The following is a 52,726-nucleotide window of genomic DNA, read 5'->3' on the forward strand; positions in this document are numbered from 1 at the left end:
AACTTTTCTTAATTGGCTCTCTCTCTAACTCCTAAAAACTTAGATAGAGCGGGACTTTGTGTTGATTGTAAGGGTTGGATTTTGAGCGATCTCGGCCGTGTTTCTTTCTTGGCCAAGCGGCAGTCGGTCACGCTTAGCGGCGGCCGTTCTGGTGCTAGCCTTCTCCGGGTTTTGTGTGTTGCGTTGTCGATGTGTGGGTGGTGGTATACTTTTTTCTTTTTTCTGGTTACAACCTTATAGGATTGTAATCTTATAATTTTTTCCTGCTCTATCAAGTTCAAAAAAAAAAACTTTTCTTAATTGTCACAACTCACAACAAAATGAACTTCAGAGTTGTTTAGTTCAACATCAGGGTGGTTTAGAGAGGCTTACTAATTAGGCCCAGCCAGCCATGTGAAGAAGCAAGCCTGAGCTCTACTGGACTCATGAGCCATGGGCCTATTAGTTCACTTCGAAAGGCCCATCAATTCAAAAAATACGGCCCAATTGAGTTCGTTCCTACCGACCACGGGGCTGGCCGTTCCCGCCATCTCCGCCGCCGCCGCCTCTGCCCCACGGCGACCCGACCGGCCGCCACGCCGTCTGCTGCTGCTGCTGCCACTGGTACCCCCCACCGCCGCCGCCGCCGCCTCCAGGCCGGAGGTTGTAGGAGCCACGGCCACCGCCATTGTCCACCCCTGATGATCTCCCGTAGCCGCCGCCGCCGCTCCACTGGTGCCGCGTCGTCGTCATCTGGCCGTGGCCGACGGCGGTGGCGCCGCTCCCTCGCCCGCGCCCGTACCTGCTGCTGCTCCACGACTGCCGCGTCTCTCCGGCGACGGCGGTTGAGGCGGCGACGGCGACGGGGATATTTCCACCTCTCCCTCGGCCCAGCCACCCCGTGCCGGCGCTCCTGATCTCCTCGCGCCGCGGCGGCGGCGGCGTGCTCGGCTTCCAGCAGGGCGTCTCCGGCCTGCTGCTCTGCAGCCTCTGCTGCTGCACGCTGCAAGAACGAATCAGGATTATACGGTAAAATGCACAGCCATGAATCAAGGCAACAACAACATATACATCTGGATGAGATGATCGAGCTCGATGAGGTGTCAGAGATGTGAGTTTTTACTTGTGCATGGAAAGGGCAGGATGTTTCGGGTACGGGTGCGTGTGCCAGAGCGGCCTTGCACAAATGTCAGCTTCAGTTACAGTCTGCAAAACACACCAGTTAATTACATAGACGATGATGATGACGATTGGCTAATGTGCAGTGAAATTAATAGCAGGAAATGCCTGAATTGTGCAGTATAAAATTGATTACAAACCTTGTAAGGCACTGTGACATTCTGAAGTAACCTTGTGGCTGGCTTCACTGCCTCAGGGTTGAAGAACTTTGCTGATCTGAAACATACAAAAAAGATTCATGATAATTTAAAACGGCAAAGATCAACAACATTAATGACCAAATATGAATGATACGATTCAAGGGAATACTCACATTGACAGATCATTTTCTATGGGAGAGCCACAGAAACCATTGCTGAAATCATCATCGTCAGGCGATAGCCATCCTCCAATTTCACTATGGACAAAAAAAATCAGCATGAGTTAAAGATATTTACTTCAGATTGCAGCGGTTCTAAATAAGGTCAGTTGGGCCTTAATTTGTATGTACCTTGTAGCAGGATCAATTGGAAGCTTTTGCAGCGAACAATCTGATGTTTGCGCAAATGCTTCATTTTTCGCAAGGGCATTTGAGTTCCTCAGAAAGATCTTCTCTTGCCGAACAGTATTGCGCCTTAACTCATGCACCTAATTTGTAGAAACCAAAGGGGGCGATTACCCGTTGATATCGGTTAAGCAAAACTTTGTGCAATAGTTAGCATAGATGGCAACAAATTATTTTACCGCAAGGTCTTTCTCTGCTGTTTTGGTGACTGAAAGGAGCAGCTTGTCCTCTATGAACGGCAATTTTGCAATGCCCTGAAAGCAATTGTTTTACTGAAAATTAGCATCTGGCTCCTTTTCTGCTTGATCAGACTAATTTGGAAATATCAGGTAATTCAGTGCAAATAGCTAGTGCACTTACTTGCCACAAGTAACGTTTCCCATCAGTGTCAATATCCAGCTCTGTTGACAAAAAGCGAAAAGAATTACATTTACTAAAGCAGAACAACATCATTATTATTATTCTCTGACAGGACAGCATATCTTTTTGGAATAACAAATAATCCTGATAGATTTACATATATATACACATATATTTACATATACCAGATGGATAAAATGCTTGTATCGCGGACTCATCACAGTCCATCAGCTTGCTGTAACATCCTGGTAGCGCAAATGAGCTGCAAAAAAGGGAAAATGGTCTATCTTAGAAAATTGAAATAAACAATTGCATGGGAGAATAAGATGCATGCTAGATTATCAAATGTGCCTTTCTGGTGGCAGAACCGCCATGAGCTGATCAAATGGCTTCAACGGTTTGTCTAAGGAGAAGGATATCTTGAACCGGGAAAGACCTCTGACATCAGATGCAAAAGGGGCATAATAAAATGGATAGTACCTGAAAGAGAAAAAGGGAAAAAAATGAAACTTTAAACTTCAGCTTGTACATACATCAAGGACTAGTAAATAGTACTCACTTTGTCTCAAATTATAAGGCCTATATTTTTTTTACAGTCTTCAATAACATATTTTGAATATTAAATTATTTCATGTTATGATACCAAATGGAAGTACTTTAAAATAAGAATCTAGTGATATAACATGCATTTAGGATGAATATTAGTCAAAATTTACCATGTTTGATTTTCTTAAAAATAAAGGCACCCTCTAATTTGGAACGGAGAGAGTAATTATCAGTGGCACCACAACATTTATTGAATTTATTTGTAAGTCCGATCATTCTCGTCATTCAGACACATGAGCAAATAAATATTCATTCTGGAGATATCATCTTACCAACTCCATGATGGTACATCAGCAAAGTAGTAGCATAGTACCCAACAAAGTCCTTCCAAATACTTTTGGACCTAGCTCAGCAAAGGAAAAGGGAGAAATTATGGCAAACAAAATACCGTCAAGTACAGTATTCCATTTGCATAATTAAGGAAGCAGGAAATTGTAACCATTTCATTCTGCAGCTTTGCAATTTCATCTTTGGTCTCAGCATCAAACTTTTCCTTGAAGAACCGAGATTTCCATCCAGGTGATCCTAGTTTTATCTGCAATAGGTATGTGAAAATTTGTGCAAAGAAGAACCAATTGCCACAACAGACATAACTAACCTTGTCATGTTTACAAGCTCCGGTTTTTATAAGGTCTTGCTTATTATGTAGAATATCCTTCAAATTCTTCCTCAGCTCCAAGGTATTCATTGTAATCTGAAAAATAAGGATGCAGTCATATACTCGTATTCTATGTCAATACTGCTAAATATTTAGCATAAGTAGAAACGAAATTCTAATACATCTTGTTCGTCAGAAACTTGGCCATCTGTCTGAGAAGACTTGACCATGATGCATTGGTCATCAAGGTTTTCTTCCTGAGTACATGAAAGAACCAATAAAATCAGTATATTTCATCTTATAAGTATCAGTGCACAATCCTATAAGTACAAAAAGAATCCTTACCACATTTTCGGTGTTCCTTTCATTCCACGTATTTTCTGCGGCTTGACGCTCTATTTTGCGCTGGAAATTCTACATGCATGTTACCCAAGGAATGCATTAGCAAATTCCAATTCGCAACTGTGAAAATTAAATATTGAGCAGAGATGAGGATTCATGCACCTCTCTCAGCTGGCATCTTTTAATGTCACGACTACTACGTCTACTGCTCACAATCCGACACTCACCAACCCGGTCCGGCACAGCCCACGTGTTGCACGCAACCGGCGCGCCAATGTCTGGCTCGCTGGGCCCGAATGGGTGGGCAACCCAGCTGTAACCAGTGCGAATATATAAGCACTCGTGAGAGAGGAGAGAGGCATGAAATCTGTAAAGACCAAAGTACTCCCTGAAATCTAAATCTCTCCTCCTCCTCCCAAAACCTCCCCTGTTCTTGCTGTTCTTCTGCTTCTTCCCCAACTTTTCTTCCAAAATCCTCAAACCCCCTTGCTAGATCGTAACATTTAAGAAATATTTTCTCTTCATATAAAGACAGTTCATGGAAAAACTTTTCCAACCTTGAAACTTTCAGATATGCAGCATGCTTATCTTTAACCTGTTTTCAGTATCAACAAAGTTAATGAAAGTAGCCAATGATTCATAAGAAAAGAGGAAGATTTAATTTCTCAGTTACTTTGTCTGTGTCGACAATATAACCCCCCATTTTGTTGAAAGACGTTTTGTACACTTCAATAAGTAGGTCAATGGCGCCCTGTCAAAATAGAACACAATCAGAGAAAGAACATATTTTTGCAACAGCATCAAACAAGTGAAACAAGTAACAGTTATGAGTTTGTAAACCTCATGAATTTCAAGCGAAGGAATGTGCGGAATGAAATCATTCCCGGTCAGGAAACAAATGAACACAAAGTCATCTATCATCCTCTCAACATCAAGAGTCTGGATCGGGTTCGGTATCTTCATATCAAGCTCCAAATACTCTCTAAGTACCCATATATTCAGAAACTGCAAGAAGAGCAATGAATTATTTTACAGTCCAAATGAGAAATGTATATCTAGAATTATCTACCAGGGAACAAACCTGATATGGTTTCTTGGTTAACTTGCCCTCAGGTCTTGCTTCTGTTATCCGAGGGAACCATGCTCTACACTTGAACTTTTCTGCCTCTTGGGATGTGAAGGTTTTTGGGGTTATAGGAATGGTGTTTTCTTGGTTGTTTTGATGTAACACTTCCTGATCCCGTTTACAAAAACACCCACATTAGTTAATAAACATAGCATGCTATGTACTAAATCTAATTACAAAATCAAGCTTTAACAAACCTCGCGCAAAATTGAGAAGTGGACTTCATGTGATGCCAAAGCAAGCATGATCAAATCAGCATCCTGCAACAGTTTTTCATCAGTTAACTCCATTGTAAGTAGCCGAGACAGAAGCGAGTTTTTCCCAAAGTGTCTGCTAGCTAGTTCGATTGTTCAGAACAAAAGAGACCGAGATATTTTCGTACCAATCCATAGAGGCAGTGGCGAGTATTGGGGTCATAGCCTTCCCTGCCGCGTTGCGCACGGATGAAAGACATGATCTTGTGCTCCCCTTCTCCAGGAACATTTGCGTCAGATAGTATCACCTGAGAACAGAAAACCAGAGATGAACTTGTTATAAAAATAGATGCACAACGGAGACACGAATTTTTACATGGAAAACCCTTGCGGGAAAAAAACCACGGGTGCCAACCGGCAATGATCACTATAGAGGAGATGATTACAAACGTAGGGGAATCACAATGGGAACGTCACCCCTTCCCGTACGGCTTACAAGAGTATATATAGGGGATAATAGAAAGACACCTAATAGGACTCCTACTAGGAAACTAATCCGAATATATTGTGGGCCCAAAATTCGGATCACATATTTAACAATCTCCACCTTTAGGCCCACAATATATTTTTTTTGGTGATGGATGTTTTTATGCTACAAGAGGAGATAAGGCAATACCTCATGTATTGCAACAGTAGTAAATTCGAATTTCCTCTTGTAGCATAGAAACATCCATCAACAAAAAAAATACCTCATGTAGGTAAAATCACCGCGCGCCAAATAGTCTCTAGGACTATACTGTAACACCTACCAAGCTTGAGCAAAGCTCAAACTTAGTAGCAGGAACTGGCTTTGTCATCATATCAGCTGGGTTATCATGAATACTTATCTTGCATATCTTCACATCACCTTCAGCAATCAGACCTCGAATAAAGTGATATCTCACATCAATGTGCTTTGTTCTCTCATGGAACATTTGATCCTTTGTAAGGCATATTGCACTTTGACTATCACAAAATATATTAATGCAAGACGTAACTGCACAAAGCACAGTGTACAAACCTCTAAGCCAAATAGCTTCTTTACAAGCTTCAGAAATAGCCATATACTCTGCTTCAGTAGTAGATAAGGCAACAGTTGCTTGCAAACTTGCCTTCCAACTAACAGCACATCCTCCAATAGTGAAAACATAACCTGCGAGCGATCTCCCCCTATCCAAATCTCCAGCAAAATCTGAATCCACATAACCAACAAGTCCATCTCTAGATCTCCCAAACTGCAAACAAGCACTAGATGTACCACGTAGGTATCTGAAAATCCATTGAACAGCTTTCCAATGCTCTTTGCCAGGATTAGCCATGTATCTACTAACAACACTCAATGCATGTGATAAGTCAGGACGAGAACATACCATGGCATACATAAGTGAACCAACTGCACTTGAATATGGAACTCTAGACATGTACTCAATATCATAATCTGACTGTGGACATAAATCTGAAGATAATCTAAAATGTGCAGCTAAAGGAGTACTCACTGGTTTTGCATCATGCATATTGAAACGACGAAGAACTTTTTCAATATAACCTTTCTGACTAAGATATAACTTGAAAGAATGTCTTTTTCTAGTAATTTCCATACCAAGAATTTTCTTCGCTGCACCCAAATCCTTCATCTCAAATTCACTACTCAATTGTGCCTTCAACTTTGCTATCTCTGATTTGTCTTTTGCAGCAATCAACATATCATCAACATAAAGAAGCAAATATATAGCTGAACCATCAACAACTTTGAGATAAACACAGCTATCATAATTGGATCTTCTAAACTTTTGAGAAAGCATGAAAGAGTCAAATCTCTTATACCACTGTCTAGGTGACTGCTTCAACCCATAAAGAGATTTCTTCAACCTACAGACTAGGTTCTCTTTTCCAGGAACAACAAAACCTTTAGGTTGCTCCATATAAATGTCTTCTTCTAACTCCCCATGTAAAAATGCAGTCTTAACATCCATTTGCTCTAGTTCATAATCATGCATTGCAACAATACTGAGTAAAGTGCGAATTGAACTATGCTTCACAACAGGGGAAAAGACATCATTGAAATCAATACCTGGAATCTGGCTATAACCTTTAGCAATTAACCTTGCTTTGTACCTTGCCTCATCACTTGAAGATATACCTTCCTTTCTTTTGAAGATCCACTTGCAACGGATAGGTTTCTTCTCCTTTGGCAACTTCACCAATTCCCAAGTATGATTCTTTTCAAGTGACTCCATCTCATCATGCATAGCAGTTATCCATCTATTGCAATCATCAGAAACAATAGCCTCAGAATATGTAGAAGGTTCGGCATTACCTTCAATTTCTTCTGCTACACTCAAAGCATAAGCAACTATGTTCGCTTCTTCAATATATCTTTGAGGAGGTTTAATATTTCTTTTGGGCCTATCTTTTGCAATAGAACGTTTTGGAGACTGCTGAACAATAGAAGAATTTGAATCTTCAATAACAGGTTCATCTTGGTTAATAGCAACATCTTCTTTTTCTGGTGCATGCCCTGAACTGATCAAGTGCTCCACCTGCACACTTGCTTTCTCCTGACTCTCAACAGGAACATTAGTAGAAGGTTTGTCATGTAACATAACTGATTCATGGAAGACAACATTTCTACTAATCACAACCTTTTTAGTTTCAGGACACCATAACTTATAGCCTTTTACACCAGACGGATAACCAAGAAAAATGCACTTAATAGCTCTAGGCTCCAATTTACCATTATCAACATGGGCATAAGCAGTACAACCAAATACTCTTAAGTCTGAATAATTTGCTGGGGAACCAGACCATACCTCAATTGGAGTCTTCTTATCAATGGCATAGCTAGGTGATCGATTTATAAGATAACAAGCAGTGGAAACGGCTTCCGCCCAAAACTGTTTAGGCAAACCTGCATTAGACAACAAACAACGGGCCTTTGATATAATTGTTCTGTTCATACGCTCAGCTACGCCGTTTTGTTGAGGTGTGTGAGGAACGGTGTAGTGACGCACAATGCCTTCAGACTTGCAATATGATTTAAATATCTTAGAACAGAACTCCATCCCATTGTCAGTACGAAGGATTTTCACCTTCCTTTCAGTTTGTCTTTCAACCATAGTTTTCCACTCTTTAAACACATCAAAAGCTTGATATTTGTGCTTCAAGAAATAAGGCCAAACTTTTCGCGAATAATCATCAACGATAGTCATCATGTAACGAGTACCTCCAAAAGATGTCTTACGAGCAGGCCCCCATAAATCAGAATGCACATAATCAAGAATACCTTCAGTAGTATGTGTAGATGTGTTGAACTTCACCCTCTTATGCTTGCCAAAGATGCAATGCTCACAAAATTTGAGCTTCCCGATGCTTTGTCCATCTAGCAATCCTCGCTTACTCAATTCTGCCAAACCAATTTCAGTCATATGCCCAAGACGCATATGCCAAAGATTAGTAGCATCGGAATTAGATAATGAATCAGAAACTGCTGCAACATTACCTAATATAGTTGTACCTCGCAGATGGTACAGGTTGGCAGATTTAATATCAGCTTTCATCACAACAAGAGAGCCTTTAGTTACCTTCAAAATTCCGTCTCCACCGGAATATTTGTACCCTTTGCGATCAAGAGTACATAAAGAGATTAGACTTCTCTTCAAATTTGGAATATGCCGCACATCTGACAATGTTCTGATACAGCCATCAAACATCTTGATCTGAACTGTTCCAATACCTGCAACCTCGCATGGTGTATCATCACCCATCAAAACAGTACCAACTTGCACAGCTTCATAGGTGGCAAACCAATCCCTATTCGGGCACATGTGATAGATGCATGCAGTATTAAGAATCCACTGGTCACTAGTTTGTGCACAACCAGCATAAGCAACAAGCAATTCTGCATCAGACTTCTCATCAGTAACAACTGCGGCTTTACCTTCCTCTTCTTTCTTACCTTTTGGTACATATTTTCCCGTTCTCTTGTCTTTATCATGTAGCTTCCAACACTCAAAGATATCATGTCCATCTCTCTTGCAGTATTTGCATGACTTATACCTGCCTCTGGACTTTGATCTCCCACGGTAGCTACTTGAGCTTTTATCTCTTGATTGGTTCTTTGTGTTCTTCTCCTGTTGCCTACCCCAAACAATCAAACCTTCTGCTTGTGAATTTGAACCTTCAGAGGGTACCATCTTCTTCATCTTTTCTTTGACATGCAAAGCATCATAAACTTCTTTCAAAGTTAGAGTATCACGACTATAAAGAATAGTATCCCTGAAGTTTGCATATGAGCTAGGCAATGAACACAATAGAATAAGGCCTAAATCCTCTTCATCATACTTTACCTCCATAGACTCAAGGTCAGCAATAATTTCCTTGAAAGCGGAGAGATGGTCCATTACAGACCCATCATCTTGCAACTTGTGCAAAAATAACGTTTGCTTCAGGTGCATCTTACTGGTCAGATCCTTAGTCATGCATATCTGTTCCAGCTTCAACCACAGCCCAGCAGCTATCTCCTCCTTAAGCACCTCCTGCAAAATATTATTAGATAGATGAAGATGAATATATGACATAGCCTTACGATCCCTTTTCTTCTCATCGTTGGACCAATCATGTGTCCTCTTGTCAAATCCAGAAAGCGCATCATCGAGGTCTTGCTGTGCAAGAACGGCTCGCATCTTCACTTGCCAAAGTGAGAATCTTGTGTCTCGGTACAAGAGCGGTAGATCATACTTCAAACTTGCCATGGGAATTAATCCTGAATTTGCTAGAAAGAAATTAGGGTAAACCTAGCAAAAACACGAAACCTGGTACACTTCTCGTGTGACGTAGCGAAGTATGTAGATCTCCTGGGTACACAAGCTTGGTGCGTATAGCAAATTCGCCTCTAGGAAAAATCAGCCTGTACTGGACAGACCTCTCGGCTGATACTCCTATACTTTTCCTCAGTGCGCGTGCGCTGCAGTAGTACTCCTCTGCTTCCGCTTTTCTCCTGCTTCACTGGCCGGCTGCTGCTGCTTCGATTGCTTGCGCGGCTTTTCTCCTCTGCGCGAGGACAGGAAACACTGAGTCGGACTGGGAATCGACGAGACGACGGGAGTCGCTGCCGCCACCGATAAGATCGATTTCTTCGATCGGGAAACAATCGCCGGTGGCCGGGAATAGTAGATCGATCTCCAATGCTCTGATACCACTTGTTATAAAAATAGATGCACAACGGAGACACGAATTTTTACGTGGAAAACCCTTGTGGGAAAAAAACCACGGGCGCCGACCGGCAATGATCACTATAGAGGAGATGATTACAAACGTAGGGGAATCACAATGGGAACGTCACCCCTTCCCGTAAGGCTTACAAGAGTATATATAGGGGATAATAGAAAGACACCTAATAGGACTCCTACTAGGAAACTAATCCGAATATATTGTGGGCCCAAAATTTGGATCACATATTTAACAGAACTTAACTGAGCAAATTTGTTTCTGTCAAACTAATTAAATACACCTTCATTTTTATCTTGGTAACTATGGAAGTGAACAAACATGGAACTAGAAATGGAAGACATGAACTACATTTAACTGGTGCAAGGTGCATCATGAGACATGAGGAACAAGAGAATGAAATTGATAGTGCGATACTATGATATCGATGGAGACCGACATACGTTGATGTCCTTCCAAAGGGGATCGCTGTTCAAGCGAGCACGGATGTAGTACTTGAGCGCATCCGACAGCTTGTCCATGAACTCCGTCCCCAGTGTGATGACGTTGGGATCAGAAACCTCAGACGAGGAGGAGGTCTCTCGGGGCAACACCTTCTTCCCCTCTGCTCTGAACCTGTCCCTCAGGATGTTCTCCTCCACCTCCTGTCAAAACCGAATGAAAAAGGAGGGTAAAGATCATATAAATCGGTCAGTAAACTCATCGAAATGTCGATGCAACTAGCTGCCTGCAGAGATGGATAGACAGATAGAATCAAAAGGAAGAGGTTCACTGACGGCTTGTTTGGCGGCCATGGCGGATTTGAAGCGCCTGGCTCGCTGCTGGTTCATCTTGGCGCGAGGGGCGACACCATCTGCATTGGATATATTAGTACAAATGAACAAGATACGATAAATATACTCCTGCAATTAATATACTAGCAATGGATATGGAGGTAGGAATGAAGGACGAACCTACCTACGGCCAAGTAGAGGAGGCTGGTGGGTCTGACGATGCGGATGAGGCGGTCCATGTAGTCGAACATGGAGTGGAACACCTCCTCTAGCGTCGTCGGAACCGGACTCGGAGGGCACACCTGCGTGCATTCACATGCAGGTCGAGATCGGCATCATCAAGCTAAGAACAAGACTTGATATCAATCGATCAATTGTTGGAGATCAGTACGTACCTGGTCTTGAGGGTGGAAGCAAGGGTGGATGATGCCGTTCATGTCGAGGTAGAGGTTGTGGTAGACAGGTGGTGCGGCGGCGCCATTACTGCTGCTGCCGACATCGTCGTCGTCGTCGTTGGCGGGGGAAACGATGGCCGGGTACTTGCCGACGAGCCACCGGTAGAAAGACGGCACACCCATGATGCAGCGAGTGTGCAGTTGCAGAGCCCGAGACGACTAGCGGAGATGGAGAACCAACTGCTGCTCCTGCTACTAGTGCCAGTGGCGGTACAAATACTAGTAGAATACGGAGGGGCGCGCTACCGCTGCAGATGGGGGGGAGATGGAACGGCAAATCAGGCCACGTGTGCACTGCACTGCACGGGCAACGAGCAGCCAGGCTCCTCGGGCATCGGGGATGATGGTGCCTTCAGATTTTCTCCAGATTAGCAAGTTTAATAGGATATCTGGCTCTAAATCATGTATAGTCAATATAATAACTAATTTATACAATAATTATTTACTCAACTTTAATACCTAGTCCCATCTGTCATACACACATTACGTCTTGGAGTCCGTGTTGTAGCTGGCTACAGATATGTAGCCCGCTACTCTTCTCTCTCTTCTTTTATCTCTTAAAAATATCTTTATAGCTGGCTTATAACCTGCTATTGTACCTGCTATTACAGATGAGGCAATTGTAACCCTTAATCTTACGGATTTACTATAAAACTTTCACAAGTTTTTCTTTCCCCAAACACTGATTTGCGACCATCGGATCACCTCGAGATTTGTACATGAAGATAAAAAAATTGCTAGAAATTTTTTTTCACACAGGTCACGCATAAGATCTCAGTGCTAGTTAACCAAACCATAACTCGATGCAAGTTTTATATAAAATAAAATACATGGCCAGTTCTTAAACTTGAGCGGAGGTATCACATAGATCCGTAAACTTGAGAATTACACCTCTATTGCTACAGTAATCATTGAAATCCCCCAAAATATCCCAAATCCCTTCGTCCCTTTGCATCACCCCTCCCCCGACGCTTCCGAGGGAGATGCCTGAGTAGAGCGAGGACAACGTCAGCAATCATCAGTGGTGCGAAGTGATTGAGGTGTCAATTTGGGATGTGCGACTAGCAGCACTCGATGGGTGACGCATGGCGTGCCTTCCTTATCAACATGGCGGTTGCAATGGACCTCAACTTCAGGGCAAAAGATGAATCGGCGCCCCTACCGTCGTAACATCACCATCTCCTGCCGCCTCCGGACGTTGTCCTCCTCATCGCAACCCTAGCCGTCAGGGGGGAATGCAAAGGGACGAAGGATTTGGGGGGATTTTGGTGACTACTATAGCAACAGGGGGTAAGTACAAAATTACCGACATGTCGAGATGCAGAGGGGCCTAGATGCAAAATGTTGCCTACGTCTACGTTGAGCGCCACTTAGGTGGTCAACTCTGATTAAACGTGTTTTGGACTAGCTATGGTTCATTAAAATAAGATCATGGACCTCAATGTGCAATTTTTAAGTTTACAGACCTAACTGACACCTTCGCTCAACTTTAAGGACTGACCATGTAGTTTACTCTTTTATATAAGTTACTTACTCCGTCCTAAGATATAAGTGTCGATGTTTGATGTCGCGACTATGGTATTTGAACAGTATGGGGATCGTTGGTGCTAGGGTATACGTGAGACTGAGGTAAAAGAGATGGAGACGAGGATTTTTATACAGGTTCGGGCCCCTGAGTTATCAGGTAATAGCCCTACATCCTGTTGGCCGGAGCCGATGTTGCTTTTTATTCACCATAATCACACCAGTACAATATGTGGGGTAGCCTATCTAACTGTTGTCGACATGGCGGTCTGAAGGTCTGACTCGTAGTCGACAACAGGGTAGCCTTCCTCCTCGAGTTCGCGCCCGACGGAATCAGAGACAGTGCTAGATCCCTACGGCCGGCCTCTGAAGGTACCGGATAGGGTCGATCCAGGCGTATCTCTGATGTCGATATCCGGCGGCTTGTCTTGGCGTATGTAGGCTTCTATGTTGATTGTGTTGGGAGTTGATTGTCTCGTGGTGGGTGTTGATCGTGTTGATCGTCTCATCATGGTTAGTGTGTGTCCCCCTATCCTCCTAGGTGGGCTTGTATTTATACCCATAGGTGTCCCCTTGTCCAAGTAGAACTAGGGAAACCAAGATGGATACAATCCGAGTAGTCCTTGTCATTTCCATGTAGAATTCTGGTTGTCTTTCCTTATCCGGAACTCCTCCTATATCCGTAGGTTGTTTCCGTATAGGACATGGTATGTGGTGGGTCCTGCCGAGATTTAGTCAACTACTATTAGGTATGTGGTTTCCATAACCATGACAATAAGAACCTAGGACTAAATAAGCCATTTCTTGCAGGCATGCCTTTCTTGTACTAGGAAACGTCTCATCTAGTTCTAGGTTTGTTTTTGGGATGGAGTATATCGTAATTATAATGTGCAACTACAGTGTAGTTACACTATAGTTACATTTTAGATATTCCCTAATTTTATCCATGTAATCTAAGAGGTAGTGTGTATAATATATCACCTCTACACTAACTCTACCACATTATTCTCAATATTTTTATTTTATTTGTCTATCCAATCCAATTTTTCTTTTGTCTTCCTATTCATGGAGTTTGTGTAGAAATTACCCCTTTTATGAGGGGTGACTCCTATCTCTCTTTTCTTTCTTCTCTCCCCCACCTCACCATATTAGCTTAGAGCATCTCCAATAGTATGGTCAAATCTCACTCTCCAAACATCCATTTAGCTAGCTTTCCAAAAAGTTAGAGAATCAAATTTGTCTTTCACTCCAACAGCTTCTCTATTATCTTCTCCAATCTAACCATGGGTTCCTCGTGTCAATCTCTAACATTCTTCTTCCTCTCTCTCCCTCCATATCTTTCCCCTTCGACAATCCCCACCCACCCAGCGGCCCTCCCCCCCACTCGGCGGATGAGGAGGAGGTGGTGGCTCGAGGTGAGGGGTGCATGAACTAGGAGCCGGCGGCAGTGCCATCGCTATATTACGTGATGAATCCACGACGGCGGTGGTTCGGTTCCGATGATAGGAGACAAAATCCAAGACGACGGTGGCCGGTGCCAAACGACGGCGACGATAGCTGCAGCAGACGACAGGACAGGATGACGATGACCTCGTTGTCGTCGCTGTTGTGCCCTTTAATTCGCCAACTCTGCCGCCATCACCCTAGAATCCACGCCACGCTGCTCGAATACAGCGGGGGCGGAGGAGGCGGCGGTGGCAGCTGCATGGATGGATGACGGCCGTGACGAGGGACCGAGACAGACGACGATGGCGGCGGTCGCAGCGGATCCACCACCGGCCTGACCTCGTCATCGACGCTGCTCGAGGTCTTGCAGATGGGGACGCTCGGAGCGAGTGGTTGCGGTGACTAAAGTGGGTGGCGGCGGTTGGAGCGGATGATGGTGGCGACTAAAGTGGGTGGCGGTGGTGGCCGAAGCGAGTCGCCATGGCGGCACACCATATGGCAACGGCGGTGCGCGGAGTCGATGACGGTTATGCCTGAGCGGATGGCGCGGATGAGGAGAGTGCCGTGAGGATGGAGATGGAGGAGGGAGATAAGCATCTCGTGTGGGGCCCACGGTTTGGCCATCCAGTTTTGATTGGCCAAATTTGGCCATCGAGGGAGCTAGTTTGGCCAGCCGAATGGCCAAGGCCATTCGTTTGGCAAGGCCATTGGAGCTTGTTTTTGTCTATAGTTGCCAAATTTTGGCTTGAATAGTGGGATAGCTATTATGTTGGAGATGCTCTAAATGGCATCTTGGGGCAAGTGCTTAGTAGCTTACAGTACTTGCTCTAACGGCTCTAATGGCTCATCTAGGGGGTGTTTGGGAGTTTAGCCCCTCTCTCCCAAACACCCCTCTAGTCGTTTCTGACTTTTGGTTAGCGATGTGTGCAAGCTGTTACATATGTCATTTATTTGTAATGGGTCTAGATGACATTGCTGTTAATGTTTAAATTTAGTACTACTCCATCCGTTTTATATTATAAGTAGTTTGATGTTTTTCCTAGTCAAACTTTATTAAGTATAGCCAAATTTATGAAAATATTTTTAACAATATCTAAAATATAAAATTAATTTCATTAAATCTAACATAGAATATAGTTTGATAATATGTTTGTTTTGTGTTGAAAATACTAAAATATTTTTTTATAGATTTGATCAAACTTAAATAAGTTTGATTGAAAAAAAAGTTAAACTACTTATAGTATTATGAAATGGAGGGAGTAGTTTTTATATTAGAACTAAAATTTGTTCTCAAGAAACTTTTGTAACGTTACCACTAGTAACCTTATTGCGTTAGCAATGGAAACAGCTCACACCTTATCCAATCTCCTATTTCCCTTGTTGAAAGCTCTCAAAACAAATTTTAAAACTTTAAATCATTAATTAAAAACTTTTCAACTCAGAGATGAAAACTTTTAAATCAAACTTTGAAAACTTTCAACTAAGATTCGGAAACTTTCAAATCGAGATTTAAAAGCTTTCAACTCAGATTTGAAAGTATTAAAAATTAAGTTCAAAATTTCAATTGAATTTTTTCAATAGAACGTTGAAATTCAGGATGAAAGATTCAAATTCTAAAATACATTTAAAAAAATCCGCGAAAAAAAGGAATAAGTTCACCGGAGGTCCCTCAACTTAATAGTGAGATTTTTTGAGGTTCCTTAACCACAAAACCATAAATCTAAACTTGCATAAACCGTGCACACAAGGTCCTATGGTAATATATATGGGTGGTTTCGCTGACGTGGCATCCTAGTTAGAAAAAAATAAAAAGTATGTGGGGCCCACATGTCAGCTGCACATCTTCGGGCCCACATGCCTTCTCTTCTCTTTTCTCTCTTCTCTCTTCCCATCTTCGGGCCAGCGCCGGGCGGAATTGGTGACCGCGGCGGTGGGCCAGCACGGCAGCAGAGCGGTGGCGGGCTGCGGGTGGAACGGACAGCGGGCGAGCGCGGCGGCGGTGCGTAGGCAGCGGAGCAGCGGTAGGCCGCGGGCAGAGCGAGTGACGGAGTGGAGGCAGCGGAGCGGCGACGGGCTGCGGGCGGAGCGGGCGGCGGGCGGCGGTGGGCTACGAGCGGAGCAAGTGCGACGCCATGGCCGAGGCCTCGCCGGCGGCGTCAGCTCATTGGAATTGCCGCATGCTTGCTGTTGGTTGGGTATGGTGCATAGGCGCCCCAAGAGCACGCGCGTAAGGCTTCCTCGCCGCGGGTGGTTCCTTGTTCCTCGACAGATTCCATGAGCGCACTAATCCCAGTGCTCTGCTGCCGCGCTTCGTCGCCGCGCTCGCCCGTCTTTCGCTCTGCCCGCAGCCCGCCGCCGCTCCGCTGCCTCCGCTCCGCCGCCATGCTCGCCCACTGTCTGCTCCGCCGCCACGCTCGCCCGCTGTTTGCTCCGTCCGCAGCCCGCCGCCGTGACGCTCACCTGTTGCTCGCACATCCATGCTCGCTGATTCCGCCCGCCGCCGGCCCGAAGAAGGGAAGAGAGAAGAGAGAAAAGAGAAGAGGAGGAGAAGAAAAAAAAATGTGCAGCTGACATGTGGGCCCCACGTATTTTTTTTAATTTTTTTGCTGACTAGGATGCAACGTCAGCGAAACCACCCATATATACTGCCATAGGACCTTGTATGCACGGTTTGTGTAAGTTTAGGGATATACATTTCTGGTTTTGTGGTTAAGGGACTTAAAAATATCTCACTCTTAAGTTGAGGGACCTCCGGTGAACTTATTCTAAAAAGGAAAATCAGCACGCGTGTGCAGCGTAGAGCCGTAGACGCTCGCGGGCGCGCGTGCCATCAATTAATGGGCCGGGACTAGGAGTGGGCCTGAAACGGGCCGCCTCTGAGTCCCAAAGCATAGCACTCCAACTCCAAAGCCACGACCCAGTCCGAGACTCCGAGTCCACCTCTGCCACTGCCACGACGCACGCGAGATGAACCGACTACCCACACCAACCAAACCGACCCGAACCAACCTAGGGTTCGCGTCGCGACCCACCTCCACCTCCCCCGCAGCTTCCCCCACCTCGACGCCGCCGCCTCCCCGCGCCGCGCCTCTCCGGCGAAAGCGCTGCGCGTGCCTGCCTCCCGTCTCGCCCGCAGTCACGGATCGAGGAGGCCTCGGCTTCGGCTTCCGCGTGTGGATAGGGTTTCGACCCCCCCTCAGGTACCCATCCGATCCCATCTCTGATTCGCTTTTTCTTTCGTTGCTTGAATCGCGTCCAGGCTGTCGCCTCGTCTGCTCGGGACCTGCCGATTGCGAGATCGGGTGCTTCGTAGCACGATTCGTGGACCGTACCTACGCGTCGTCGCCCGGCAGCGGTAACCCTAGTTTTCCGGGGATTCCCTAGCGATTGCAGCTTAATTTGATGCTATTGGAATTGGATATGCTTAGATTTCGCCTCAGTCGCGCCAGGTTTTCGAGTAATTTGTCATCTGTTTGGTGGGGGTGGGGTAGAGCTGGGGAGGGTTTCAATGTAGCGAATTTCATCGGGGGATTTGTGATGACCGATTGTCAATCAAGTATTTGTGCTCAGTGCTTATAGAAATTGTGCGTTTTACTCGTGGACTGACTTAACAACGGTGTATTTTGGTAGGTCAGACCGGTTTATGATTATTTGTCTATGCACTTCCGCTGACTGGTCTGTACTACGTAGTTTTTAAGTGGGATTCATAAATTCAGCGACATGAAAAGATATGTTACACCCTGTGGTTTAGCCAGAAAGCGACCTTTAAAATTTTCTCAATCTGTAACCTGAACTCGTCCACATGAATTGCAATGGTGGCAAAACCACATCCAAAACTGTCACTGGGGTTTATTTGACCCGATTTAGATTACTCATGGTTGTTAAATACGCTGCTTCCGTTATTGGAGGGTAAAGTAATTGAACCTCCATACTTTCAGGGTGTTAAGTAATCCTTTTCATTTATTTTATAATCATTATCATCCACTTTTTACAAGTTTGTTGAAGCATTTAACATCCATGAGTAGACTATCTAAAATTTAATCTCTTGTGAAGATGGTCTTGATGGTTGGAAATCTGCACATATGGTTCGTTAATATTTTGTGGACTTAATTTTTCGTCAACTGGCTATATCAGTTGGAAATCTGAACATCTAATATTTTTTTGTGGAATTTGTGGTTCTTGCATATTATTCTTGATCTTCAAGAAATTTTAATGAAACGTCTTTAAACCTTGCAATTTAGTGATGGGTACCCTGGTACGCATATAATATGAATCACTGAACAAAATTGTGGATAACAAGAATTTTTATGTGACCCAAAGAAAGGTTTTTGTTCTGTTAGGCTCTAAAATCTGTTTAAAAAAATCTAGTTTGGTAAAACCAGAGATTCAAACTACCACTTTGGTTGAATTTTGGTTCAGCATTTGCTCTTTGCTGAACAAAGGGAATTTGTCATAAATATGTAATTAAGATTTAAGAACACTCTTTTGTTTGTTATTATTGGCTCCATAAAAAATCTGGGATAAAATCCTGTATTTTAGTTAGGTCCCCTCATTCCCTTAAAAAGCAACTCAAAAGACAGTATGTACACTCGAGGAAACCCTCTACCTAAAGACTTGATTGATTTCTTTGAAAAACTTTTTATTACCGTATGGGAAAGTCACCCAACACTCTCTCTGTAAGGATAGAGAAAAGAACAACAGACAACAAGACCAAATCCAACTGTTCTTCCTCTTCTTCTTTTTTTCGTCTATGTATAAGCTTCTTTTGAAGTGGAGTGTATTATGCTAATGTGCACCACGGCATGGAGTTTAGATGAAATCCCGGTGGACCTTTGGGCTGCTTTATCTCATCCCACTGCAGAATTATTGCTTTATCTCATTCCACTACAGAATTGTTATATTATATAGCACCCATGTGCTTGAAATTTTCTGAAGTCATCAGGATTAGTTTACAGGCAATTCATAGGAGTTGCATGATTATGCAACCATTTTCTTGTCATGCTCCAGCAATATTTTATGACACCCTGTATGTCAAATTGTTCATTGTCTTTCATGGAAGGGTAAAAAAAAAAATCTTCTTTTAGATTTCATTTAACTCATCCTTTGGTCCATTTTTTTTTCCTTTTGAGCTATTCAATAATCCTTCTGTGCTAAATTTTAACAGTAGGACATGTGTTTATGCATGTTCCCAGTAGCATACACCACACACCCACTTACGCAATCATACACAGTTCATGCTCATCCACCTATCTATTTTTTAACCCTTTTGATGTTAAATTTGAAAGTTAACATTTTTTTACTTTTCACTTCATCAGGTAATTCACGAGGGATATCCTACATGGATGGCATACAGACAAGTGACTCTTCACATCATGGAATTGTAGAAAACAGCCCATATAGAACTCCCTATGATAGATATGCAGAAGGTGGTCAACTTGGTGCTTCCTGGTATTTTAGTAGAAAGGAAATAGAGGAAAATTCCTTATCAAGAAGAGATGGCATTGATTTGAAAAAAGAGTCTTATCTTCGCAAATCATATTGCACTTTCTTGCAGGATTTAGGGATGAGGCTTAAAGTGTAAGAATACATTACCTTATGAATATTTTATCATTAATACTTGTTTTCCATGTTAATAGAACTGTTGTGTTTGACATCGTGATATCTCTTGCCAGTTCTTTAAATGTTCATTTAGAAAACATTCTGTCTTTTAGCTCAATTTATTTGCAAGTGCCTTTTCTTTCCCTCATTACTGATGACTGATGTTACCATGTTAATAACATTCGATGCCTTATGAATTGAGCCATGTTACTAAGCACTTAATTGACATGCCTTAGTACAATAAGATATTTAAATGCCTGCTTATTGATTTGTCAAGCTTTTAAATCAATAAAATGTTAATGTTATGATTTTAAATCGTAAGTGTTGCTAGTTTTTATATTTCTTCATGCTAATCTTGTATATGTTTCTGTTTCAAATGGAATTGATTCCCTATAAATACAATGCAGTGTTAGGAACAACTTATTGGCACTCTATGCAGTATCAATTGACACACAGCAAATTTGTTGCCTCAATGAGTATAGTACAACACCAATTCTTTTCTGGGAACAGAATGTACAGCATCGTTTACTATTTAGTTTCCTGGATGGCCTAATAGCAGTTTCATTGTAAATGTTTGTGTACCACTAAGTGTTCATGTACTGCATGTTTTATGTCCTGTTGACACTTTTTTGTGACCCTTGGTCCTAATGATGAATGGCTATAATTCAGGCCTCAAGTGACAATTGCTACAGCCATCGTGTTTTGTCATCGTTTTTTCCTTCGTCAATCTCATGCAAAAAATGATAGACGGGTAAGCATTATTGAAATTTTCCTATGGCACGATTATAAAGAAATAATACTCATGTGAGACAGTATTTTCAATTTTACCGGCAATTTTGTGGAAATAGTGGTCAGTGTTATATATAAATAATTAAATAGTGATCAATTTAAAGTACTTCCTGTTTTGGTTGTCACTCATTTGTGGAAGAAGCTAAAATGGTTTGTTAAGAACATCTGTTTTTATGTTATGATATGGTTGATTACCTGATGTTGCTTGGTCCTTTGAAAACAGTCATGCAGATCTGTATTACCTTAAAACCGGAGTCGTCCTCCTTCCCTTCCCACCCCATCCCCACATGTGAAAATATCATGAGAAAAACCGTTCCTAGAAACCGAGAGAAAAATCGCTGCAAGAAAACTGGAGTCCAAACAAACCGAGAGAAAAACCATTAAAAAAATGGGTTTTTATCCTGGTTTTTTTGGAGCATGAGGTTATCTCTCAGTTTTTCCGTGTCCAAAATAAAAGGACAAAAACTGTTCTTGAAAACCGAGAGATAACCTCATGCTCCAAGAAAACCAGGATAAAAAATTGAGAGAGAATGTTTCAAAAAAACAAGAGAAAAATATGGGATAAGAGAAATTTTGACCATGTTCACCAGAAAAATCAAGTGAAAATACGGGATATGAGTGAATTGAATAGGTTCATCAGATCCCATTCCGTTGCAACGCATGACATGTTACTAGCTAAAGTTAATTCAGATGGCAGTACATTCTTTTTCTGTGTTGCACGCCATACATGATACACAATTGCTGCTTGTCAGGGTAATTCTTTTCTATCAATTATTTATGTTCATTATAACTTGCAGACAATCGCCACAGTTTGCATGTTCTTGGCGGGAAAAGTTGAAGAAACACCCAGACCCCTGAAAGATGTCATACTCATTTCCTATGAAATCATCCACAAAAAGGATGCTGCTGCTGTTCAGCGAATTAAGCAGAAGGTAAAATAATTGGCTGAGAAATCTTTTGTTGGTTTCCTTACCTAGTTACCCTTATTTTTTCAGTTGTCAGTCCAACTGTTAAGCAGTGCTTTCTTTCTTTTTTCTTTTCTTTGTGAAGAGGGGTGCAAGTTTTAAAAATTATTGGTTTCCTTTTATATTTCTTTCTTTAAATTCAGTCTCTTGATTACTTTGGTGTGGAATGGCAGGTTTGACTAATTTTGCTGTATTCTGCAGGAAGTATATGAACAGCAGAAGGAGCTTATTTTACTTGGGGAGCGTGTTGTGCTTGTAACACTTGGTTTTGATCTGAACGTGCACCATCCGTACAAGCCCTTGGTTGAAGCAATAAAGAAATTCAAGGTTGCTCAAAATGCACTTGCTCAAGTTGCCTGGAATTTTGTCAACGATGGGTATGCTAAAATTACTCTTCTCCTTACATAATAGTAATCCCCTATTATGCCTATTTACTACGCCTTAAAAGGGGTGTACAGGCTACGCACTTCACTTTGCCTTCAATTTAAGCCCCACCATATTGCGGCCGGCGCAATCTTCCTGGCTGCGAAGTTTCTCAAAGTCAAGCTTCCATCAGATGGCGAGAAGGTCTGGTGGCAAGAGTTTGATGTAACCCCACGGCAGTTGGAAGGTTCGTCTCTAGATACAAAGGCAGTAGTGCATTTTTGCACTATCACCTATTGGGCTATTCAATTTTCTTAAGGATTCAATTTTTGCATCCCCCACAAGTAGCTGCAGTTGTTGCCTTAGATTAGCTATCTAGGAATCCCATGAGAATTGGCAGCCAAATTTCATCTTCTCAAAAATGATAGATTATAGTGGAACTAGGTTGGGTCAATGGCATGCAGAGTATTGGGGGAGAAATTTTTAGGATACGCAGGGGAATGCCATGTACAGGAACATACTGGGATGAACTTGTACTGGATTGCCTCTAATATGGAAATGGATTTTCTCTTTTTGTTGGTGTCACCTTTGAGTGCAACTGCTTTGGTAGACATCATCTGTTTGGACTTATGTTAAATCTGTTCGCCAGTCCTATCTTAGCTAGTGTTACTCTTAATGGTCTTTTATTTCAAAGAGAGCTGACAAGCATACATGCATACATTGTGCATTTATTCTTATTCCCTTCAGAGGTTAGCAACCAAATGTTGGAGCTCTATGAACAAAACCGTGTGGCACCACCACCATCACAAGGGAATGACACTGAAGGTAGCTCTGCGAGTGTGGTCAATCAACGTGCTTCTGGGAAAGCTCCGGGATCTTCTGAAGAGCCTCCCACCCATGAAAATCACCTAGCGCCCAGACAGTCGAGCACGCCAGGCCACCAGGGCTATGACCACCCTCATCCTGAGAAGCAGAACTCAAGCCAGAGGGTACCTCAGAATGATGCAAGGGATGGTACTGCCAATAGCAACGAAGGCCCCAATATGTCATCAACGATGGATGCGATGAAAAAGATAGACAAGGATAAGGTGAAAGCTGCCCTGGAGAAACGGAGGAAATCGAAAGGCGATGTTGCTAAAAAGGTTGATATCATGGATGATGATGACCTAATCGAGAGGGAACTGGAACATGGTGTGGAATTGGCTGCCGAGGACGAGAAGATCAAGCACGAGAGGAGGCAGAGTTGGCCCCATTCTGCACATCGGGAGGATCACCAAGGCGTCGCTCGCCTGACTGAAAACACTGAGGAAGGTGAGTTGTCCATAGACAGCCAAGAGTACCGTTCTCCGGAGCTTGACAACCGAAAGAGAAAGGATATGCATGAGCACAGGAATTACGATCGCGGTGAAAGGGACCTTAAAAGGTTAAGGTCTTGAGAGTGAAAGTGTTAATGTTCGGCACATCACATTGAGGAGCGCGATTCGCATAGCATCGCATGTGACTTGGGCTATCAGATTTGTAGAACCTATTTGTTGTCACTAGAGCTTATGCTTATATGTATGTGGGAGATTGAACTGTACTATATAGTTTAAAGGATGGTTTCCCCAGAGAGCGTGTACATGTTTTAGAGATGTTTAACTGTTCCTGAGTCCCGACAGTGTTATGAACATTCAGAAGCAGCTTTAAGCTGTGAACGATACGAATGAGATCATCGCAAGACTTATATGTATGGCCCAACGAGAAATTGTTGTAATTCGGATTGCTGACTCGAGGTAATATGGAAGAACAATGATTGTTTTCCTACATATAATAGCCATCGTTTGCTCCTATCACAAACAGAAGTTTTTCATGTGATGTTCTGGTGGTCTTGTGTTTCATTAATGAGAGGTGATTAATGTCTGAAATACGCATCGACGTAAATGAGGTTCATGATTTTGTTAGTTTGCATAACTCATCATGCTCAGAGACAAGGCTAAGAAAACGGCGTGCTCTCATTCTCATGTGGCAATTAGGACAACCATTATAACTCTTCATCTAACATCATAACAAGATAATACTACAGTGTTCACTCAATTCCTGGAAGCCAGCTTTTTCTCTATAATGATAGCACTAGTACCATGATATATCATTCAATCAGATCATCCAAACTCTGATCACAAGATGTCCAAAAGTGCCAGGCAGTCCACATCACATAAAACAAGAGCCGAAGAACACAATCGATATGGTTGGTCACTCCGGTAGTTGCATCTGCCACCTTTTCTCAACATGAACAGCACAGGCTCTCTTCTCTTCTGTTGCATTGCAATTTGCAAAGACAAAAAAATCATCACAAAATGATCCATCAGAATTCAGAGGCAGCCAGATTGCCAGCTTTCCGGTGCCAGAAATGAGACATGGCGAGGCAAGTGCAACAGTGTCCTGGACATGGAGCTGACACAAGCAAAAGGGAGGAAAGCGACCCACATGGAAATGGATGGATTGGATGCAAATGCAATCAAGAATCAACAATTGCCAATGCTTAGCCCCTAATCTTCTCATCACTTTTAAAGCTTGGGCAACTTCTCAAGCAATGCTGCTAGGAGTTAGTTAAGCAGTAAACATCTTTTGATCTTTTCACAGAGTAAATTGCACATGCAAATGCAGTTTCTGAAATGTTGAGTCACATAAATGAAAATCAGTGGACCAGCCTACTTCTGCCTGCCTGCATCAAAGTACCTTTCTTCCTCATCCTTTTTTGTATGAAAGAAAGGAGAGAAGATACAAGAGATGAAATCCTTATCATTTTGGAGGAAATCTTGGCCACATGGTACTCCTCCAATAATGCAAGCATCACCATGACCCCTAGAATCTTATTGCATCAATCACTAAAGCCTGAGTTGTAAATACAAAAAAAAACTCACTGAACACCAGTGTCAAAGTCTTCTCTACCACAGTAAGCATCACACTGTCACTGTTCTATAACAACCGTTTACCTAAAAGGAGAACTGTTGTAGCAACTGAAACTGCAGAACTGATCAAAAGGCTATCTCATCACTTACTACTACTGCAACTACTACTACTGCAACTACTACTACAAGTTTGGCAGGTTCAGAAGGAGAAGAAATCACCTAGAAACTCCCCAAAAGAAATCTTTCTTGAAAAAAAAATCATTTTATCTCTTTGTAGATGCTTGAACACATGGAGAGATGCCAGTACAATGAAGAAAAATACTCTACATTCTTGGATAGATAGAGCACTCTCCATAGTCTCTGCTAATAAATTTGTTGGAGAAGTTTCTTGGGATCTCCAAGTTCAGTTAAGAGAGAGACTAATCACCAACTGCTTAGTAGTCCACAACATCTGGGATCTCCAGGTCCAATCTAAAACGTACTTAACTTCACCAAATCCTATACTTTGATGTGTGTTCTGGTTGTTGCCACCGAACTTGCAATCCAACAAAATTCCAAAAAATCAGTTGATCCCCTGAACTCGTATTCTTCAAAATCGACTTGCAACCTACCAAAAAGTCCTCGAATTCCCCCCAAAAAATCCGGACTTGGATAGAACTCACTCAATCCACAAAACAACACGGATTGGATTGAAGCTAAGTGACAAACACAGAGATCTCCAAAAAGAAGAGTTCCTTTTTTTTTAACCATAGTTATAATATCCTTTTATTAACAATTAAACGTGGAACTGAAAGCTTAACAACGCTTAAACACAAAATATACTTTGATTAACCCACGCTAAATTTACCTCTATACCCCCCACCTCAACGCTACAGTAATTACCGACATTTATGCACACCTCGCCGTCGCCGGAGCCGGAGAAGACGAGACAGCTAGACCTCGACGCGGCAGTAGGTGGCGGTCTGGAACTTGAGGCCATTGGCGCCGGGGTAGCCGTTGCCGCCGGAGGCGATGAAGAAGGCCGGGCAGGTGACGAAGAGGTGGTAGTGGCCGGAGATCCAGCTGCCGACCTTCCACCGGACGCGGCCGTCGATCTTGACCTGGAGGATGAGGTACTCCGCCGCGACGTCCTTGGCGAGGGCGTCGCCGAGGTAGGGCGCGAAGGGGACGTCCGGGCCGGAGAGCACCGGCGACCAGACGTCGACGTCGCCGTGGCCCTGGTACACCGGCGGGAGCGAGGCGGCGAGCGTGATCTGCTGGTACTTGTAGGAGGCGTAGACGTCGAGGCGGTCGTAGTAGACGCCGACGCGGTCATTGGGGTTGCGGGAGGCGACGGTGACCTGGAGGGCGGTGGAGAGGACGCCGGAGGTGGAGGAATTGGAGAGGTCGAGCTGGCGGAGCGTGGCGTCCTGGAGGAAGAAGCGAGGGTGGGTGGGGCGGAGCACGAGGTAGACGATGAGCGCGATGATGGCCACGATCAGGGCGAGGCCGAAGAGGATCGTCAGCAGCCGCCGGCACGCCTGCCGGATGTCGTCGTCGCCGTGGTTGCCGCAGTCCTTGCCCATCGCCGCCGGCGAGCTAGCTCCCTTGCTATGGATGGATGGATTTCTTGGCTTTCTTGGCTTCGTGTGAGAAGAGGAGAGGAGAAGAGAGGAGGAAATTGAGTTGGAATGGAAATGTGAAGAGAGAGATAGAGAGAGGGAGAGTGAGGTGGCCGTTTGGGAATGTGAATGTGAATGAATGAATTTTGGGGAGATGGATTCTTAATAAATGGGTCACCCTCTCTCCCTTTTTCTTTTCTTTTGTGGGTTTGTTTATTTGATTATTTTATACAGAGAGACAATGGATGAATGGGTTTGGGTGAGGTGTGTTGTTATATTATGGGATCATGTTGAAATCATGGGGTTGCTATATACTCGTTCCCTCTAAAAAATCTAACATAGTATTATTACATAGGATATTTCTTAATATAATGAATCTGGATAGAAGTTTATCCAGAATCGTTATGCTAGAAAATATCATATATTATACTAGTTGATTTTTTTGTCGAAGAGAGTATGTGAGGGTTTTCTTATGCTTTTGTTGAAATGTAGTATGGTTTATGTGAAATACTTTGGTTTTCAATGCATGCGCCGGTGATTTTTAGATATACGCTGACTATTTATTTTATTTGAAATAATAAAGTAATTATCATTGTTTTCGTTGTAATTTGTTTTATCATTAGAGGTACGTTAAATATGATTTATATTTTCGGGATTGCTATATGTCATTCGAATGAAATTTGGGGAAGAAATCTTACAGATTTTGGACCATTGGATCCATGCCAAAATTCGTGCATCGGCTTCTCTCCTCCAACTCCGGTGGTCTCCCCTTCTTCTCCGGCGCCGGCGACACCCCAACTCCGGCAGGAAGCATATGGGTTAGGGTTTGGGGTTGGGGTTAGAGTAGGAGGGGGTTGGGGGAGGGGGAAGAGGGGGTTTCCTCGGAGCTTAGAGGAATGGCCGTGGGCGGTGGACTTCGGCTGGTGGTGAGGCGGCGGCGGCGCTGCCGAAGCCGCGGGGATGGAGGATGGTGATGGGCTGGCGTTGGCGGCGGGGGCAAAGCAAGCGTGTGGTTAGGAGGCAGCGGGCGGTGGTTGCGGATCCGGCGGCGGGGAACCGCCGGAGACAAGGACGGCGGGGCGGGGGCACCTCGTCGTCACTGCCTCGAGGACAAAGAGAGGGGGGAGGGGGAGGGGGAGGGGGGCTCGCCGACGCCGTTGACCCCTTCCGGCCAGTCGGCAAGGCGGGCAGCGGCGCGGTGGGGTAAACACCCAAAATTTTAGCCAAAAACTTAAAATACGATATTTTAGAATTTGTATCCAAATTTTCAAAGTTTTTGTTCTAGGGGTATTTTGGTCATTTCGACAAATTTGTATAGTACTAACGGAGACTAACCAGACGGCGATGGTAAATCGTAGAAGTTAAGCAAAAGTCGATGGCATATTGTATAACGTAATAAAGTCAGTGGCAAATCGTAAACGTGTAACAAAGTGAGTGGCATACAATGGATTCTCTCTTTGCTTTATGTGAAATTCTCTGATTTTCGATGCATGCGCCGGTGATTTTTAGATGTACGTTGAATATTTATTTTATTTGAAATAATAAAGTAATGATCATTTATTTTATTGTAATTTATTTTATCGTTAGAGGTACTTTAAATATGACTTATATTTTTGCCAGAAGTAATTATATCATACATTGAAACTAGACAGTGTGTATATTATTGCGTATATTTGTTTGGGATACATCAAATTACTGGAAACAATTTGTTTAAACTCAAAGAGGAGTTAAAATTATTCCAATTGATCCAATGCATCGGTGGATGAACTTTGTTTTTAATCTTGGAGTAAAACGGGCGATAATTGTAGAGGAGGGCTTAATTGAAAAGGGATTTCTCACTTTTTTTTTGGGAAAAAAAGAATTTGCTGATAAATAGCTATAGAAGTTTGGTGTTATACAAAATAGGCTTTAGTAAAAGAATAAAGCTAAGTGCACAACAAAACCTTTTCTTTTCTCAGAAAGAAATGAAAAGGATGGAAAAGACAAAGGTCTTCTTTCATGAATCACCAAACTATGTTTTGTATCCATCACCTTTATGAACCCACAAATATTACAGTTACAGGTCTGTTCAAGTGTTGCAATTAATTAAAAATATTAAATAGAAATTCAATATTCAGGGGACAGTTACATGTAAATTTATTGTAGTAGCTAGGAAGATCTCATTAGAAGAGTATATCAGCTCCATGTCACTGATTAAAGGGAACTTAACAGAAATCTCAGCAACAGCTTATCTTTACAAGCTATAGATATCTCAGAACAGAAGTCAATGTGAGATTGCAACAACGACAAGAACCTCCTACCTGATGATTCTACTGAAAATGCTCAATGCATATTGTTATGTGTCAACCGACCATAGATATAATAAAGTCGTCGTTCAACCAAACATTAACTTTAAACAAGTAGTTGCAAAAGAAAAGGTCAAAGTTGATCATGATCTAAGGCATCTAATCAAGATTAGTATTTATCTATGTTTCTAAAAAGAATTAATATTCCTCTCAAAGAGGGAAATATGTTTATTTTTATTTTTTTAAAAAGAAGGATACAATGGTCCATGGCCGTTAGTTGATTAGATTTCTTATAGTGAAACTTTTTTGTGCTCGTATTTGTAACTAATTATTTTTTTAGTAGGAAGCGATATATCTGTCGACAACGGTGAGATGTTTGTGGTGATTCTTGCAATGTTAAGATATGTCTAAACAATCTTTCGAAGGTGCTCGTATAAGTAAAAGGTATTCCTTCAATCGCAAAAATCTTAACCTTGGAGGGTATGTGACCTGCTAGTAGAACGAATTTAGACAAATGGTTGACTAGATTTATTGGGCTAGGTGACCCCTCCTAGGTTTAGGTTGAGGTTTTCTTAACTGAGTAGTGTTTACTTATAGGGATGAGCGAGCGTGTGCGCGTATATTAGTATATGTGTTTGTAATTTTTTAAATAAAAGAAAAAGAACAACAGTAAACCACACTGTGCTCTTAACTTATTACTATTCATGCTTGATTGACATCATCTGAATTCTGCACTGTACAGAATTGAACCAAATTTTTAATAAAGAAAATAGGAGTAATAAATTGACTGTGACGAAACGTGCATCCGCTCATCTGGCAATAGTACGCAAACCGAAGAGGGAGGGACCCAGCAGAAGCAGAAGAGGAAAAGCAGGAGCTAGAAATGACGTGGTTTTGATGGCTTTGTGCCCGTTGGAGTCTGCAGGGCCCACCAGGCAGGCAGATATTGTCATCACTAAAAAGAAAACGTTGGCTCTCCCCCTGCTGCTTCCATGCTTTTGAGCAGGGGAAGTCGCTGTAATTAATTTTAGCTTACCTGCTAACGACCTGTCAACGAACCAATCGAGAAGACTTTTGTTAGTACAGAACTGAGATCAATCAATCCGTTAATTCTATGGGCATTATCATTCAATTACTTTACTCTTAATCCGTTAATATGATCAAAGAACCAGATAGAGCAACTGTAGCTTAATTACTTTACTCTTACCAGTGACACTATCACTCACACTTGTAGGACTATGATGGCTTGTTAATTATAATCAATCATGTATATGTAAGATAAGTAAAGTGAGGACGCGTTGATTCTGGAAGGCCATGTGGCACATGTTACACGCGTACGTACGAACCATAGCCTTGCACACGCCGCTCCATTAAAATTTTGGTTTCTTCTTCTCCTTCAATTCAACAAGAGAAACATCCAACAGTTGGAGGCACTTGCAAGCAAGCTGCTGCTAGCAAGGTGTGTCCTACGCGGCAACGAAAGGACAATCCCAATTCTCCAGCCGGCGACACATGAGACGCGTACGCACATGCCGCTCTGTTCAGCACTCCCTCCATTCCCAACTTCTTCTCCTCTCATTTTTCACATGAAAGTTTCACAAAATACTACTACTCTATTCCATAAAAAAAATAAACTTTAGCTACGAATCTCTACACGCATGTATGGTTCGTAGTTAGGATTGAATCTGTTTTGAGACGGAGGGGGTAAACTGTAGTCTCTCCGTTCATTAAAAAACCAACTTAATACCAAATATGACATATCTTATTTTAGTATTATGATTCTACTTTAGTTTTTTATGAGACGGAAGGAGTATATGTTCTTACGTAAATTGTATATAGAAAAATTACTTTAAAAATTATATTAATTTATTTCTTTTTTAAATTATTAGAGTTGTTCCGTTTTACGGGTTTTGTGAAAGATAAACACGGAAGGATGGAACTGTGCTAATTTAGCCTACCCTACTCATGGGTTGTTGACATGATGATGGTGATTATGATGAAGGAGGCAGGCATCGAAGCTTCGTCGGGTTGGCACGGTCGGACCAAAAGCGGCTTTTTAGTGCCCAATCCACCCAACTCTCAACCTTGATCGTCTCTTTGCTTTTTAACTTGGCCCCAGAATCCGATTCTCCTAAAGCCTAAATTTTTCCTCCCTTTCAACTGCACACGTACTACCTGCTACTGCTGGTCCTTCCCCCTCTCTCTCTCTCTTTCTCCCTATCTAGGTAGAGTTTCTAGAGCATCAAATTCTATCACTTTTCACGTAAATGTAAATCCTGTCACTTTTAGATGGTAGTGTTAAGAAGAGAAGAGAGTGGTCTGCTGCAGAACCAAATTTTACCAATGTATAAATATCAGATCAGTGAATGAGAATTCGACACACAGAAAACACTGCTAAATAAAGAGGACAAAGTAGACGGGGAGAGGGGAGTGTGACCGGGATCAGAATGGGACCTCACCTCCTCCCCTAATCCCAATTTCCGATTTCGAGTGCATTGTGCAGTCTCACGTATGCATCAGGTCGTTTTGGTGCACGACGGTGGTGAAGACGAAAGGAAGACGGACAGCGACCTATCTCTGCTCCTCCATGGCCGTCGCTCTCCCTCCCTCCCTCACATCACAGACCAAGACGACGACCCACATATAGGAGTAATTTACTTCTACTCCCTTCTTTTTCCAGTTCTCACTCGCCGTCCGTACGCCTGTGACTTCCAATTGACTGCATCTATTTGACTGACGCTTACTACACAACGCAACCATCATGGCTTTCAAATCCATGGGAATAATACTACATACTCCTACATGACAGGGCAAGGGTAATTAAGAGATAATCATATTGGTTTTGACTGGTTTTGACCCATCAGGGGCAGCATAAATCCCTTTCCTAGATATTATTAGGCCATAACATACCAAGTCTACTAATATAAATCCCTTTCAGAAATTAGGCCAAAACATAACAAGTCGGCTAATATAGACAACCCTTCCCTTGTAGCCCATCCAGGAGATAAGATCATCTCATCTTCGTAGGACAACTCCAGGCCATTCCTCACCAACCCCCTCCAATCCTACCTCCATTCATCGTCTCCTTCCTACTGTGCCCATTTCAACGCCCAAAACCGATCATTCCATCACACACACAAAAAATATACGGGCATAACAATCCAACATGCCCAAATCTTCACAGAAGAGGAGGCTAGAAAATATATAGGGGTAGGCAGATTCTAACAGGATTTTTCCTCCATCAAGGCCACTCTCACACATATCATCTTCAGTCTTCTTCCACAATAGACCTCCTACCTACCATCAAAGATTGAGTGCTGCCTGCGGCAAACAACTACAACTACAACTACAACTTATCTGTGGTTATCCAATTGGTGTTTGGTTAACTCACCTCTGGCCGTATTTGCCATATCCTTTGCACTTGCAGCCATGGCCATCCACACCAATGGTCAGGTCACTAGCAAAGCAGTTGCCTCAATGTCTGCAGCTGCAATGATGAACCTGAATCCAACCAGCACCATTAGCTCAAGAACACACATAAAATTAATCAAAGCGCAACCTGCAATCCTGCAAGGAAATGCAGACAAAAGGGTATACAAGGTGTGGCCCTGCTATGCAGGATTTAGGTTGTAACAGCGCTGAGCTTTTAGGTCACATGGAGTAAAATAACAACAGGCAGGCCCAGTACTATCTGAATTCTGAACATGACTGGTAGGCCAACAACCCTACTTGAAAGTTAATGAATCATACCAGGTTGTATAGTTTTGTAATGCTGGGTTGCTCCCCAACAATTATTGAAGGCTCCTAAATAATGCCAACAAAATACTTGGGACATGGAATTTCTAACAAGCATGCAACAACAAACAGAAAAGCACAAGTATGCTTGTTAAAAACAAAATCGGTACTGGGCTTATTAATGGCTAAATAATGAAACAACCATATACTTGCACAGAGGAAAAAATAATGTACGAATGATACAGTAAGCATGGTAATATCAATGGACATGCACATGATATAACATTCAAAAAAAAAAAAAACCTTCAGTGATTCAAGAGAAGCTAAACAGCAATAGTATTCCTATGTCAGTTACAGTATAAATCTCTAAAAAGAGTAGCTCTGCACAAGACACCAGCAACTGCATTCAACTGAAAGTGTTCTACTCAGGAACAACCCAGTTTTCCTTTTCAAAGGTTGTTACCAAATACCAAACTTCCAGGTAAAAGTTGGATGGTGATGGGTGGATTATGTTATGTGTGGTGCAAGAAAGGCATTGTGAATCAATCAAATGTTACAAGGGAAGTCAGCAAGCATTACTGCCCCACAAACATAAAACTGAGTACAAGTAAAAAAAACAATAAGAAAAGGTCAAAAATTCATAAACCTGTACTCCAAAATCACTGAAACTCAAGAAACACTCCTGAGCTGGGCTGGGCTGGGCTGGGCTGCATCATCAGCCTAACAATGGGGAAGCTAAATACAGGACTAAGCAGCATATTTGATATAAAAGCAACACTGAACATAGATTGGATCAGATGGATTGAAATGGCTACATTACTAATCTACAGCCATCCGATCCTGTAGTGGAAGCTTATTAGACCATATTGCGATGCGCTTGATCAAACAATAGATGTACTTGCAGCCAACTAATGAACTAAAGCTGCAACGTCCTCCTCAAGCAATTAAATCAGTAGTACCAAAAAAAAATAACCAGACAAATAAATGAACAACATGAGTTACAATGTAGATTTGAAATCAGGCACACATATAGAACTAGAGAACATATCTTGCTTTCAAGCAATAGTAGCTTAAAGTATGAATGTTCCCTGTGGTTCCATACATGTTTAAATTCCTCTCAGTGTGCAAAACAACCACCAGGGTATAATCACTCTAGCCAATTATCTCCAACATAAGTCATATACCCACCCATTAAGGATAAATCAATCCAGACTTTTCCATGTTAAGGATTCTATGGTGGCCGGGTAAACTATAGTAACCCAGCAGCTATCACTCATCAATCAGCGGCAGATCAACTTCTTATAGCGCCAGTCAACTTGCCGTACCTTCGGAAGATGCTCCCATAGATCAGCATCTGAGGTAGTCAATGACCACAATGCAGTGATCCTGATAAGAGCAGACAGTTAGCTACGTCCAGAATTCCAGAAATTCTAGTATACATCGTGTATAAGTACTGAATAAAACTGAATCACATGTCAAGGTAACAATACTTTTTTGTAAGCCAGAGTATCCAATCTACAATAATGTTGCATTAAAATAACACTAGGATTTGATTTGTTATGCAAGTAGTTGATTCCATAGGTTATGGTGATGATAAATTCCAATTGTAATAGAAGTGAAATACAATAGAATGCAGTAGCAAAAACAAAAAACAAGAAACAAAGCACTAGTTGCATAAGGTATCCAGGGTTGCTGCATAGCAACTAGCGAATATGACTCCCTAACTCCCTAACAGCAGCAAACATACTTAGGCCCCCTTTGATTCAAAGGAAATTCATAGGAATTTTAAAGGATTTCATTCCTATAGGAATTTTTCCTATATAGCGCTTTGAATCAAAAGGAATGAATCATATGTAATCCCATGAAATTCCTATGGAATGCCTCTTCCCATGCAAGTTTTGGAGGAAATTTAGCATGAGGTCCTATGGAATGCCTCATGTTAAGAATCCTTTGAGTCTTTATCTCTCCTCAAATTCCTGTGTTTTTCCTGCGGCTCAATCAAACGGTCATTCCTATATTTTTCCTGTGTTTTGCAATCCTCTGTTTTACACTTGTATTCTTATCAGAATCCTATATTTTTCCTATTCCTCCGTTTTTTCATTCCTGTGATTCAAAGGGGCCCTTAACAAGAAACATAGTCCGCACATAGGCATAGCATCAGCTGTTCAAGTTTCCGAGAAGATGCAAAAAAAAAAACATATATTTGAATTCATTTTCTAGATTTGCAGGACTCTTAATCTCAACAAACAGCTAAATTTTCATATCATGCAGCAGGTGTCCATGTGGACAACCACCATGGCCTTTGCAAGCCCATTAGGGTGTAACGATCAATGCTTTGGGAAATTTTGAAAATTCTAACATGTGAGCTTCAGAATCTAAACTGAAAAGGTGTGCCCAAAATGTGTAGAAGGAATTACATTATCCTAATGTGCTCTCCATAACTCAATAACAGAAACAGGCAATACCATAATAGAGATGAACTTGGTAACTCAACTCATGTATATTAACTCTCATTTCTGAGTTCCGGTAAAATCCAGGGCAACTGTGATGTAAGTTTCTTTTGTTTTCGATGCTTTTCAAGGAGGTTGACCATGTTAATACAAGACCCCAATGGAACAAGTATCCCTCGAATATATTGTTTCATTCATTCCAGCTTAGTTTGTCACCGCGAGTCAAGCATACATAAGTGAAAATACATGCCAATCTGACGGGTATACCATGCACATCGCAAGAAATGGTGTTCTCTATTCACATAGTTGTGCACAGACAAGTTTCATTCCTTTGAAATTGTTGCTGACCAACATATATAAAAATAGAGAAGGGATGATTCCATAGTATCATACATCTGCCAGGTTTTTTCTGTTTACTTAGGATAATCACCCTACATATGTTGGGCCCTGTACTATATACATTTTTTTTTTTAAAAAAAGATACTATCAGAGGTGTTATACTCATAACCCAGATGGCATGTAACCTGAACATGGCCCCTAGACTTGACCACACAGGTATTCCTTCATATTGACCTGCAGTCATCTCTCTGTTCAACTTCAATGACCAAACATAGAGCACTTGACTTGTGAATTAAAAGACCCAGCGCAAATAAGGACAAGCGAAACGAAACCTAAGTCAAGGCCATCATATCCAGACCAAGGTTGCAACGGACAAATTTTGAGATTTCGCATCAACTTTAAATCCCCTCAATAGAATTACATACATATCCCTGCCACGGTTTTTGATACTCCTATAATTCAATCCATACACAAACAACTTCACAACCATGGAAGTAATAAGCTTAATAAAATGCACAAAAATGAGAAGATGATGATCAAAGCCTAAACGGGAAGTGATCACTATAGAACTAACCTTCACAACACTACATCGCACCGGCGAGCGGGGCCAGTGAACGCCGCCTCCATCCCGTTCTTCCCGCGGAAGGCGACGGGCACGCCGTCGCACATGACCCTCATGACCCTCCGGCGCGTGCGCCAGCCACCGCGATCGAAGACGGCGACGGCGGCGAGCCTGACCTGGACCTCCATGGTACCAACACCCCCGCCCTTGAGCGGCGCGGCGTCGTCGGGACCCACGTATGCGCCATCCACCTCGAGGCGGAAGGCGAGCGTGGTGGTGTTCCGCGGCGGCTGCGCGAAGGGCGGGAGCGTGGCGACGGCGATGGGGGAGGACGGGGCGAGGGAGACGGAGGCGAGCGGGGAGAAGTAGGTGACGGTGAGCTTGGAGTTTGGGTTGTCGGCGAGGAGGGAGGCGTCGAAGGAGGCGGAGAGGGAGGAGTTGGCGGCGGAGTAGGCGACGCGGGAGAGGGTGAGGGAGGCGAGGGAGAAGGCCGGGACGCGGGGGCGGAGGAGGAGCCAGACGATGAAGGTGGCGGCGCCGAGGAGGAGGAAGGCGGCGACGACGAGGCCGAGGAGGCGGCGGAGGCAGGTGGGCGGAGGCGGGTGAGGCGGGTAGGGGTGGTGGTGAGGAGGAGGAGGTGGTGGGTAGTGGTGGTGGTGGTAGGCGTGCGGAGGAGGAGGGGGCGGGTGGGAGTGGGAGTGGGGCGGCGGCGCAGGGTAAGGGTAGGCGACGGCGAAGGCGGCGGTGCCGTTGGTGGCGGCGGGGGGTGGGGCGGCGGAGGCGAAGTAGGCGGCGTTGGAGGAGGGGGGTGGGGGTGGGTGGTTGGCTGGGTAGCCCATGGCGGGCGCGGGTGGTGGCGGGGACTTGGGGTTGGGGTGATCGGGCGGGTGGGAGGAGGAGGAGGAGGGGTGCATGGCGGCGGCGGAGTCGCCGGAGTGGTGGTAGTGAGGTAGTAGTACTAGTGATTTGGGATCTGAGGGGGAGGGGGGGAGCAAATCGATTTTGGTGAGGAGGGTGAAACGCAAATTGCAACGGCGGTGCATGGATGGATCGTCGGTTGCAACTGCGCGTCTGCGCGTGGGGGCGTCGCACTTGTTTGTTCCTATTTGGTGTTTTTCGGTTTGGTTTTGATTTTCTATATATACAAATGGTGGTGAAACGGGAATTGGTTTTATCTTCGGTTTTTGTTTCTTTTTCTTGTGGCTGTTGACCTAAGATTTGACTAAAAAAAAATATACAGCACGATTACTCTACGGAATGGCGGTTTGGCAAATGCTCTAACTTCTAAATCTAACTGCTATGAGTTGCGTCTGATGTGAAGTTATGGAGCAGTTTAAACTCAGCCCTAACTCCACATCTCTAAACTTATTTTGTGGTAGTACTTAAAACCGCTCCACTCTATTTTGGGATAGTGCTGAAACTGTTTCTTTTAGACTCTAGCGCTAAAACAAGTGTAGTTGAAACCGAAGCTCAGCCAAATATGCCTCATGTATACACTTCTCTTTTAGATTACATTCATTTCTCTGGTTCGAGGGAGTAACTCCCTTAGTTTCGCCAGCTGCTAGACCATATAAAATTGTTTTTATATAGAAGTTGCATTTAAAAAAAATCCATTATGCAAGTTTATAATAATTAATACTTAATTAATTTTACGTGGATGGTTTCTCTTGTTTTACGTGCCACAAGAAAAGTTTCAATCAAAACACTCTCCAGAATACAGCTTTGGCAAGTTTTGACAGCAATCAAGATTCTTTTAGTACGATAAATTTTGAATTCAAACCAAAACAATCGTATATTTAAAGGCTAGAAAGTAATCACAAAGTAACATTGTCATGCAAAAGGAGAGCATGTGACTTAAAAAATAATTAGCAAAAAATGCATGTTAACAAGAATTATGTGGAACTTAAACTCGGGTGAACAGGTTTCATCGGAAAAAACCCTAAATGCATATAAGCTTGAATTCGAATGAAGAGGTTCCACCGCAAAAGAAACTAACTAGCTAAACATAAATTAACCATAAATGAATGTAAGTGTAGGACTTAGGGGGCTGTTTGGTTGCTATCTTCAATTTACCATGTCTAAGGTTAGCTATACCACAACTTCTCAGTTAATCGTTTAGATCATTGCCACAATTGTGGCTTATCACATTTTTCAGCCATATATATAGTCCCACGTGACATTGATCTAAATTTTTTTTAACTAAGTTTGTCTAAGGATTTATGAGCCACAACTTTTATGGCAAGCCACAACTTGCCTAAATTTTGGTTTGGCAAAGTTAGGCACTAACCAAAAACAACCCCTTAAATACAGATAGATAGATAGGTTACACAGCAAGAAACTAACATTTTCATTGAAATATTATAGTATTTAAAATCTCTTAATTATAGCCTTTATTCCGAGCAATAACGACGAAAACGTGAGTGTGAACATATATATAAGTGGAACAGACACGGTTTCCCCGCAGAATTAAGACGATGCTGGACGATGATCTAAGCTGAATGTTTAGTGCTGACGTTACGAGTTGCAACAACTCTGCAAACGATGCTTTCTTTTCTTAATTAATTGGTTCTCTTCAAACTTAAACTGGTGGCCACAATTAAGCTTCAGAATAGAACCTCTAGAAAGGCAGGCACCGAGTGAATCGATTCGTGCTCTGCTCTGCATTTATCCTCCTTCCTTTTCATACCGTCCTACACGTCTCACGCTTGACGTTGCAGACTTGTAATCTGGTAAAACTCACCAATCGATCGTCTAATCCTACCACTGTTAAAAAAGCGATGGAGAAAGTGAAAACAGTGATGAAAATAAGGAATACTAATTAATAGAGATAAAAGTATGGCCGTAGCTTCTTTGAGACCTTGAGACTGAACCTTCCTCATCCTCCTAATGAGAAAGAAACTTAGCATCGTCTGCTTTATTGTGCCTTTCGGTTCCAATAGTACAGTCTCACCGCAATAAGCATTATTTCTACAGCACAAAACAGTATTGGCGGATGCCTAAAATACTCTCACCGCCCCATAATATAACAGATTTTAGAAGGATGTAGCACTTCGTAGTACTACGAATCTGGACAGGTACATCCCTCTAAAATCTCTTATATTTTAGGACGGAAGGAGTATATCAGTAGGACATCCTAAACACCAGAGCTGAAATATTTGGCTGTAAATTCGAGGGACGGTATCACTTAGGTCTGTAAAATTAAAAATTACACGTTTCAATTCACCATCTTGATTTAATGTACCACACCATGGCCCTATTCTTTTCTCCAACAAAAGTTGGATAAACTTTTGCATACTCATGGCACGCTTTTCAAACGGCTAAACAGTGTGTTTCGTGCGAAAACTTTTTATATGAAAGTTGTTCTAAAATATCAGATTAATCCATTTTTCAAGTATGAAATAATTAAAACTTAATTACACGTTATTATCATTTCGTTTTGTATGAAACACTTAATCGATATCTTTATCTTCATCTTCAGATATTCAAACACCACCCATGCCCTATCCCCGCTTGAACCAAGCTGACCGCCAACGTGGACAAAACACTTGCATCCTGCTTCCTCCGCATGACAGCACGTCGCAAAATTTGCATTTAGCCCCCATCTGAGTTTCCAGCGCTTCTGCTCTCCATATTGCTGTCCTCATTGGCAGAACACTCCCCAAACAGCTGCTCCACCATATCTGGGCTGTACTTCACATATTTTGTGCGGGTTCTTACCATTCTCAACAAGGTTACTACAACATCAAATGTATGTATATAGTATACTGTCATTATCTTAGAACAGAAGGGAGAGAAAAAAGATAGAATGTTGCAGAAATAGCCACTGTTATATGCTCACGCCACCATCCCATCGTGCGTGCACTATGCAGTTCAGTTGCCTTGCTTTTTGACAACTAGATGCACACTACAATCTTAATTGGAGACTTGGATGCGAAGAGATAGGAAAAGGTGATAAGAGCTAATAGTAATGGTTTCTTTGTTTGACATATGAGAGGTTTTCTTGTAGGAGGGGTTGGCATATAGAATTGCAATTTAGGATGCTAGATCGAATAGAATTTCAGATGCAGCCAAATAAAATCAATTGCATGGAGGACATTGGGTGGAGTTTAAGCATCTTTTTCAAAATCACCAAAGGTTTCTTGAGCAGTCTGAGCCAAGCCCTTAGCCAAAGCATCTCATCTCAGGGCATGATTTTCCTTCAAAAATTACCTCAATCTGGTAACAGGTTCAAACTATTAAGTTGACAGATTTTTCTTTCGCCTGTTAGTAGTATTAGTTTGGCCTATATATGTGGCAAGCAAAACATTGATGCTTGAGTCTTAGGTCTGAACATACACAAAGCAATATGGACCGCAATTCGGATAAAGTGGATCCAGTTTGTAATTTTAGGCCTGGTGTTTGTAATTTTAGGCCCGGTTTAGTTCCCTAAAAATTTTTTCTAAAAACATCACATCAAATCTTAGGAAATTTTATTTTCCACATTAGCTTCACTCGCAAATTAATTAAAATTCAATATAAATTCTAGAAACAAGTTATTAATCCCAAAACGAAAATCAGAGTGTAACAGTTGTGTTGTTGGGAGTGTTCACATCGGCCTACTAAAATTTGAGAATTTTGTTACTAACAAAATGTCTGAATTTCTCCTCCTTTGGAATGCAATAGCTTATTCAAGGAAATCAACAACTAAAATTTTGAGGGGAGGGAATGACTAGCAAACGATGATTGGGCCACATGGCACCTTTCATATCTATCTATTATCTATTATCTATTATATACTAAAAGTCCATTAAACTTCCTACAAACGCTCTCAAATCGCCATGTGGCCTCCTACAAACGCTCCTAGATCGCCACGTGGCATTCTATAATCTCATCGTCGATTTTCTTTTAAATCGGTGGACCCGTTAATTTTAACCATTAGATCTCCATAAAAAAAATAAATCTGGTATCCCACTTTTTTTGAAAAAAAAATGACATGTTTGCTATAACTAATATATATAGAAAAAGAAATAGGAGGAGAACGTACACCAAAATTGGGATCAGGTGAGGATCGGGCAGGGTATGTACGTTCTTTTTTTTTTCCACTGGCGTACATACGTTACTATACGTAAGTATTATTTGTTTCGCCTTTTTTTTTTGCAAACAGTACGTTTCGTTTACACCTTCGGAAAACAGTACTACTACTACGCATATAGTAAGTACACGATGGGAGTTTAGAAGGAAGTGTTAATAGATATAAAATCACATTTTACCGATTTAGATATTTTTTTCTCAGAATTTTTAATATTTCTTTTAGTTTAGAGATATGACATGTGGTGACCTACGGGAGTTTATATGAGTGCCACGTGATGGCTTAAGAGTGTTTATAGGAAGCTCAATGAGTTTTTATACTAAAAACCAATTAAATTTCCTATAAACGCTCTCGGCCGCCACATGGCTTCTACAAATGCTTCTAGATCGTCACGTTGTATTCTATAATCACACCGTTAATTTTCATTTGAATTGATGGACCTGTTAATTTTAACCATTAGATCACCATCTCGAAGAAAATAAATCTGGTATCCCAACCATCAACACCTTACTTACATGAGATAAAAAAACAAATGCAGTATGTACTCCTTCGACCCTCTGAATCGCCCCTCCTGTCCTATTTTTTAGTTAACACTCAATATATCAAAAATTAATTCGGACATCTAAATGATCATAACTCCCAAGTTACAATTTTATTCTCAGTTTTTGTCAATTGTTGTGTTATTTATAATGAAATATAAAATTTAAAATCCATATTGCTCATATTTTGTTATCTAAAAATTAGATCGTGCAGCCGTTCTAACTACAAATGTCTGGGCCTAATGGTATGCCCATGAACGCTTGTAAGTCGATCGCCACGTAACACTTTAATAAATTAAAAAAAATCTATAAGTGTGACAAATGAAAATAAAATATCTAACCATTGTTTCCACTTAAATCAATGGATCCAATATCTTATATGGTTAGGTCTCCCTTTAAAAGAAAATCCCAAAACTCACTCCCTCCTGTTCCTCTCTCCCTACTATTCCTTCTATGGTCTTTTTATCTCCATAGCAACTAAATCCAAAATTATCTTTACGGGAAAAAAAACTCCCACAAATAGACTCTGCCTAACCAGTCTAGCTAGCTTTCTCCTCAAGCTAGCACTTATAGTAAAAAACATAAATTAGACTTTAAAATAATCATAAATTTGTATAGCGTATATTCAATTTATGATATTTCTAAACTATTGTAATTTTCAATTAAATCAATAATTTAATATGCGTATTGACTTGCATTGTAGACCACATCTATCCACCCTGAAGCCTCCAATAAATAAAATAAAATACTAAAATTTCTCATTAAAAATTAAAATATCCCACCTTGTGTTTTTTAAAAAGGGTCAACCCATTATTTATACCATGCTAGACATCTAATGACCTTTTTCCTCCTCATGTTTTAAATCACAAGCCATTTTAAATTTTGTCTATGTCAAATTACTTGAATTAGTTTATAAAAAACATGAATTAGTTTATAAAAAACATAGTAACATTTGCAACATAAAACAATTATATTATAAAAGCATATTAAATTTTGAGTTCGATAAATATAATTTGATGTTATAAATATTGATATATTTTTCCTCATTAGTGGAAGTAGTTAATTTCTCTTAACATGCATATTGGGGCTATTTACTTATACTTGATCTTAGATGCGCTTTTATGAATAAATGATCTTTTTAGAGATAAATAAACGTTCCTAAGATGATCATAACATCTAAATTGTACATATGATATCTGATGCCACTAATAGATTAGAGAAAAAAATTTAATTATATTATTTTTTTATGTCATAACGTGTACCCGTCTAGGATATATTTGTCATAGACAATAGATTGAAAACATTTAAGGATGCCTTTATCCCATGCCAAGTCATATGGTTTTAACCCACTTATATTTCTATTTCAACTTGCAGAGATCAAAACATTTAAGGGATGCTGGATGAATGGAAATCTAGAAAAATAATAATAACATGATAAAAATAATTGAAGACTGAACTTTTCTTTTCTAAATTTAACATTTTTTTATTTGAAACCCATTCTCAATGTTCAAATATTTTAATTTTAGGAGTACTGATATAATGAAAATAACTAAAATTTTAAATAAAATATAATAGGAATTTTGACTTTTCGGCATTATGTTGGAAACAAAATCTAACACAATTTCAGTTCAAAGTATACAACCCTAAACTACAACTTGGGAGCAATAAAAGTCTCATTTTGTAATATATTTTCTGATTGAGAAAAACATTTATCGCTAAACCGCAGTTTCATAATTTAATACTATATACTTACAATTAAATCAACATTTCAACATATTTAGCTCTTTTAATTAGATGATGTAGTCGTATTAGCCATATTTTTAATAGAAAATATCTATGTATAAATGATATATAGTTTCATATATATTTTTTCTTATAAAACCAAAAAGGCATGGTTTCAAGTAATTTTAGTTTAGAATTTATATGTCGGCGATGGTTACTAGCATTCAGCATTCAGAGAAACACCACACAAATTATTGAAAAATTAAATATGTTTACAATTGAGTAATCATAAACATTCTTAATCAAATTTCTAATACAATTAAATAAGATGCCCGCGCATATGCGCGGGCTACCTTCCTAGTTACAAATAAATCTTGGAATTGTATGAAAAAAAATAAGCGCAAAAACGTGGTAACGGTGCTGAAGTGCTGAACCATCTCCAGAGTCCTACATGGCTCGACAGAAAAAGGAAATAAACATCCATGGGCAAAAAGAGAATCAAACAGGACTAAGAAAAAAAATAGACCTAGATGCTATAGCTTACACATAGAGAGGAGAAAATGCAAAGGAGAAGTGGGAAAGAATCTAGAAGGATTGATGGGGCTTAAAAGATTTTTACTAGGCAGCAAAATATCAGGTATAGACAGTGGAGCCCGGTTACACTGTAATTTTTATCAAGAAGTATATTTTTTTCCAACATAGATACTTATATTAAATCCTTTAGCTCATAAAAAATTCTGTAAACTTAACCAACATATGCACAACTGACAATTCTTTTCGTGACCATGTTCTCAAATTATGGTGAAGGTGTTTGAAGTAACCTTAACCTGGTCGGGCTCTGTTGAACTTTTTGGTCGATGTCGAGAAACATTGCCGGCTGTAGTTTTTTGGAGGTAGTTAACTGGTGCGATTCACTTTCTTCATTTTTCCAAAACAGGGGATGGGATCGTATTCCTGCTGTATACAACAGAATGAATTTTACTGTTAAGGAACTATGTGCGTTAGGTGATAATTATGAAGATGTTAACGGTGAAATTTGGTAAGCCCCTAAGAGAATTATCACATCGTCAATAGTCGGATTCCTGCTATATTCGGTATAGGAAATTAATCTGTTAAAGAAAGCTTATCCATAAGTGACCGAGTTCAAGGAGTATGCGGCATGGCAGTTTATCTATTAATTAGGCAGTATTTGGTAGTTTCCTTTAGGAAAGTGTGTTTAGTGTCCAATAAGGACTTTATATTTTCCTTTTAGCTTTAAGAAAGTTTCTTTCTTATCCTTACAAGGACTAATATCTACACATGACTATAAATATATACACCATGGGTCATTGTAATTTATCTCTAAATCAATACTACTCTTGGCGTATCGCCACCCTCTTTTATGAATTTTTTACTTATTCAACCGGTGGAATTTGGCACCTGACGTGGGGCTGCATCAGTTCAGTTCGATCTCCGGCGAAGGGGTAAATCCTAGGTTCCGCCGGCCCAGGCAATTGTATCGTCTACGTTGGCATCGTTCAAGGCTGCATCAGTACATTCGACCTCTTGGATTGCTCTGGTTTGGATGATATATTTGTCTGTTTATTTATCATATGTTTTAGTTAATCTAGTCTTAGTATCTCAATTTAGCTTTATCGGTTGCCTCTCGCTTTAAGGTTACTGCCGGTATCGGCTAAATTGTTTTACTAGATTAGATTAGCTAAGGCATCTACCACCCTGAAAATCAGTCAAGGGCTTGATTGTCTAGATATTATGTTTCTTTTCATACTTAGTGCTACATCAATTAAGTTTGATCTATTAAGTCATGCTTAGAACCATAATCTCTAGTCTGCTTGTTGACTGCCAATAAGGGCTTCATCGGGGTTTCAGTCGATGAGTTATCTGGACGTTGCATCGATTTATAAGGATTGCATATATAAGTTGGACTTAGCCGATGACAACAGAGGTTTCATTGTTTAATCTAGTCTTGTGGATTTTATAGTATCGGACCTCTAGCCGATGTATTCTTTAACCTTCGGATCAATGCTTATTCTATCATGTCATTGTTAGCCAATTGGTTTCTATTGGATTATATTATTGTTATATCTTATTATCACCAGCCGATTGTCTTTATATCATTATCTACATTGGACATATAGCCAATTGCTCAAAACCTTATCGACATCGGCTGGAATTGGCATCGGTTGGAATTACTCCATCGGCTTGTCAGCCGATCGGCTCATTGATATACTGTTTACATATCTTGTCAGTTGTAGGATCAAACTGACTGGCACGCCCGTATCTCATCAAGATTTGGACCTGCACTAGAGCTAAGCAGATCTCCCAGGCAAGTGTGTGTTTTTCGCGTCAACAATTTGATCACCTTAATTTAGGCAAGTGTGGCAATATTTGTTGGCCCAATTTAAGCAAGTGCGACGGAGCTCCTACGGACGGCAGTGGGGGCGGCGGAGGACGACGGTGGCCTGAGCGTCGACGGCCACTTTGCGGCAAGAAGAAGTTGGTTCTGGCGGTGACCCCATAGGCAGTGGTGGCGGCGGCCCTAGGGGTGCAACCCAGGATGACGGCGACGAGGAGCAGGCAGAGGTCGACACCGGTGACGGCAACGGGGGCGGCAGCCCTAGGGGCAACGGTGGCCCGGAACAGCGACAACCTAAGCACTGGTGCAAGACCCTCGGCAAGGAACAGGTGGAGGTCGACCCCATCGGCAGCACTAGGTATGGCAGTGGGCTGAGTTCGGAAGGCAGAAGAACATCTCTGGTGACAACGGCAACGTACTATGGGCGTGGAGGCCTAGGATCCGGCAAAGTGGAGGTCGATCCCATCGGCTCGTGTCCGGTGAACTAGTTCTGACTAAACGACGAGCGACGATGGATGAAAGTAGGCTAATTGGCGGCGCATGGCATCAGCTCACCTGAAACGAATGAAGATGGCATCAACGGCGACTAGATGAATTCCACTCGTCGAATCTGGCCATTTCATGAGAGTATGTCGAGAAGCAGAGAAGTAGGGGTGTGCCAAGGTCGTTTTGTTTTTCTTTCTTTTTTTGTTGTATTCTCCTTCTTATTGAGGTGTGAGTCTAAGTGCTCTTGTATCTTTTTGGTTGTATATATCCTTTGTGGATATAGAGACCGATTTATTAAAAATCCATTATCTAAAGAAAGAGTGTAGGATAGAGTTTGACTTTTACTTTATTCCTAACAATGTATAAAACTTTTATATTTATATTCTTAACAACTTAAAAGTCAAATGCTGAAAAAAATACATCGAAAATATCTTGAAATCAACTTCAAAATTAAGTTTTAAAATTTAAAATTTGGTTTTTTGCTTTTGTTTTTTAAGGCAACCAATGAGGCTGCATATTTATCGGACTATATTTGAGGATTCTAATTAACTTGTGCTCGGGAAATAAAATGTACTTCCTCCGTTTCATAATGTAAGTCATTCTAACATTCTCCACATTCATAGTGATGTTAATGAATCTATATATATATATATATATATATATATATATGCACGCGCGAAATGCTAGAATGACTTACATTGTGAAATGGAGTATTTCTTGCTGGCTTCACGAAGATCTCTTTAGGCCAAATCTCTCTCAACATACTAAGAGGAACAGATCGACACGGTTTCCCCGGAAAATCAAGACGACGATGCATGATCTAAGCTGAATGTTTAGTGCTGACATTAGTACCAGGCATAAAGCCTGAGCATTCTTTATCCTCCTCGTGAGAAAGAAACATAACATTGTCTTGTCCCCTTTATTATGCCTTTCGATCCCAATAGTACAGTCTCACTGCAATAAGCAATATTTTCTACAGAAGAGTACAACTCTGTGATCGGGAAAAAAACAAAACAATAATAACATCGGTGTGTTGTGAGAACAGAGAGAGATACACGCCTCTTCACCTGTTGCCGTGTTTGGCATTCAGCACTGAGGCAAACTGAAGTTACTATTATATATATATACATCGGTAGCGCATCGGTATGACAATACGTTATAACGCAAAGAATCGTTAGTTGCTTGTCCGGGAAAGAAATCTTTGCAAGTCGTGCTGATGTACAACTTCAACTTACTGGTAGAGCTCGTGCTGTCGCTCATGGACAGTGTTCACTGCTCAGCGCTTCTGCTCCCCCCATTGCTGTCCTTCGAAGAATTCCCCCAACAGCTGCTCCACCATCTCTGGGCTGTACCTCACGTATTTGTGCGGGTTCTTGCCATTCTCAACAAGGTTACTGCAACGTCAAATGTGTATATGGTACTGTCATTATCTTGGAACAGAAGGGAGGAAACATAAAACGTTGCAGAAGTAGCCACTGTCATGCTCACGCCACTATTCCATCGTGCGTGCACTATGCAGTTACCTTTGTGGTTTGACAAGGGACCGAATTGACAGTGAATCATTTAACAGTATAGACAAATGAGAGATTTTCTTGTAGGGGGATTGACAAATAGGATTACAGTTTAGGATACTACATCGAACTCTCAAAAAAACTTCAGACGAAGCCAAATAAATCGATTGCATGGATGACACTGGGCAGAGTTTAAGTTTAGCGCAGATGTCAAAAAAGTTATGGTTGTAAGGAGAAGATGAAAAGTGACTGTTAACGCACCCGAAACGTTTGACAAACGACCGATAGGCTGGTAACAGAACCTCAGCTACCGCAAGCCTCAAGGATTCACGCAATTCCTGATCAGGTACAATCCACTGAGATTGCTTTGCATGGAGCTCTTCGAATTGCATGTTGAAAGATTTAAACCTGCCAAGGCAAAATCATAATGTTTTGTGACTCCAGTTATTATTTATATCCGAGCAGTGTAAAACAAGCGGCCAAGGTACCAACCGTTCTTTGATCATAGCTCTTGAAACCCCACTGCTGCTAAGATCTGATGAACCAGTGCTGCCCGCACCTTGTATGGAAAGAGTCTGGAGAATCTGAAATAACAGAAGCATCAAGCATGGCAGCTATAGTTTATAACCAACTGTTATTCAATATGCAGAATCATGTAACAAGCACGTTAACTACCAAATCCACAAGGCTTGATTTCATAAAAAGAAAGCCTTTGTAGGAAATAAAGCTATCACAGTAAAATTATTATCTCTGCGATTCAGCGTTGCCACATACATTAGTTTACAAAATTGCATTGAGTTAACATGGCATCTGTATACGTTAGTTCTGTAAAACTACATGTACACAAGGAATTTGCAGGTGCTTTAATTTTTAATCTGATAGTAACACCATAATAACTAAAGTTGCCACTTTTGAAGCTCAGCTTTGTAAAAAGATTCGTATTGGGGCATAACCAACTCAAATTTGAACCGGCTGGCACAGAAATGGAGGAATGTGGACAAAAGTCTTACAAGTGCTTTGGATTGTCACACAAACTAGCATGCTGTTTTCTAAAATAAAATTAACAAAGAGGTCCACATAGGTAAACACCATGCAGCCAAACAAAAAAGGAAACTGGTGTGCACTTTTTTTTTTGGTGAACGCGCAAAAGCCTTGCGCATCGATATATCAGCAGGAAACTGGTGTGCAGAACACTAAATAATTTGTCGATCCACTTACCTTTGCCCAAGCAACACGTTTATACTGATTGGCATTTTGCTGCACAATTCTACGGTGCCTCTGAATCCAGTCATCACCAAGTATATCCTTTGCTTCTGATCTGAGGAAACACAGAACAACATTAAATGAGCATATTGCCAGTATTTATAGGATGCAGATTCAAAGAGAGGAGGCAAACATACCTACGAACAGATCTGACCATATAATGAATGTTATTCATCAGAAATAAGTAGGTCAATGCAGGATCCCTGTACTGTTTAGATTTTCCATCCAAGTTATTTTGTAGGGCTTGCATTATCCTCATGGTAACAACAGCAAGTTGAGATTCTGTCTCACTACCAGTTTCAAATTCCTGAAATAGTAGCTTCAGTGTCGATTGGTAACTGTTCATACAAGGAAATGTTGTTAGGTTTGTGATAAGAATACAGGAAAACTATAAACAAATTAGACCATTCTTGATGAACAATAGTAATGTAATAGAGAATATGTATGTATGGAATAGTAGATCAGAAGTTTGCTTTGAACCGTTAGGAATTAGTTCAGAACAGAAACAAAATAGGGGGGAAAATAAAAGTTTCTGTCCACCTAAATTTATGTATAACTATTAGTAAATTTTTCACTGCAGTAATTTTGGTGATTGAAGTTCTTTCTATTTCCTCCCTAATTGTTATCTGCACTCTCCTCAGTAGATGTGAAGCTCAGAGTAATTCTTGACGGATAGAACTATGAACATATAGACACATAGATACTCATCGCGATCATTGTACCATACCTCACTCAAATTGTAGTGATTTACGAATCTACATGTCCATGAATTTGAATACTAAGTTAAAAGTGAGTACTTACTCAAATAAGAATTTAACATAATTAATCACATAGCTAGTCAAAGGATGCACAGTTCCATCATTAACAATAGTCTTCGAAGCATCCTTTTCAACAGCCTCCTCAAAATCAGCAAAGGTTTCTTGAGCAGTCTGAGCCAAGCGCTTAGCCAAGCCCAATGAAGCCTCCCGCATCTCAGAGCATGATTTTCCTTCGAAAATCACCTCAATCTGGTAACAAGTTCAAACAAGCATAGGGTTGAAATTTTGTAGTCTTCATAGTGAAGAGAAAACCATAACGACATGAAAAGTCTCACAAGCTAATTGTGGAAGTGAAAGAATGAGTAAATCATGCAGGAGTCAGGTCTCAACAAATAACTTCCAGAATACCTCGGGTTGAAGTTCATGCATTACTTCGTACATGTCTAGCAATACAAACAACTTTTCAGGAGACCTTTTGCTTTTAGCAACGGCATCTCCAAAGCTTAGAAGAGTCACGACACTATTTGCTGTCAGTTCAGCAAAACATTGATCCTTGTTAAAGTTGACACCATCAAAAATCTGGTCACAGATTTTTCTTTCACCTGCTAGTAGTAGTTTGACCTGTGTCGTAAGCAAAATATGAGTCTTAAGGTCTGAATATACACAATATGGACCTATTCTCAGAAGAATCCCCACCGCAATTCGCATAAAATGGATCCAGTTTCCAATTTTAGCCTCCAAAGCTTCCCACTGCATCTTCTGTACATCCTCTTTACTAAGCTTCTCTACTCCTAATTTCCGAAGGCTCGATTCTAGTGCAGATCCACGGGTATCTCTGAAAAAAGATGAACAAACTAGCTTGATGTTTGCACAACTGTAGTGTTAAAAGAACTCAGGATAGTTGTGGAGTGAAACTAACAGGAACACAGACTAGATGTAAAAAATCATAATCCAAACCCACCTGTAAATTTTATAGCATGACTGCTGATTTCCAGCCTGAATGAGCTGCTGAGCGATGTCATTCATGAGAGGCAGGATTCTTGGAGGAATTAGTGTTGGTGTCCGGTATACTGCAGTCTCCAAGCTTTTGGATGGATGCTCAGAGTGGCCAGCATTCCCTGGATCAGCGTCAGGATCATCTTTTGTTGGCCGCAGAGACTTGGGAAGACAATCAAAGAGACGATCAGGCTCAATAGGTTTGCTGCAAGTAGAGAACAACATAAAATTAACTATTCTTTTGCTGGCATACTAGCAATAGCTCAGGAGTCGATCATGGATGTGGAATGATAATAGAGACTCTTACCTGTACGTAGTCATCAGCTGCCTAAATTCCTCTTCAATTTTCAGAGCAGACTTAGCCAACAGGTTGTTGACATGATTCAGAACTCCTTCACTGCTCTTGAAGTTCTTGTTTGTGGAAAAGAAGCGAACGATGCCTTTGAGCAGATCCACTGCCTCCAGGTAGCTCTCTAAATCCTCATGAGGACCCTTCAATACCGCTGCCTCAGCCTGAAGATCGAAAGCAAACATTTGCGCAAAGTCACAAATCCAATGCAGAGTCTGGACTTGAAGTATTACAACCTCAAAGCCAATTTTCAGGTACCTACGAAACTACTATCTTGTAAAGGAATTTCAATTAGCTACCAGTTTAGATCTTTTAAGATCATCTAATAGTAATTTATTCAGAAATGTTCAGAACTTCTGAACATGGTGAAAATGGAATGCAACAGTTGTGCCATTTTCCCACCATACTTAATCCCTCCAGATCTATACAATGTCATGATCCACAACCTCATCCAATCCCAAACATATAAAATTGACTGTCAAATTCATCAAAAAATGTAGGAAAATTTCAGTGTGGAAGAAGTACCCGGCGCGCAAGGTCGAACTGGGAGAGGATGCCATCGGCGGCCTTGATCGTCTTGTCGATGTTCTCGTGCGCCATCCGGATCGCGTGCGTCCTCACCTGCAAACCCCCCACCAAAACATGACCCCACACACACACACACACACACACACACGAGTTCAGTTCATACGAATTCCGTGCCGGCGCTGCTACAAATTTCGCCGAATGAAACAACGGAAATGGTTCAAATGTGGAGGAGAGGGGCGGGGTTGGGGTGCGGATGCTACCTACCTGGGTGGGGCGCATGGCGGCCTCGAGCGCGGAGAGGCGGTGGTCGAAGGATCCGAGGATGGTGACCATCCCGTCCGTGTTCCCCTGGCTCCTCTGCAGCGAGTCCCGCAGCATGCTCGCCCGCTTCGACAGCGCCTCCGCCGTCTGCGGCCTCGCCGCCGCCGCCACCACCATATCCCCCGATTTCACACTACCCTCCTCCTCCTCCTCCTCCTGACAGATCAAGCGACGACGCCGCCTCCCTCTCCGCGCGATCTCGAGGAGGCGAGGAGAGGGGATACTGGATTGTTCTGGAAGGTTCTAGAGGGGTAGAAGCGTGAGGCGGTGGCAATGGAGTGGGGAGATGCGTGATTTGGTGGGTGGTGGTGGTCGTCGGCGACGTGGTTGAGGAAGGAGGGAGAGGGGGAAGAGGAAGAAGAGAATCGTTCGAACGAACACGCGCGCTGTAAGATCCGTGCGGCGGGGTTGACCGTTGACTTTACGAGCGGCTCAGATTGTGTGCGGCGTGGGGTTGTGCCTCGAGATTCGTGTGGTGTGTGGCCGACTGGCCGGTGGCGGTGGAGCTCTCACGTAGGAGATGGACGGCTGGGATGGGGTTTGGTGCATGGACTTGGTGGTGTAGGGAGAGGAGTTAAGTGGTGTAATGGTGGATTGGTGGTCGTTCGGGCGGGTGGATGGATATGGATGAGAGGTGGGGGGATCGTGCGGGGCGGTGTGGACCGGGTTTACGCCGTGTTTAATATCCCGTGGAAGGATTAATGGATCTCTAGGCAGGTCCAGTCCAGGAAGGTGTAGCCTGCTGGTGCTGGACCATAATACTTGTTTTATGTAGGTAAAATTTGGACATGTAAAATTTTTATAATTTGTTACTAGTAGATATCATTAAAACGTTTCACGATTGAAAACACCCTACAAACTAA

At 41.8% G+C, this 52,726-nt stretch overlaps 4 protein-coding genes and 1 pseudogene across 6 annotated transcripts; 1 reads left to right on the forward strand and 4 right to left on the reverse strand.

The window, feature by feature from the left end:
• Positions 1 to 305: 305 nt before the first annotated feature.
• On the reverse strand, positions 306 to 11,652 carry LOC4349826 (5'-3' exoribonuclease 2-like; annotated as a pseudogene).
• Positions 11,653 to 17,436: 5,784 nt separating this feature from the next.
• Positions 17,437 to 23,911, forward strand: LOC136353988 (cyclin-T1-3). Its single transcript, XM_066305467.1, has 7 exons — positions 17,437 to 17,591; positions 19,707 to 19,968; positions 20,659 to 20,740; positions 21,576 to 21,710; positions 21,945 to 22,120; positions 22,202 to 22,353; positions 22,854 to 23,911. The coding sequence occupies exons 2-7, from the start codon at positions 19,730 to 19,732 to the stop codon at positions 23,540 to 23,542; spliced, it is 1,473 nt and encodes a 490-aa protein (XP_066161564.1). The 5' UTR covers positions 17,437 to 17,591; positions 19,707 to 19,729; the 3' UTR covers positions 23,543 to 23,911.
• A 1,800-nt stretch (positions 23,912 to 25,711) lies between these two features.
• LOC4349828 (NDR1/HIN1-like protein 1) lies at positions 25,712 to 26,732 on the reverse strand. Its single transcript, XM_015761554.3, has one exon. It carries the CDS (start codon positions 26,557 to 26,559, stop codon positions 25,927 to 25,929), a length of 633 nt encoding a protein of 210 aa, XP_015617040.1. The 5' UTR covers positions 26,560 to 26,732; the 3' UTR covers positions 25,712 to 25,926.
• Positions 26,733 to 31,981: 5,249 nt separating this feature from the next.
• Positions 31,982 to 36,941, reverse strand: LOC4349829 (uncharacterized protein At1g08160). 3 transcript variants are annotated; one of them, XR_001540968.3, is made up of 4 exons: positions 35,979 to 36,941; positions 33,941 to 34,001; positions 32,272 to 32,381; positions 31,982 to 32,177 (listed from the first exon to the last, which is right to left on the reverse strand). XR_001540968.3 is itself a non-coding variant. In XM_015759896.3 (2 exons), the coding sequence occupies exon 1, from the start codon at positions 36,878 to 36,880 to the stop codon at positions 35,981 to 35,983; it is 900 nt and encodes a 299-aa protein (XP_015615382.2). In that variant the 5' UTR covers positions 36,881 to 36,941; the 3' UTR covers positions 33,569 to 34,001; positions 35,979 to 35,980. The 3 variants fall into 3 exon arrangements, 1 of the variants encoding a protein (XP_015615382.2); XR_001540967.3 differs by having other exon boundaries at positions 31,982 to 32,381; XM_015759896.3 differs by lacking the exons at positions 31,982 to 32,177; positions 32,272 to 32,381 and having other exon boundaries at positions 33,569 to 34,001.
• Positions 36,942 to 47,031: 10,090 nt separating this feature from the next.
• LOC4349830 (exocyst complex component EXO70A1) lies at positions 47,032 to 52,192 on the reverse strand. Its single transcript, XM_015759847.2, has 12 exons — positions 51,807 to 52,192; positions 51,540 to 51,635; positions 50,973 to 51,178; positions 50,631 to 50,870; positions 50,366 to 50,504; positions 50,078 to 50,290; positions 49,713 to 49,918; positions 49,049 to 49,249; positions 48,867 to 48,966; positions 48,141 to 48,232; positions 47,910 to 48,056; positions 47,032 to 47,531 (listed from the first exon to the last, which is right to left on the reverse strand). Exons 1-12 carry the CDS (start codon positions 51,978 to 51,980, stop codon positions 47,414 to 47,416), a joined length of 1,932 nt encoding a protein of 643 aa, XP_015615333.1. The 5' UTR covers positions 51,981 to 52,192; the 3' UTR covers positions 47,032 to 47,413.
• Between the last annotated feature and the right edge of the window lie 534 nt (positions 52,193 to 52,726).

Source organism: Oryza sativa, chromosome 11 (assembly GCF_034140825.1).
Source record: "Oryza sativa Japonica Group chromosome 11, ASM3414082v1".
Lineage (NCBI taxonomy): Eukaryota > Viridiplantae > Streptophyta > Magnoliopsida > Poales > Poaceae > Oryza > Oryza sativa.

Bases quoted from the DNA above. Each gene is read 5' to 3' on its own strand.
- LOC4349828 (XM_015761554.3), bottom strand. From the start codon at position 26,559: ATGGGCAAGGACTGCGGCAACCACGGCGACGACGACATCCGGCAGGCG.
- LOC136353988 (XM_066305467.1), top strand. From the start codon at position 19,730: ATGGATGGCATACAGACAAGTGACTCTTCACATCATGGAATTGTAGAA. The intron at 22,121-22,201 runs GTATGCTAAAAT...AGGGGTGTACAG, and splicing joins TGGAATTTTGTCAACGATGG to GCTACGCACTTCACTTTGCC. The intron at 22,354-22,853 runs GTTCGTCTCTAG...TATTCCCTTCAG, and splicing joins AACCCCACGGCAGTTGGAAG to AGGTTAGCAACCAAATGTTG.
- LOC4349830 (XM_015759847.2), bottom strand. From the start codon at position 51,980: ATGGTGGTGGCGGCGGCGGCGAGGCCGCAGACGGCGGAGGCGCTGTCG. The intron at 50,505-50,630 runs GTGGGTTTGGAT...ATCTTTTTTCAG, and splicing joins TCATGCTATAAAATTTACAG to AGATACCCGTGGATCTGCAC. The intron at 49,250-49,712 runs GTAAGTACTCAC...TTGTATGAACAG, and splicing joins TATGTTAAATTCTTATTTGA to TTACCAATCGACACTGAAGC.
- LOC4349829 (XM_015759896.3), bottom strand. From the start codon at position 36,880: ATGCACCCCTCCTCCTCCTCCTCCCACCCGCCCGATCACCCCAACCCC.